General features: G+C 36.7%; 2 protein-coding genes and 1 non-coding gene across 4 annotated transcripts; all 3 read right to left on the bottom strand.

Moving 5' to 3' along the window:
- Window positions 1–29,119: 29,119 nt before the first annotated feature.
- Window positions 29,120–37,519, bottom strand: LOC127097923 (cyclase-like protein 2). 2 transcript variants are annotated; one of them, XM_051036409.1, is made up of 7 exons: window positions 37,042–37,519; window positions 36,167–36,211; window positions 35,469–35,541; window positions 34,689–34,786; window positions 30,372–30,442; window positions 29,469–29,614; window positions 29,120–29,375 (listed from the first exon to the last, which is right to left on the bottom strand). In XM_051036409.1, exons 1-6 carry the CDS (start codon window positions 37,436–37,438, stop codon window positions 29,489–29,491), a joined length of 810 nt encoding a protein of 269 aa, XP_050892366.1. In that variant the 5' UTR covers window positions 37,439–37,519; the 3' UTR covers window positions 29,120–29,375; window positions 29,469–29,488. The 2 variants fall into 2 exon arrangements, with proteins under 2 accessions (XP_050892366.1, XP_050892367.1); XM_051036410.1 differs by having other exon boundaries at window positions 29,120–29,361.
- Window positions 37,520–40,917: 3,398 nt separating this feature from the next.
- Window positions 40,918–42,491, bottom strand: LOC127097922 (receptor-like protein 33). The gene has a single exon (XM_051036408.1). It carries the CDS (start codon window positions 42,293–42,295, stop codon window positions 41,147–41,149), a length of 1,149 nt encoding a protein of 382 aa, XP_050892365.1. The 5' UTR covers window positions 42,296–42,491; the 3' UTR covers window positions 40,918–41,146.
- A 16,541-nt stretch (window positions 42,492–59,032) lies between these two features.
- LOC127098930 (small nucleolar RNA R71) lies at window positions 59,033–59,139 on the bottom strand. The gene has a single exon (XR_007793613.1). It is a non-coding gene; the product is annotated as a small nucleolar RNA R71 (small nucleolar RNA).
- Between the last annotated feature and the right edge of the window lie 12,950 nt (window positions 59,140–72,089).

The following is a 72,089-nucleotide window of genomic DNA, read 5'->3' as shown; positions in this document are numbered from 1 at the left end:
CAGTTATAAAGATCTGGTTATACCCAGAATACCCATCTAACATACTTAAATATTCAAAACTTGTGGTTGAATCTACTAGCATTTCTGCCACATGCATTGGGTACTCATCTTTAGGTGTAGCATTATTTATATCTCTGAAATCTGTACAAATTCTAAGAGTTCCAATTTTCTTATAACATGTACAATATTAGCTAACCATTTGACATACCTGGCCGTTCTAATGAACTTACTCCTGAGCAGCCTTTCAATCTCCTCTTTGATCTTCAACATGATTTCTAGTGCAAACCTTTTCGATAGTTGTTTCACCGGCTTCTTGCCAGGTCGAATTAACATCTTTAACTCCACCATGTTTCAAATCAACCATGGCATCTCGTTGTAGTTCAAGGAGAAACAAACTTTGAATTATTTAAGCAACTCGACCACCTTTTTCTTCATGTTTTGTTCGATTTTTGCACTGAAGTAGGTTGGTCCTTTCACTGCTCCATCACCCAGATTTACTTCCTTTAAAGGGTCTTAGACCTGCATCTTTTTAGTAGAATCAAGTGGGTCTTTTTCAAACCTCAAAGGCTCGTTGTCATAGATATAATTAAGCCTCCGACTTTCTAAAGTCGTTGTCTGGCCATAAAAGCCATCTCCAAATTTATCAGAGTTTTCGACATTGGCTTCAAGAGCCATATTTTGTAATGCTTCATCCTCAAGGACCGAGTTTAATCTATTTTTAGCCATGAAAGCCGAAATTCGAGCCAATGAATTTGACTCAGCAGTCATTTTCATCGACAGTGGTCCACCCTGTGAGTGGCATAATTCCTTCTTTGACAAATTGATTTTCTACCTGCTCTTTATCCCAGATGAACCCATGATTAGGATGAAGGTTCAAGAACGTGTAACATCTTTTTAAGAGTATAAACCTTCTCTGTTGCATAACATTACGAAATCTTCGCCAAGTTTCTGTCAAAAATTGTCTTACCAAACTTACTGACTTCAACCATGTAATAGCTTTGGTCGGCCTTAATGTTTTCTACTATGCCATTTTCACGCCAAATGGTAACCCTCTGGTGCAGAGTCGAAGGGAGTGCACCTATGCCATGGACCCACTTACGCTAAAGTAACAAGTTATAATTGGCATTGGACGTAATCACCATGAATAGGGTTGTCCTAGTGGTAGATCCAATTGAGAGTTCAACCTGAATCACCCCTAAGATGTGACTGGTATTGCCTTCATAATTCGATAAAACCATGTTGTGAGGTCGATTATCAATATATGTCTTCCTCATCTTTTGAACAATGAATGTGACATCAAATTGACAGTCGCTCCCCTGTCAACGAAAACGTTGTTAATGACCATATTATCCATATTCGCCCTAATGAACAAAGGTTTGAGATGATACATCATCCAAGGGTTTTCCCTCTCAAAAATGTCTTGTTTCTCCTTAACAAACCCATTGTTCATAACGTAATAACATAAAGGCTTTTGATTTGTAGCCACATCTTGTGTGTAATCCTCCTCAATCTTTGATACCTCTGACACTCTATCATATTCTGCAGAGAGCACGAAAACTATGCCACAGTTAATTTGGAAGTCGTCTTCAGATTTTATGTTGAAGTTATCTTCGACCATCTCATCATCTAACTGAGGAGTATATTATGGAGTTTTGTCCTCAGGTTGAGGAGTGTATTCAGGGTCTACATCCTCTGGTTGAGGGGTATACTCAAGGACTTCCTCCTCTAGTTAAGGGGTATATTCAGACGTAGTTGTTCTTTCTCTAGAACCATCTCTGCCCATATGTTCTACCCTCAAGGAAAATCTCTGGTTGGCTATTTTATTTTCTTAGTCACCCAGTCTCCTTGTGTAGGGTTTCTTTTGAGTTTTCGACACAAGCATATCACGTTTCGCCTAAGGGTTTCACGCTTTGTTGCAAAGGTTTCTCTTTAAGCCTTCTTCTTTCTTTGGTGATGCATTCATCACGTCCGTGTCATAAGGTTTTTCCCCTTGTTGTTAGGAGGGATGTGTGACTAACCCTTCGAAACCTTCTGATTCTTCTAGTCTGGAAACTATATCTTGGTGTCGACCACTTTCCACTTTAGATAAAGTTCCCCCGCTAGTTTAGAGGCTTAACCCATTTTTCTTTGAGTATATTCCTTGGGGGATGATAAGTTCTTCGATGAGTCTCTCAAAACCGCCTCATGTATTGTTTATTTTTGCGAGGAACACTTCTCTTGTCGAAAATGAACCTAATGGCTTGGTTTCCTCCTTTTCTTCTTCTGGGATCTTGCATCCTGGTGTCTTCAAGTTTCTTTGATGCCTGTTTGTCGAAGACAACACTACACCATAGGCATAGCATCGTATTAGAGTCACTTAACTTGTAGCGCTCCAAGAATTCAATTGATCCCTCTTTAGCTTGAGGGTACATAATTTACATTTATGCATTAGCAACTACAAAAATCTGCTCACCTTTCTTGACCTCCATGTCGAAATCATCAGTAGCTTCCACCATTAAGATCTTGATGGGTTCAACATATTGAGCATCCTTAGTTTGTAGTGGGTCAACATCCACTTGCATTGATGCCTTTGGCTTCTTGCCAAATTGTAATTTGCCTTCTTTCAAAGCTTTTTGCACCAAATCTTTAAAAAGCACACATTGAGAAGTTTTATGACCCAAAAAATCATGGTACTTACAAAACCTCTCTTTTTTCTTTATTTTGATGGAGTATTTTTTAGTCCCGGAGGCACTATTATATGTCCATCATTGACTAATAAATCAAATATTTTGTCCCACTTTGTTATATCAAAAGTATATGTTTTTGTGACGAATTTTTCATTCTTGTCGGGTTCGACAAGATTCTTCTCGTTCGACGGCTTTAGCAATTTACATATGTAAGGAGGTCCTAGCTTAAGTTCAACCACATTGACCTTACTCTCTTTGACATATTTATCGCATGGGTCTGAGAGGTATTCGTCTGCCTTTACATACGCAACATGTTCTTTTTTATGATACTATTCCCTCTGGCTTTTTCAACTTTCAAGCGTTCAACCTGGCGAACCCTATCTGCCAATTGTTTCATGTCCCTAAGGTATTGAGTGTCCAATTTCTTCCTAATGAAATAATCCAGGCCACCTGCAGCCATTTTGACTAACTCGTGTTCAAGGACTTGTGTAAAGCATTTTGCTTTAAGAAGTCTAGCCTGTTTAAATAATCATCAATCGACTTAGGAAATTTTCTTGTAACACTAGCCAACTCCTCCAGACTTATACTAGCCAACTCCTTCAGACTTATCTTCAATTGACCCATGTAAAGTATGGAGGGAGTATGGTGAACCAAGTGAAGGGTTTTTTTATTAGAGAATTTGGAAAATACTTCATTTTCAAATTCTCATTGTTCGCAATATCGCCAGCCTCAGTTTGATACCTGGTGACATGTTCAACTGTCGACTCACTAATGTTACCATCGAACTTAGTAAATTTGTGGACTTTCCAACCCCTAGGAAACTCTCTTTATCGAACATGTTCTGACAAAGGAGATATAAAGTTGGCATGTGAAGTCCCACATTATAGTCGTTATGGGCTAAAATATGTTCGACCAAAGTTGTTTTGTTGGACATGTCGAAGAACCGGGTCATCATCTTGGTGTCTCTTAACCATCAAAGGTCTATGATTGTGTTGACCTATGTATTCTTCCTCTTCCCTATTTGGGGTAGGTTCTGGTGGCCGAAAGCTCTGGTTTTGGCCTACATTCATTTAGGTCATCGCATTTTTCAGGCGTTTCGACCTGCCTAACGGTTAACATCTGGGGGGTTGGTTGAGCCTGAACTTGAGGCGTGCCAAAAAAATCACTTATTCAACCCATTTAATTGGCCAATAACTCATAGGTTTGATTTGTGTTTGTAATCAAAGGATTAAACATACTCCCCATTTTCTGGGTCAAAGTGTTAACAAATTCTAATTACTTTTATCCATTTGTTTCCTCATAGCCATCATAGAGGTTGTATTTAAAGATGGCGTTATTTGAGGGATGTAGCCTATCCATCTTGGTCAAACCATATTGTTTATTGTCGAAGAAGAGGAATTATGTGCATTGTGTGATGGCCCAGTCGCCATTGCATTGTCACTAAAAGTTGACTTATTAGTGTGAAGGCAAACCATCATTGACATGGGCATGCCATGGGGGTATTTCTTATTATTCATTGGCATTGATAACACAAACAAAGGCCTTGCATCTACATGGTTAAATAGGGTATACACTGGTTGTGATGTGGGTGTTATCCCATGTGATGGTATCGGTGCAACTGGCGTTGACGATACCACCAGGACAATTGTTCTAACGGGCATTGAAATAACGCCTCTTCAACCATCGACCCGACTGGTTATTCTACTAAAATTTGGGGATTATTTTGTGAACTGGTGTTATCTATAGGAGAACGCGTCATTTTTGGTAAAGACTTTCCACTTCTTAAACACATACAGAATACTAAGAATAATTCATGTACACATTACAAGTTTATAAGAGAAAACTATTAATATCTATAAAAGACAAGAGTTTAACACATGTCCCACTGGGTATGCCAATTTCTTTACTGTGAAATTTGGTAAACAAACAATAGTCTCTTATTGAAGGTTACTTACCGGATCAACTAGAGAATCCTAGGACATAATGCTAAAAACTTTTATTTGTAGTTTGTGAAGAAAAGAAAAGGATTTCGACTTGGTCGAAATCATCTAGAGAAACACTGTGAAAAGTAATTATGACAATGTTAAAACAGGCTAGAAATTTGTAAAGTAAGTGTAAAGTGATAATGACGTTAAAAGAGAAATGAAAGTAAATTTGCAAAGAATATGAAATGAAATAAAAAGATTTGCATTTGAATGAAAATGGCGTTTCAAGATTCATGCATTTTCTCAGTGAAACTCGTTTCTTTCTAACATTTGTACTTTGAGTATTTTTGAGATTTCGTAATGAAATCAAATGAACACCCTTGAATCCTAACACTAGAACTCCTATTTATACAAGTGTAAAATAATTGTTTCCTAACGTTCGTTTTCTCCAGCCTTCGCCATGTAGATTCTTACATGTACCTCGCTTCTGAATATTCCCCACGTGTTCCTTGGAATAAGACTGAGAAGTAGTTATTTATTTTGAACAAAACGCTTATTCGCGCACAAATAACTGTTTTTCGACGCACCTTGTTGTCGTTGCAAACCCAAACCACCATGTCGTCGAAATCTTAGAGGAAATATTTTTTCCTGGAAAATACTAAGTCTCATTTGTACCTCTCCTCTTGAAACTTCGACTTATGCATCATAACACGTCAACAAACATCTAGTTGACCTCAACTTGTTCCAAGTCTTCTAATTGTACTGAGATTTTTGCTCTTGTTGAAAATCCCATCTAACAATTACCACGGCTGTTTAATCAATCGTAGTAATAACTAATTTTTATGCCCTTTAGTTATTTTTTGTTTATTACAAGACTTTTCATCATGGTTAATTATATCAACCATGGTGATAGATGAAAGGTTACACACTTCAAATCGCAACATCAACAATTTTTCTATTTTTTTCGTTAGAAAATGACTTGTCCTTATACTCTTACATATATTTTAAAATTAAAATACCTATCACCACGGTTATTACGAGAAACCATTTTAAAATGTACTTACATTTCATCGCAATTTTTTTAGAATTGTATAATGAAGCTAAGTTGTACAATTTTTTTAATACCGGAGATACATCTCTGAAAATTTCTAGGAATATATTCATAATTGATCGGCCCAGTAGAAATTCTAGAGATGTATCTTCAGAAGTTTGAAGCGGGATTTTGAAAATTACTGTCACCTTTGCATGTCAATTTTTCGGAATAATTTGATAAAGACAGAGTTGCATGATCACATGGTAATACTTGTTTTTCATTACAAACCCTCACCAAAAACCCTTCCATTCTCAATCCCTATTTTGACTCTAAATCTCCAATCTTGTGGCTCATCACATCAAAGGGAGCAAAAGAAGTTAGAATTCCAGGTAAAGATCATTTATTTCAAGCCTCATTGCACACATTAATCTTGTTTTTGTCTGAGAAAACTAGCGTTTTTTCTGGAAATGTATCTTTGGAACATTTATGAACTTATCTGGAAATGCATTTTCGGTAATAGTATGTGTTCATTTTCCAGCTTTATTTACAACAGTAACACTTATTTATTGTTTATGGTAATTGTTTTCATAAGATATGGTGCACCCCAGTGTTTTCCCCCAACATGTTGTTTCTCCAAATATTCAAGGTGTTGTTATGAATGAGGTAGATGTTGGTAACCAATTTAAAAATGAGCAAGAGTTTAAATGCCGTGAGCAAATGCTTTAATGATTTGTATGGAGGTCTCCAAGCTAGGATTTGGTGTGGTTATCGTAAGGTCTGATAATGGTTAGGATGAAAGATATGCTTTTCTGACAATGAAGTGCGAAAGAAGCAGGAAATATATAACTCATCTCCAAAATTTTAAACGAGACGACACTGGTTCAAGAAAAAGTGAGTGTCCCTTTAAGGTGTGTGGTTATATGTTGGCAAACAATAATTTGAGATTTAATGTCATATGTGGTTTGCATAACCGTGATTTGTGTGAAAGTTAGTCGGCCATCTAATTGTGTGTCGACTCATGCCGAAAGAGAAGGAATGTGTTGCTGACATGACTTTGAATTTGGTTCGACTAAAAAAGATACTTGCAACTTTGAAACGTAAAAGACCTGAAAATATCTCAAATACCAAGCAAGTGTATAATATTTAGTACCAAACTAACAAGTCGCTTAGGGGAGATATAACTAAAATGCAACAACTCTTGAAACTGTTGGATGATAACAGTTATGTGTCTAGGTATCGAACGTGCGATGATGGAGTTACCGTTAGAGATATAATTTGGGCTCATCCTAATTCCATAAAGTTGTTCAACATGTTTCCTACTGTGCTCATACTTTATTCAACATACAAGACCAAAAATTATATACTTTCATTATTGGAGATGGTTGGTGTTACCTCAACTAAGAAGACTTATTGTGTCAGGTTTGCATTTCTAGAGAGCGAGAAAGATGAGAATGTTACTTTGGCCTTAGAGATGTGTCAGGCAACGTTGAAGGACAAAGATGAGATACGTAAAGTGATTGTTACCGATCGTGATATCACCTTGAAGAATTTGGTTGCAAAGGTATTTCCCTTATGCATTACTTTGTAGATATCACATAATAAAGAATGTGAGAAGTCGGGTTAAACCCGCAGTTGGGACAAAACATATAGAGTCCTAAGATGGAAAAAGGGTGAAGACGGGTGTGGTTGGGAAAAAAATAATGGATGCATGGAATCGTATAGTAAATTCTTCCACAAAATAATTATATGCCGATTTCGTTATGCATTTCATGAAAGTGTGCGAAAAGTATCCTGATTTGTTGAAATATGTTGAAAGCACAATTCTTGACCAGGTGAAGGAGAAAATTGTTTATACCTGGGTCGATCAGGTAAGACACCTTGAAAATACAACAACTAAAAAAGTTGAGTCTGCCCATGCTACATTGAAGAATTGGTTGGGAAATAGTAAGGGCGATTTGTGTAGATATTGGGACTCCATGAACCAAATGATTTAGAAATAGCATAATAAGATACATACATCATTTGGTTGGAGCATCACAATTTTAGAACACAAATTTAAAGACAACAATCTTTATTCTCAGTTGGTCGGCAACATATCTCGAGCAGGTTTGAATTATATTTTTCACGAGGCTAAACGAGTTAATAATGTAGGCTCCGATAGCGCAAAATGGGGATGCACAATTGTGAAAACATATGGTCTACCATGTGTTTGTGTTATTGCAAAAAAGGTGAAACTTGGTAGCCCGATAAAAATGGATTAGGTTTGCACTCATTAAAAGAGGCTTTAGGTTTGATGATGATGGTGTCATGAAAGACGGTAAGTCGAATATCTCTATTTTGACCGAATGGAAATTGATACAAGAAATATTTTTGAAAGTCGATGACAATATGAAATTCCACATCAAAAAACAATTGAGGAAGATTGCTTATCCGGAAACCACCGACTTGAAACCACCTTCTCAACCGATAAAACAAGGTGCTCCAAAATAGCTCAAGCCTATATCGAGTGACAATTCAACAGTGCGGTCTCCTTCGTATTTTGAACATGTTGACAAAGTTTTTTTGGACTCACCAACTCCAAAATCTCAAAAAAGTGTTTTCAAATGAGCTCGCATTAGCAAACCACCTCATACACCACCTCCACCCAAAATTTCTTTCATTGATGAGATGTCGGTATTATGCACAAACACATCGAGCGGATCATCAATGTTAAGGGGGATAGTAGTTGCAATTATTGAGTGGTTTTGGCTTTATTCGGTAAAGGAGAAGATAAGCAAACACTTGTCTGCCATCAGCTTATCCAAGAGTTAAGGACTCATAAAGAATCATGCACACGGTTGTACGAAAGAAAGAAAACTTCGATGAAGTTTATGAGTCTCTCGTTCCTTGCCTTAGTGGACCGGCATCGGAGGCAAAATGGATGCGCTTCCCGAAAATGGATCACCTCACAGCATGTGTGTATGATAGAGTGTGTGTTGATCTGACACAATATAGTTTTTCGGGAATCTTTTTCCCATTACCTATCGCCCCACTTTAAAATCCAAATTATCGTATCATGTGTTTTGGGTGGCTTTCTAAAGCACGAGATTTTGTTCAAGTTTACTTGAAACTGGGATGCCCTATACCACTTACGTCACTGGAGTGAACAACTCATTCAACAACAAAAGCCTAGACTTTGCCGGACCAAATGCAAAAAAGTCAAAGGGGGTACCACCCATAGATTTAGTCGGCGACAAATGTTTTTATTCCTTTTAATTTCTTGTTTAGTCAGACAAATAAGTGTATGTAATTGTGTCAATATTAATGAAGTGTAATATATTCAATCTCTTAATATTTTAATACATTTTTTTTATCTTTCCAATAATATTTGCTCATTTGTCAAAAAATGTCTTCAATTAAGTTTTGTTTTCAAAGGTTCTATTTTCGGGATGTTCAAGAGAGGTTCCAGAGATACACCTCCGGAACAAGATAATAGGGTGCGAAACTAGGGATATATCTCCATAATCAGCTTGCCAGGTTTTGAATGGTCCACGTTTTGTCTACAACTTCTATAAATTAAGGTGCTCTTGTTTTTTGATCACATAAACTGAAAATGTCTTAAATGTCACAAACAAACATCAACTGGTATGTCGTAAATGTCTCTTTCTCCAACACAACTCTTGGGTGAAAGTTTAAGCTCAACGAGTACACATCTCTTGCAGATATTAAATACGAAATTCATATTCTCCTACCTTACGGAGACAATTGTGTTAGAACAAGATTTGGATTTGTATTTATACCTTAAGTTTTGATGATAAAGATGTTGTATTTGTGTGAGAATAATTTTGGTACCCTAATGGTTTTTTATTGTGTAGTTTTAACAGCCAGTTCTAATTTTGAGTATATGACGTGCAACGTCATTAGTTTCTGAACAATGAGTTCCAAATTCGCTTTTGCGCCAGTTATAAGAAGTTCTGAAAGACATTCAATGTTGCTGCTGAAATGATCTTTCTGCTTCTGTACTGATTCACTCCTGAGAAGCTTCTGAGGATACATTATGTTGTTGCTGTAACATTCTCCCAATTCGTGCTTCTGGAAGTGACTCTGATCACCAAACTTCTGAAGAATGGAAAGCTTCTGAATTTGCGTTTTGTAGTTGAAGATATCAAGCCAGATGATTGAGGTTATCAAGGTTCTGATGTAGATTCTAAAGACTCTGAATATTTTGAAGATACTGAAGATCTCAAGCCAGACTACTGACGTTGTCAAGGTTCTGACCAAAGATTTTGTTGTTTCTGAATCCAGCTTTATGCTTCTTCATTTCATGCTTCATCAACTTTCATCAGAAGCCAATGAACTTGAAGATAAGATTAAAAGGAACATGGTCAAATAGTACATAATATAAATTGAATATCCTTTCCACTACCTAATTTCGTGGGCAAAGGACAGTACTATACATCACACTTGTCACTGATTTTATGGGCGAAGGACAGTACGCAATATCACTCCTTTCACCATCAAATAATGGAGAATCGCTCTATGAGGGTTCCCCATTTTTCCCTCTAACGGTCTTCTTCTTATGCTATATAAGTGAAACTTGAAGACTTGAAGAAAAGATTCGGTGATACAATATTTTGACAAGTCTATTTCTTTGTGAAAAATATCATTTTTTTGTACACAGTTTTTCTTTAAGTGTTTGTTTATCATCTGTGTAAAATTAGCTTGTATAGAAGCATCTTGTAACACATAAAATATTATTCAAACTGTTTGTTTGATTCCTTAAGGAGACTATCCTTGAAAAGACAAATAAGGTTGTTCTTTGTGAGTGCTTAAGGAGACTAGGGTATAGTTGGATCCGTAAGAAGACAAAGAATAGTATTCTTTGTGATTATTGTAATTTGTTGATTATAGTGGATTACGTCCTTGTGTATAAGACAAAATCACCTTGGCGGGTGGGATGGAGTAGCTTTGAGTTTCAAGCGAACCAGGATAAAAATTCTTATGTTTTTATCTCTTTGTTATTAACCTGTTTGTGGTGTTCTTGTTTTGGAAAAAGCGTTTGCTTGTAAAACCCAATTCAAATCCCCCTTCGTGTTTTTCACACCTTTAATTGGCATCAAAGCTCCAGTTCTGATTGTGATAAAAGTTTTATCAACACTTCACCATGTTAAGTACCGACCAAGTTTGTGTGAGAAACAATGGTCGTTGCTAACGCTACTAACATTGTTAACAATAATGAAAGAGATCATTACCATGCAAAACCACAAATCTTTGATGGTGAGAAATTTGATTATTGGAAAGAGAATATAAATCTTCTTTCTTGGTTAAGATGTTGATCTCTGGGAGCTTGTACTCGATAGCTACATTCATCTAGTTAATGCTGGAGGAAATAGTATAGCAAGAAGTGCTATGACTGATCAACAGAAGAAAGATTTCAAAAATCATCATAAGGCCAAAACTATATTGCTAAATGCTATCTCTTATACGGAGTATGAGAAGGTAACAAACAGAGATTCTGCCAAATCCCTTTTTGACTCTCTGAGGATGACTCTTGAGGGAAATGCTCAAGCAAAGGAGACAAATGCCTTGGGCTTAACCTAGAAATATGAGGCATTCAAAATGGAAGATGATGAAATAGTTTAGACTATGTTCACAAGGTTTCAGATACTTGTTACAGGACTGAAAGTTCTGGACAAAGGATACTCTATAGTTGACCATGTCAAGAAAATTACCAGAAGTCTTCCCAAAAAATAGAGACCTATGGTAACTGCTTTAAAGTTGGCAAATGATATCAACAGTATCAGTCTTGAAGAACTTGTTAGTTCTTTAAGAAGCCACGAGATTGAGCTCGAAAGCAAGGTAAATTTATTGCTCTAAAGTCTAATCCTAAGAAGCCAAGAGCTTATCAAGTCGAGGAAGAATCAAAAGGATCTAATGAAGACTCATAAGATTACGATGAACTGTCTTTAATTTCAAAGAGAGTCAACAGATTCTAGAAGCACATGAAAAATGGTCAAGGAAAGTTCAGAGGAGCCAAAAGGACCGCTGGTCATTTTGATTCTTCGTCTGGACAGAAGAAGCAAGGTTCTGGAAAAGAAGTTATCTGCTTTGAGTGCAAGGAGTCAGGTCACTACAAAAATGATTCTCCTAGGCTGAAAAAGGACATAAGGCATAAGAAGAATTTTTCCAAAGGAAATAAAGGGGTGATGGCCATATGGGATGACTCATAATTCAAAGAAGAAGATTCTGACGAAGAAAAGGCCAATGTTGCATTGATCGCAACTACAGATGATCCCGAAGGTTCTGAAGAACCAGAAGACAATGTATTATCATAATCAGAATTCGACTCCAATTATGAAGAGGTATTTTCTAACCTATCTCGTTCTGATCTTGAATCATGTCTCTCTGAAATGCTTGAAAAGTACCAGAGTCTTCAGAGTAAATACAAAGACCTTAAACAAGTCCAAGTAGTTACATTTGAAACTCACAGTGAGCTTGAGAGAGATATTTCCTCTCTAAATGAAAAAGTATTTTCTTTAGAAAGTAACAACTCTGCTTTGAAAAGTAAAATGTCAAAACTAGAGGAGGAAACAGTCTCAGAAGCTTATGGTACTGATTGTGTCATTAGATATGACAAGGCATTCCAACACTTTTTGGCTAAAAGCATAGATAGAAGCAAAATGGATTCTCTGATCTATGGAGTTAGCGAAAATGGAAACAGAGGTTTAGGTTGTACAAAACTATAAAAATCGACGAAAGTCTGAAGGTTGAACCAAAACCTCTATATGTGCATTTTGTGTCTGCTGGCACTGAGATTGATATTTCTACATAGACACAGAAACATACAAAGGGTAAGAACTCAGTTCTGAAACCTAAGTATCATGCACAAATTCCCCATTATTATCCTTCTTCTAAAAGACCCAAAGTTGTAAGAAACTATGGGAAAACTAACAAGAGAGGACCCAGAAAGTGGGTACCTAAGGATAAAGTAAATTATGTTGTAGACATCCTTAGTAGCTCAGCTGAAACACCATTCATGGTACCTGAACTGCCGATGCTCGCAACAAATGACGGGCAAAAGGTCTATGGCTCTGGAACTAATGGCAACAGTAAACTTCCGGAGGAAACCAGAAAGGACAAATCATTGGCTCTAGAACTATTGGCAACAATAAACTTCCTTCTATTACTAATGTTCTTTTAGTTGATGGTCTGATGCATAACTTATTGTCTATTAGTCAACTTAGTGACAATGGTTATGATATCATTTTAAATCAAAAGTCATGTAAGGTTGTTAGTCAGAAAGATGGTACAATCCTTTTTAACGGAAAGAGAAAGAACAACAGTTATAAAATTAGACTTTCTGATCTTGAGGATCAAAATGTAAAATGTTTAATGTCTGTTAATGAAGAGCAATGGGTATGACACAGGTGTTTGAGCCATGTTAGCATGAGAAGGATTTCTCAACTAAATAAGCTTGGATTGGTTAGAGGCTTACCCAACCTGAAGTTTGCTTTAGATGCTCTGTGTGAAGCATGTCAGAAAGGTAAGTTTTCTAAAACATCTTTTAAAGTGAAAATAGTTGTTTCTACCTCTAGGCTGTTAGAACTTTTGCACATTAATTTGTTTAGAACAGTGAAAATTACCTCTATCAATGGAAAGAAGTATGGATTAGTCATCATTGATTACTATAGTCGTTGGACATGGTTAAAGTTCTTGAAACACAAGGATGAGTCACATTATGTATTCTCTACTTTCTGCTCACTAGTGCAAACAGAAACGAATTGCAAAATAGTCAGAGTCAGAAGTGATCATGGTGGCGAATTTGAAAATAAACATGTTGAAAATCTTTTTGATTCAAATGGTATTTCCCATGCTTTATCATGTCCTAGAACTCCATAACAAAATGGAGTTGTAGAAAGGAAGAATAGGACTTTGCAAGAAATGACTTGCACCATAATCCAAGAAACTGACATAGTTAAACATTTCTGGGCAGAAGCAGTTAACACATCATGTTATATTCAGAACATGATTTCTATCATGCCTATTATGGGTAAGACTCCTTATGAATTGGGGAAGAACAAAAAACCCAACATTTCTTACTTTCACCCTTTTGGATGTGAATGTTTTATGTTGAATACTAAAGAGAATTTGGGCAAGTTTGATTCTAAAACACAAAAGTGTTTATTGTTAGGATATTCTGAATGCTCTAAAGGCTACATTACCTTTAACACAGAAACACGAATTGTTGAAGAATCAAGTCATGTTAGGTTCAATGATAAGCTTGACCCTGAAAAGTCAAAGTTAGTTGATAAATTTGCATATTTGAATATCAATCTTTTAGAATCCATGGATAGTGATTCTGGAGAAAAAGACTTAGAAGGCAAAGCTAAAGAATCTGAAGCAAATAACTCAAATACGACTCAACCAGAAGTTGTTGTTGGTCCAACTCATTAAAAGAAGAGTAGATCAAGAACCCCTCATTCTGAAGAACTGATTATGGGAGATAAAAATGCTCCAGTCAGAACTATATCTTTATTCAAACCTTCTGAAGAGATTCTTCTATGCTTGATATCTCTGATAGAACCCACATCTACTGATGAAGCTCTTCTGGATAATAAATGGATTTTGGCTATGCAAGAAGAACTTAATCAATTCACCAGAAATGGCATCTGGGATCTTGTTCGAAAACCAAATGGATTCCATGTTATTGGAACCAGATGGGTCTTCAGAAATAAGCTCAATGAAAAGGGTGAGCTTGTCAGAAACAAGGCTCGACTGGTAGCACAAGGTTATAGTTAGCAAGAAAATACCCAAGCATAAAATACCCAAGCAATCCGTTAAAAGTAAATCAGACAATTTGAATAAGTGATCTTGTTTTTTAAGGTAACCTCTTTTTAAGTTATCCCCAGCAGAGTCGCCAGTTCTGTCATACGGTGAACTGACTTCGTGTGTTTTGCTTTGGAAAGCAAATGTCGCGGTTAGCAAGAGTCGCCACCGACTTTTCTTTTATCCAATAAGGAAAGGTGGAAAAGAACAGGAAAGACCTTAATTAGATTTTGGGTTCGGGAGGTACATTATACAAAGGGAAGGTGTTAGCACCCTTTGTATCCATGGTTATCCATGGGCTCTTAATTGCTTGATCACTTATATTATTTTCCTTGTCTGAAAAAGTGTTCGTGAATTGTTTAGAAAATGTTTTGAAAAAGAGAATTTAACTTTGTAATGATTCTCGTATGAATGTATACAAAGTGGTTATCTCGTTTAGTTTTGAAAATGGTTTAGAAAAATATAACTCAGTAATGATTCTAGTATGAATGTATACCAAGTGGTGATTTTCTAGTATTTGTGAAGTGTGAAAAATATTTTTAAATTGTGAGTAAGCAATTAAGAGTTATACCTACCCAAGGTCTTGGTGGGCATTTCCTATCCTTGTGAGGGTAAAACCGTCCTTATTATTGAGAAATAAGTAGTTTTATCCTTTGGATGTAAAAGGGTCATCGTAGGGTCATCGATTGGTCATTGAAAGCAACGGTTGTAAGGATACCTTAGCATTCGAAGGGACTATCATCATTTAACCGTAGGCTACACCGAAGGGTCATCGAGGGACAAAATCATATATTCGAAGGCAACATCCGAGGGGCTATGATTTATTTTAGAGGGACATGATGATTTAATCGAAGGGTCTTGGCTAAGGGTATCCCCACATTCGCGGGACATGACCGTAATACCGTAAGGCAACAAAGAGAGGTCCAAGATCACATATTCAAAGGCAATATTTTGCAATTAAGTATTTAAGATGAATTTCCACATTATGATCAATTAGGATGAATCTCCACATTAAAATTAATTAAGTAATTAGGATGAATCTCCACATTAAAATTAATTAGGCAATTAGGATGAATCTCCACATTAAAATTAATTAAGTAATTAGGATGAATCTCCACATTAAAATTAAGTAATTCAGAATCCATCTCCATAAGGGTATCCCACAAATAAAGTGGAATACCTAGCCGGCCGTTTCTTCGGGAATATGTAAGCCTTTACACAATTCAGCACACGGGTTAGAACATCGAGATAAAGTACAGTTGAAAATTGCACCACAAAATAAACACAACAGTCATAAGGTCAGGCCAAATAATGCAGAATTATAATAGATCTTGATTAGATAAACATAAGGCAGAACAGAAAAGAAACAAAACAGCCACTGTCCCGTTCGCTCCTGCTTCGCCTAGCGAAGGCTTAGCGAGTGCTCGCTACAGGCTCGCTTAGCGATGTGCTAGCGAGCGACTACGGGTTTTGAGTTTGATAGCAGCATGATCTCCGGAACCCTGAACTTTATGGCATTTAATTACAGGAATAGCATGGACAAACATTCAGGATATTCAGGCATACTTAAATTCACATGTGAAATCAAATTACATATCCGAAAATTTAATCATGATGCCTTATGTATGTAGAGATTACCGATTAAAAGCATAAAACAGTAGTGATGCGCAAACCTGTTTGCAACTGAGCTGCGATGTTGAAGGGACTGACCACTCTTGGTATCAGATGGAGTTGGGCGGAGGTAACTTCGGTGCGGATGAGCGGCCTTCAGGGTTTCTTTACTCGGAATTCTCTGAGTTAGTCTCCAGGGTTTCTATGCCAGGGTTTCTGTCCGTCTTCCTCTGTCTATTTTCGTGACTGAAGTGTCGGTATTTATAGTGATTGTGGTGACCTAATGGGCTCAGAATGAAGCCCGAAAATTCTGATATATCGCAAGCTTCGCTAGGCGAAGGAGTTGCTCGCCTAGCGAGCAAGCTAGTTTGGGCCTTTTTCTGGATTGGGTCTGTTGTGAGCTGGGCTTTTGTTCCTTTAAGGTCAGTGCCTTGCAGAATAAGTTGGAGTGCTTCGAGAAATGTTTTGCAAGATTAATGGGCAAATTTTGGGGTATGACAGCTGCCCCTGTTCAATATTCTTGAACCGAGAGAGTTAGGATGGCAAGTATGCCATTCGTGGTCTGGAGGTGGAAGATTATTGAACACTAGAATGCCCCAAAAATTTGCACTTGTCAATTAGTCTTGATGGAGATGGGCTTAAAGATGCCATCCAGGAAGTTTGATGATGAGAGCTTCAGATTGTGTCGTACGTTAGACGATATCTGGAGACATGGGTGTCATACCGGGTCGTACGTTAGACCGTATAGTGAGTCGCCCATTAGGCTGTCGACTTCGCTGGGGAGTCGGAGTGTGTTATATACTGCTGGGGATAAAGGATCAGGATGGATCATACGCTAGACCGCATGTGAATAGTAGAATGAGTTGTCCATTAGGCGGGTGACTTCGCCGGGGATGACAGATCAGAATGGATCGTACGCTAGATCGTCTCTGAGTTGCAGAATGAACCGTGCGTTAGGCGGTATTTTGGCGAAGGTAGAATCAGAATGGATCATACGCTAGATCGTATCTGAGTTGAAGATCCAAATGGGTCGTACGTTAGACCGTATTGGAGTTGCAGAATGAGCCGTACGTTAGGCTGTATCTGAAGAAGAAAGTAGTCGTACGCTAGACTACACCTCGAAATGTACCGTACGCTAGGCAGTATCTGAGGATTTGAAGGTCCAAATGGGTCGTACGCTAGACCGTATTGGAGTTGCAGAATGAGCCGTACGTTAGGCTGTATCTGAAGAAGAAAGTAGTCGTACGCTAGACTACACCTCGGAATGTACCGTACGCTAGGCAGTATCTGAGGATTTGAAGGTCCAAATGGGTCGTACGCTAGACCGTATTGGAGTTGCAGAATGAGCCGTACGTTAGGCTGTATCTGAAGAAGAAAGTAGTCGTACGCTAGACTACACCTCGGAATGTACCGTACGCTAGGCAGTATCTGAGAATTTGTATAGGTTGTATTTGCAATGAATATCTGGGATGGGCTTAAAGATGCCACCATTAGGAGGATATCCGAGTGTTTGTGGAATGAATGTTCATATGGATTATATCTGAGAGATGTAGTTGAATCCTGCATGTAATTGATAAAGATGTCCGTCTGAATGGACCTTTGTTTTGACTGTATCAGGAGGATAATTAACCTGAAAAATAAAGTTAGTCTCATGCCATGTCATGATGCATGAGATATTTTATGTTTATGAAAATAAATGCGAACAATGTATGCATGCGGATGCTGTGAAATGATGTAATGAATGAATTATGCGTCTGAACAATTTTTTTTTTTCTGGCGACCCCCTGGGGAAAATAAATCCCCATCTTCTGGTTAGAGATACTTGTATTGATGACCCCTTCTCAGCTAGGGATACTTGATTTCCGTCTGATGATAGAAATATTTAACAGAAGCCCGGCTGGGGGTTGAAGAGATGGCCAATTTGTCTAGTAATGCCAATTGCTTCTGGGGAATAACTGGCTTTGCTGGGGAATAGAATCGGCACCCGGATTCATTGGAAAGCATGGTTAGACCTTCTCCTCGATCCTGAAGTCTCGTAGTGATTGCTATTTCTATTTTATGCATGCATTTTTGGTACACATCAATCATATTCAAATGCACATAACAATTCAAATTAAATCAATGGATGTTTATGCAAACAAAACAGAAAAAGTAAAACAAAAGCATCTTTTTGGAAATAAAATTATATTGATTTTGAAAGAGGGCCTATAAACAGGCAATTTGTGTACATGGAGACAGAAATCCTAGTAAGAGGAAATTGTCGAGAACATAAAGAAAAGCTATGAAGGAAAAGCCCTGTTGATTTTAATTCTACTACTGTCATTATGTCTTTAAGCGTCTCATCTCCTGCTGTCGGATAGAATTGATTGGCTTGTTCAGTCCCTTGAACTTGGATAAAGCTGTCTGAGAACGGGACATAGTCATACACTTTTAATCCCTAATTTTTGCCTGGACCGCCTTTTCAGGTTTTCAGTCCACCAGGATACCCTTTTTTGCCCAAGCCGCCTTTTCAGGTTTTCGACTTGCCGGGTGTACATTTTTATATGTTTATCCCTAATTTTTGCCCGAACCCTTTTGGTTCGCCGGGATGCCCTTACTTTTGCCTAGGTACGTCGACCTAGCGGGTCTCTTTTATCCGTAGTATTTTTTGACTATGTCTGCATTCACGGGATGTGGGAAGTCTTCGCCGTCCATCGTAGCAAGTATCATGGCTCCACCAGAGAATACCTTCTTAACTACAAATGGCCCTTCGTATGTGGGAGTCCATTTGCCCCTGGGATCACTTTGTGGTAGAATGATACGCTTGATCACCAATTCGCCGATTTGATACACCCGTCTCTTGACCTTTTTGTTGAATGCCTGGGTCATGCGCTTCTGATATATCTGCCCATGACAAACAGCCGCCAGTCTCTTTTCATCAATCAAATTTATCTGATCGAGTCGAGTCTGAATCCATTCATCCTCGTTTAAACCTGTCTCTTTCATGATTCTTAGAGAGGGAATCTGAACCTCTACCGGTAGGACGGCTTCCATTCCATAGACTAAAGAGAAAGGAGTTGCCCCTGTCGAAGTGCGTACTGAAGTGCGGTAACCATGAAGAGCAAATGGTAACATTTCATGTCAGTCTTTGTACGTCACTGTCATCTTTTGTATAATCTTCTTAATATTCTTATTAGCAGCCTCCACGGTGCCGTTCATCTTTGGCCGGTACGGGGAAGAGTTATGGTGTTTTATTTTGAACTGCGTGCAGAGTTCAGTAATCATCTTGTTGTTCAAATTGGAGAGAGCAGGTTTTCCAAATGTATATTTGATAAGATCCATCTTAGAAATCAATAAAGTGGTATGATTCAACATATACTGTCTTAGTCGGCGAGCAGCCCAAGCCAAAGCACAGCAAGCTTTCTCGAGCTGTGAGTATCTTGTTTCACAGCTGGTACCTTTTGCTAAGGTAGTATATTGCATGCTCTTTTCGACCAGACTCGTCATGTTGCCCCAACACACACCCCATTGAATTTTCTAACACAGTCAAATACATGATTAGAGGTCTTCCTTCAACTGGTGGCATCAGAATTGGAGGTTCTTGGAGATACTTCTTGATTTTGTCAAAAGCTTCTTGACATTCATCATTCCATATTATCTCTTGATTTTTCCTCAGTAATGTTCTTGTCTAGTTCAGTACCCAGATTCACAGTTTCAATTGATTATTCCTGCGGCTGTATGGTATTTCCTTCTTGCAGTAACAGTCTGACAAGTTCTCAAGTACTTCACAAACTTCCTCACTTCCATCCTCGGCTTGGTAGATCGGATTTTCAAAGTCATAATGCACAGTAGCAGAATTATTACCAACAGGATCCAGAGTGGATATGGATCGACAAATTGTTACGTGAGTGTGTGCAAGAAAACATAGCTTATTTGAAAGATGACAGGAAAGATAAAGAGCGCAATATTTGAATGCAAAAAGGTCCATTGATTTATTGAATATGAATGTGCTTATGAAAATGACAAAACCTTTAACAAAATTTAATACATTAAAATAAGCAATAACAATTACTCCTGACTAAAGGAGATCAGGATAGTGTCTTCAGCCTTCCAATTGCCGAGTCCGTCACCAGTTGTTAGGAAAATCCAGCTATCCAAGTCATAATCGTTATCAGTATCTTCCACAGCATTGACAGTCTCGTCATGGTTAGGCAGAGGGGCAGTGATGTCATTAGGAGTCTCCGGAGGATCAGAGGTAGCCGCCTGTATCTTTCCATTTCGAATGTCGCGTTCCACATGCTCACCTGTTAATATAAGTTCAGTGAAACCCGATGAGGAACTTCTCAATAGATGGCTGTAGAATGGGCCAGTCAGTGTGCTCATGAACATGTCCACTAATTCTCGATCAGTCATGGGGGGTTTGACTCTGCCAGCCAAATCTCTCCATTTTTGAGCATATTCTTTGAAGCTTTCTTTGGATCCCATAGTCATAGTCTGCAACTGTAGCCGGGTAGGCGCTAATCCAGAATTATACTGGTAATGCTTGTAGAAAGCTGTCGCTAAATCAGTCCAGGTGTGGATGTTAGAGCTCTCGAGCTGATAGTACCATTCTAACTGTGTGCCAGACAGACTCTCTTGGAAGAAATGGATCCATAGTTTCCTATCAGTGGTATACGGCTGAATCTTTCTCACATAAGCTCTCAGATGCATCTGAGGACAAGATGCCCCATCGTATATAGTGAAAGTGGGGATCTTGAATTTGCGAGGAATGACCACATCAGAGACCAGACCCAAGCCTTCGAAATCCAGACCGGGCACCTTCTGACCCTCCATAGCTAGCATGCGTTCTTCCAGCAACTTATACTTATCATCTTTTGGAGAGTACTGTTTATTTTCATAATCTTCATCGTCGTCCTCATGGTCGAAAGGATCAGCATTCTCATCTTCCGAATCATTTTCTGTCCCCTCTTCTCGATCCTTCGGAATCCTAATCTTGACTCCTGCAGCCTGTCCTTTGAGCCTTCTTCCCGGGTTGATGTAACTCACAGGTTTCTTGTCTTTCTTTTTCTCAAGCAAGAGAGCCTTCAGTTCCTCCTGCCCCTTGGATAAGTTCAAGATCATCTCCTGGAATTGAGCATTCTGAGCCTGGAGATCTTTGACAGTTTGTTCGAGGTCCATTTTTCTGTTTGCAATAGGAAGATCGTGAGAACATTGATCCCTTTAGAGTACCTGTTATGCAATGTTATGTTATGCTATGCAATGTATGAAATGTTTTCAATGTTTGAAGTCCTTGAAATGGTTAGTACAATGCCACGATATCATGATGTTATGATGTTATGATGTTAAGTAAATAACAAGCACAAGCAAGTCACACAACCATCATTCCTAGGTTTTAAGGCTTGCATGAGTTCCATAGGTAAGTACCCTCCTCACTGAAGTTTGGTTGGTTCAACCTGTCCTAGAATAGTAACCGGGTTCTAGAAGGATCTCAAATCATTGATCTTCCTTTAAGTCCACCTCAGTGCAACACCAAGTGGTTGACCGAAGCTTCCCTAAAGTCCAATCTCAAAGAGTGTAGTATCGAGTCTCAACCAACCCCAGTCGGAACCGAAGTCAGTTATCTCACTACTTTCTAATGGCTAGGATGAGTCAATTAGGGTTCTAAAGGTCTGGTTAATGCTTTGCTGACACCACGCGGGAGCCAAATTTTTCCTCAAGTAAACATGAGGAACATCAGGACATCCAAAGTGTCACATTAACCGTAGCCATCATTTTGACCATTCCAGTATACGCCGGATAGTCGCGATGATCTATTGCTACTTACCTAAGGTACACTAGATCCGGGTGTAGGATCTTTCACTCAAGCATAAAATACCCAAGCAATCCGTTAAAAGTAAATCAGACAATTTGAATAAGTGATCTTGTTTTTTAAGGTAACCTCTTTTTAAGTTATCCCCAGCAGAGTCGCCAGTTCTGTCATACGGTGAACTGACTTCGTGTGTTTTGCTTTGGAAAGCAAATGTCGCGGTTAGCAAGAGTCGCCACCGACTTTTCTTTTATCCAATAAGGAAAGGTGGAAAAGAACAGGAAAGACCTTAATTAGATTTTGGGTTCGGGAGGTACATTATACAAAGGGAAGGTGTTAGCACCCTTTGTATCCATGGTTATCCATGGGCTCTTAATTGCTTGATCACTTATATTATTTTCCTTGTCTGAAAAAGTGTTCGTGAATTGTTTAGAAAATGTTTTGAAAAAGAGAATTTAACTTTGTAATGATTCTCGTATGAATGTATACAAAGTGGTTATCTCGTTTAGTTTTGAAAATGGTTTAGAAAAATATAACTCAGTAATGATTCTAGTATGAATGTATACCAAGTGGTGATTTTCTAGTATTTGTGAAGTGTGAAAAGTATTTTTAAATTGTGAGTAAGCAATTAAGAGTTATACCTACCCAAGGTCTTGATGGGCATTTCCTATCCTTGTGAGGGTTAAACCGTCCTTATTATTGAGAAATAAGTAGTTTTATCCTTTGGATGTAAAAGGGTCATCGTAGGGTCATCGATTGGTCATTGAAAGCAACGGTTGTAAGGATACCTTAGCATTCGAAGGGACTATCATCATTTAACCGTAGGCTACACCGAAGGGTCATCGAGGGACAAAATCATATATTCGAAGGCAACATCCGAGGGGCTATGATTTATTTTAGAGGGACATGATGATTTAATCGAAGGGTCTTGGCTAAGGGTATCCCCACATTCGCGGGACATGACCGTAATACCGTAAGGCAACAAAGAGAGGTCCAAGATCACATATTCAAAGGCAATATTTTGCAATTAAGTATTTAAGATGAATTTCCACATTATGATCAATTAGGATGAATCTCCACATTAAAATTAATTAAGTAATTAGGATGAATCTCCACATTAAAATTAATTAGGCAATTAGGATGAATCTCCACATTAAAATTAATTAAGTAATTAGGATGAATCTCCACATTAAAATTAAGTAATTCAGAATCCATCTCCATAAGGGTATCCCACAAATAAAGTGGAATACCTAGCCGACCGTTTCTTCGGGAATATGTAAGCCTTTACACAATTCAGCACACGGGTTAGAACATCGAGATAAAGTACAGTTGAAAATTGCACCACAAAATAAACACAACAGTCATAAGGTCAGACCAAATAATGCAGAATTATAATAGATCTTGATTAGATAAACATAAGGCAGAACAGAAAAGAAACAAAACAGCCACTGTCCCGTTCGCTCCTGCTTCGCCTAGCGAAGGCTTAGCGAGTGCTCGCTACAGGCTCGCTTAGCGATGTGCTAGCGAGCGACTACGGGTTTTGAGTTTGATAGCAGCATGATCTCCGGAACCCTGAACTTTATGGCATTTAATTACAGGAATAGCATGGACAAACATTCAGGATATTCAGGCATACTTAAATTCACATGTGAAATCAAATTACATATCCGAAAATTTAATCATGATGCCTTATGTATGTAGAGATTACCGATTAAAAGCATAAAACAGTAGTGATGCGCAAACCTGTTTACAACTGAGCTGCGATGTTGAAGGGACTGACCACTCTTGGTATCGGATGGAGTTGGGCGGAGGTAACTTCGGTGCGGATGAGCGGCCTTCAGGGTTTCTTTACTCGGAATTCTCTGAGTTAGTCTCCAGGGTTTCTATGCCAGGGTTTCTGTCTGTCTTCCTCTGTCTATTTTCGTGACTGAAGTGTCGGTATTTATAGTGATTGTGGTGACCTAATGGGCTCAGAATAAAGCCCGAAAATTCTGATATATCGCAAGCTTCGCTAGGCGAAGGAGTTGCTCGCCTAGCGAGCAAGCTAGTTTGGGCCTTTTTCTGGATTGGGTCTGTTGTGAGCTGGGCTTTTGTTCCTTTAAGGTCAGTGCCTTGCAGAATAAGTTGGAGTGCTTCGAGAAATGTTTTGCAAGATTAATGGGCAAATTTTGGGGTATGACAGTTAGTTATTGTGTAGCTTTAACAACCAGTTATGATTCTGAGTATATGATGTACAATGTCATCAGTTTCTGAACAATGAGTTCCAAATCCGCTTCTGCGCCAGTTATAAGAAGTTCTGAAAGATGTTCAATGTTGTTGCTGCAATGATCTTTCTGCTTATGTACTAATTCACTCTTGAGAAGCTTTTGAGGATACACTATGTTGTTGCTGCAACATTCTCTCAGTTTGTGCTTCTGGATGTGACTCTGATCACCAAACTTCTGAAGAATGGCAAGCTTCTAAAGTTGTGTTTCGTAGCTGAAGATTCTGAAGATCCCAAGCTAGACAATTGAGGTTATCAAGGTTCCGACTGTAGATTTTGAAGACTCTGAAGATACTAAATATCTCAAGCCATACTACTGACGCTATCAAGGTTCTGACCAAAGATTCTGATGTTTCTGAATCCAACTTTATGCTTCTTCATTTCATGTTTCATCAACTTTCATCAGAAGCCAATGAACTTAAAGATAAGATCAAAAGGGGATGTGATTAAACAGTACATAGTACAAGTTGAATATCCTTTCCACTACCTGATTTCGTGGGCAAAGGACAGTACTATACATCACACATGTCACTGATTTTGTGGGCGAAGGAGAATACGCAATATTACTCCTTTCACCATCCAATAGTGGACAGACGTTTTATGAGATTTCCCTATTTTTCCCTCCAACGGTCTTTTTCTTATGCTATATAAGCGAGACTTGGAGACTTGAAGAAAAGAGTCGGTGATACAATATTTTGACAAGTCTATTTCTTTGTGAAAAGCTATCATTATTTTGTACACAGTTTTTCTTTAAGTGTTTGTTTATCATTTGTGTAAAATTTGTTTGTATAAAAGCATCTTGTAACACACAAAATATTATTCAAATTGTTTGTTTGATTCCTTAAGGAGGTTATCCTTGAGAAGACAAAGAATATTGTTCTTTGTGAGTCCTTAAGGAGACTAGGGTATAGTTGGATCCTTGAGAAGACAAAGAAGGATTTTTTTTGTGATTATTGTAATATGTTGATTATAGTGGATTAAGTCCATGTGTATAAGGCAAAATCACCTTGGCGGGTGGGCTGAAGTAGCTTTGAGTTTCAAGCGAACCAGGATAAAAATACTTGTGTTTTTATTTCTTTGCTATTAACCTGTTAGTGGTGTTCTTATTTTGGAAAAGGCTTTTGCTTGTAAAACCTAATTCAAACCCCAATTTCTTGTGTTTCTCACACCTCCGAATCAAAGAATTATGAAGCTAGAGTATCGTTCACCGCCGATTAACAAAGCAGGGAAGATTGAGTTCACCAAATGTGAGCTCAAGATGGATGTAGATGTGGAAAACATTTTTCCGTTTCGAAACAAAAGTTCTGATCGAGTTGAAAGCGGCGATTTCAAGACAGGTTGAAGATATTGTGAAAATGTTGAAGCGTTCACTTGGATATTGAAGTGTAATGTTGCATTTTATGTTAAAATCATTTATGTAATGCTTATTTTATGTTATGAATGTTAATTTTATTTTGTCAAATTATATGTTTTTGGTGTCTGCTTCTGCTACTGGTGTGCAAACGCTTAAGAAATGTATCTATGGTATTAAAAAAACCTAACTTATAAGGTGTCACTCAGAATGGACTATGTTGAGTGTGTATTGGGTGCGTCTGGAGACGCATCTCCGAAAACTAGGAGGAATTTTAGTATTTTTCACGTGGTGCTTAAGAAACATGTGAAATATATAAATAAGAAATTTTCTGAATGTGCTTGAGTGAGTAAAACACTCGGCAACTACGATATTTATACACACTATATAATTAATTACATATTATGTTTACAAGGAGAAATAAATAATAATGCAACTCAGCCCACTATATCCACAAGTTACCCTTGTGAGGACACAAATGGGGTGCAAATCAGCCCACTATCAAGCCTCTCCTTGATGAAGTGTCTATCAACCTCAATATGCTTAGTTCGATCATGTTGAACTAGATTATGTGCTATACTGATAGCTGATTTATTATCATAATAGAGTTTCATGGATCCTTCCCATTTAATTTTCAAATCTTCAAAAATATTTTTGAGCAAAAGTAATTCATAAATGCCTTATGCCATAGCTCGAAATTCAGCTTCAGCAATAGAACGTGCTACTACATTTTGCTTCTTACTCCTCCAAGTCACAAGATTTCCTCCAAGAAAGGTACATTACCTTGTAGTGGATCTTCTATCAACAATTGAACTTGCATAATCAACATCAGTATAGGCCTCAAGGGTTGTATTTCCATTTCTTTTGAACAAAATTCCTCTTCCCGGAGTTCCCTTGAGATACTACAGGATTCTATGAACTGCTTGGAAATTGGACAATGCATGAACTGACTAACCATACTTACAGCATATGCAATATCGGGTCTAGTCTGGGACAAGTAAATTAATCTCATAACCAGATGTTGATACATTTCTTTATATACTGCAACATATTTTTCTGTATTACCTAGTTTAAGATTTGGGCCTATAGGAACGCTCGTAAGTTTACACGTTTTTCCTGTCTCTTTGAGTAAATATGTAATGTATTTTTGTTGAGATATAAAAATGCCTTTTCGGGAATGTGCCACCTCAATCCCTAAGAAGTACTTCAGTTTTTCCAAGATTTTTTATTTCAAACTCCTTAGCCAAACAATGATTCAAGATTTGTTGCTCCTTTTAATCATCCCCTGACATTATAATGTCATCTACATATACTAACAGAACTGTTACTCCCCTTTGTGGCGAGTGTTTGATGAACAAGGTGTGATCCCCTAGACTTTGCTTATACCCTAAAGATGTCATAACCTTAGTGAATCTTCCAAACCATGATCAAGGTGATTGTTTTAGTCCATATAACGCCTTTTTCAACCTGCAAATTGTATTGTCATACACATTTTGTTCATATCCTGGTGGTATCTGCATATAAATCTCCTCTTCAAGTTCCCAATGTAAGAAGGTATTTTTCACATCAAATTGTTATAAATCCCAACCCTAATTGGCAGCAAGTGATAAAATTACTCTCATTGTATAAATCTTTGCAACCAGAGCAAATGTCTATGAATAGTCAATTCCATAGGTTTGTGTAAACCCTTTGGCAACCAACCTGGCTTTATATCTTTCGATTGATCCATCAACCATATATTTTACTATGTACACCCATTTAACTCCAACTAGCCTCTTTCCTTCTGGTAAAGTCACTAACTCCCAAGTTCCATTCTTCTTCAACGCGTCCATATCGATATTCATGGCTTGCTTCCATTTTTCATCAAACAATGCCTCATAAACATTAGTAGATATAGAAGTAGCGTTTATGTTTGTAAGGAAGGCTCTATGGGTAACCTTAGTGAATCTTCCAAACCATGACCAAGGTGATTGTTTTAGTCCATATAACGCCTTTTTCAACCTGCAAATTGTATTGTCATACGCATTTTGTTCATATCCTGGTGGTATCTGCATATAAATCTCCTCTTCAAGTTCCCAATGTAAGAAGGTATTTTTCACATTAAATTGTTATAAATCCCAACCCTAATTGGCAGCAAGTGACAAAATTACTCTCATTGTATAAATCTTTGCAACCAGAGCAAATGTCTATGAATAGTCAATTCCATAGGTTTGTGTAAACCCTTTGGCAACCAACCTGGCTTTATATCTTTCGATTGATCCATCAACCATATATTTTACTATGTACACCCATTTAACTCCAACTAGCCTTTTTCCTTCTGGTAAAGTCACTAACTCCCAAGTTCCATTCTTCTTCAACGCGTCCATATCGATATTCATAGCTTGCTTCCATTTTTCATCAAACAATGCCTCATAAACATTAGTAGATATAGAAGTAGCGTTTAGGTTTGTAAGGAAGGCTCTATGGGTATGTGAGAATTTTTAAAAAGAAAGATAGTTTGAAAGGGGATATAAAGGTTGTTTGGTGCATTTTCTAGTACCTTTTCTAATAGTAATTGGAAGTTCTAGGTCATCATATGTAGTTTGGGAGATCAATTTATCTTGTAATTCAGAAGAATTAATTACCTAATTTGAAGGAGTCGAGTCAAACTCTTGAGATTGTGTCGATTCAGAAATGGCCTTTGACTTTCTCATATAAACCAAATTCTTTCCATATCTTACATCCACTTCAGGTCCAAATTCAACTACTGGTGTATTTGATTGATTTTACTCAATTCCTACTTCTTCAACCTCATATGGGTCTGGTCCAAATGTGTTTAACTTAAGACCATAAAGATTGGGCCTATTTGACTCGAAACTGGAAGAATTAGGTGGATTTGACTCAAGACCAAAGAGATTGAGTGTGTTTGAATCATGACTAAAATGAGAGAGATCGGGCGTATTTGAGTCATGATCATAATGACCAAATGCATTTGACTTAATACTAGACAAATTAAGTGTATTTGACTCGAGACAAGAAAGATCGAGACTTTCAAGCTTATATTCCTTAAAATTCCCCCTGGAGATAAGGTTGAGTGAAGTACGGTTCCTCCTCATGAAAGTTAACATTCCGCGACAAAAAAAAACTTTTTAGGTGGAGGATGAAAACACTTATATCCCTTTTGAGTAAAGGAATACCCGACAAAAACACATCTTAGGGCTCTAGGGTTGAGTTTCTTCTGCCTTGACTATGCACATGGACAAATGAGACACACCGAAAGATTTTAGGTTTAAGATTACTACTTACTAACAAATTTGGATATATGGAAGAAAGAACATCCATAGGACTCTTGAACCCTAATACCCTAGAAGGTAATCGATCAATAAGATATGTGCTAGTGAGAACGGGCTCCCCCTATAAATATTTTGGAACGTTTTGATGAAACAACCGTGCTCAAATTTGGAACATTCTGATGCCATATGAAATATAGAAATAAGATTTTTTTTGAATAAACACTCAACAACTATGATATTTATACACATTATATAATTAATTATATATTATGTTTACAAAGAGAAATAAATAATAGTTCAACTTCCTAAATGCATGAATCTAAATATACATGAACCTACGACTTAAATACTCATTTTAGTGAAAAACATACAATGTATTTTTTTCTATTTCCAAAAAAACATATAGGATGCATTAAGAAATCCTCATAATTAATATATAATGAAATTATAAAGAATTTATGGGCATGGGTCTACAAGTTCAAATGGTGCACAAGGGGGACTACTTCTGAGGTAAAAGTTGAAAACACAAGTTTATTACAAGTGCATCTGCAAGTCCTCAATTCTTTGAGATTATTACTATACTATAGGTATGGTTTGCATCAAAATGCTCCTTGTTGATACCACTGACTACATTCGGGCTATGTTGCTACCTGCGGCCGTACCACTATATCAACATTCGACTTGATAAGGATCAGGATAATGCAAAGAAACGATAAGAAACAATAAGTTGGAGGTTGATATCATAAATTGATCATACCGTGCAACTCACGGACTTCATCATCGGTTCAGAATGCACCGAATTGGTGATGCCTCAGAACCAACCAACCTGAGAGGCAAGCAGTTGAGTGAATATATTCCTGCTGGGACACCGTCTAGCTTTAGGCCTTCCACAAGAATGATTTCCTGATGCAGTTACTTTTGTTAGTGCATTGCGCATTAATGATTTTTCAAACAAGGAACTCAATGGACGCATTCTAGCAACCTCTCTCTTTCTACTAAAACTGAAAGTATCGACTCAAATGATGAAAACAGCCTCCAAGAATAGAATGCAAATATATGCCTAATATCAGCTGAACACAAATGAGTTAATTAAGGGAGCAATGTGTAAAGATGTATCAAGTGAAATAATTGTTTTGAATACAAAATAGTTTGAGTAGAGTTTTGGAATTGCTAATAAAACCTTATCAGCTATAAAATTCTATTACGAATGATGAATATAGAAAATTAGCAGTGCCAATAATTAGACCCAAGTTTCATAAACCTCATAAATTTTCAAGAGTCTAGGTCTGTGGTCACTGGTCAGACATGAATATTACATCAATTTGACGACTGGAAGTAAGAAGGAGTCCAATAAAATGTAACTTTCCCAAACAAGGCATCAAACCATAGAGGACATATAAATTGATACTGCCATCACTCTTGTTGAAAACACCAAATGTTATTTGAACCAACCATTATCAATATTAAAAGTTTGAAAATTCAAGAGAGAATGGTCTCATACTTTCGGCATCATTAATATACTTGATCACACGCGAGACCTCATTTGTACTCCTATTTTAATTTTTTTTAGTTCGTTCAAATGAGAAACTAGGAATAATTAACTTAGGGTAACTAAGGAGTAAAATATGCATAAATTACCACCAGAAGACAATTTTCTTACCCTGCTTTCCAGAAAAACAAGATGAGACTGAACCGAATGAACATATGCCGCAACGGATAAGTAATCAACTCCTAACAATTACACCGGAAATTACATTAGTGCATTAATGACATTCGATAGGTGCAAAAAAGCAGAAATAGTACCATCATAAATTGAACAGCAAAAGGTTTCCACTGAAGTTGTTTCATTGTAAAAGATATTAAAACATGAAGGTATAAATAGAAACAGCAAAAGGTTTCGAATGAATAAATTGATACAGCAAAAGGTTTCCACTGAAGTTGTTTCATTGTACAAGATATTAAAACATGAATTTTAAATAGGCACTACTGGCCAGTGGCAGAGCTTGGCTGATCTTAACGAGGGGATAAATTATTGAGGAATATCATTAAAAATATTCATACATTGCAGGAATGGTTTGCCGGCAGATATGGGTTAGAATCTGATGGGAACCCGAAATTCAGTATCCGAAATTAAGCAAATAAAGAGAAAAAACAATAGAGAATAATAGTATGTATTTAATAGATGAAAAAAAGAACAATTGTAGAAGGAAAACAATTCCAATCTACCCCAGTGCCAATAAGCAGAATACTCACTCTCTCTGCCTAACCATAAAGGTCACTCCAATATTCTTGCATCCCCACTACAATTCATCCATCCCCCCTACAATTCATCCACCTCACTATTTATACTACTAAAAAAATAACTAACTTGCCAACTAAACATCCTAACCCACTCGTTACTTATCATATAACCTCCCCGTACTCTTTATTACATGATAGCCCTTTTTCCTTATCCCTCTTACTCGGGTCTCTATCAGAACCACGCCTTAAAAAAAATTGTGCAATAATGTCCTCCTGTGGGTCGGTTTTATCATCAAAAGATATCAACGGTAGTGGTTTGAAGTTCTCTGGAACTTGATCATCCCAGACCGCCTCGGGCAATGGTTGGAAATCCAGAAGCTCCTCCTCTGTATCCCCATCATGTTGATTATGTGTTTGCAGAACATGGACGCTATCTTGCAATGGTTAATTTTGTTGACGGAGAGCATCCACCACTACGAGCAATTGGGTTAAATCTGGTGGCGGAGGTGGATCACTTCGGCTGGGAGATGATCCGGACATCACAGAGTTGGGCTATTAGCGATTTTGATGATGATTTTGTGTGGCATGGGAAAATTTTACCAAGGCCCCACGATGGACGCCAAATGTTCTTGCTAAAAATACTAAACGGTTGACTTCCGCTATGCTAGTCAGGGAGAGCCTCAAATGATTGGTTAAGTGTCTGAAAATGTTTTTCTCAGGTTGTTCCCCCTTTCCTCATTTCTTGATGTCCCTTATATAGGCCCATTCCTCAACCCCAACAATCATGAAGAACCCTTTCCTCTTCCTTCCTGCATTCAAAATCTAGAAAACCGCCGTCATTTTATCATTTAATTTCACTTCTTAATGGCTTGAACGCCCGTTTCATTATGGTGTCGTTATGACCTTTCATTTTCCGAGACCGTTTTCAGATGGTGGCCCTTTATCCGACTATCATCTCGGCTCATCCGGGTTCGATACCCCACAACACGAGGCTTTCCATCTCGGCCCATCAAGACCCTCAACCCGGCAATACAATGACTTCATTAGACCGGGTTATATCTTGGGTATCCCTTAAGTGAGTCCGAGTTCTAGCTCTGGAACTCTGGCTACTACCCGGCTTCCACCCAAACCATCCCTACTTCATCATAGACCTCTTTCAAAATAATCTCCGGGATGTCCAATAAATATTACCAAATCTACAATACGTATGCGTGTGTGTATATAGAAGATCTGCCCCAGATAGCAGCTTTCAAGAAGTGCATGCCAATAGCTATTTTTATATTTTGAAATAAAAAAAAAAAAAAAAAGATAACAAGCAAACAAGGGAAAAGTGGGCTGACATTCACACATTTAAACCCAGTGGATAATTTGCTACTGTTTATTTATCCCTAACACATACAGACACACAACCTTAAACTTTAGTTCCATGGGACAAAAAGCTTTCATATGAAACTTGGCACAATGAAGTATAGGTCAGATGATTCACAGATTGAAGGCCTTGACAAAACCTGAAGGAAATTATAACCTTTCTATGAAAAAAGAATCAGGGGCACTGAGGTAGACACTGATGTAACTGGGAAAAAATGAGCATAGCCCTAAACATAGCACATGGCTAGGACATAGTGATATTAGAACAACAAAGAGCTTTTTTGTGACTATTGGGGCATGCAACAAGTACATAGACTTACACTGCTGAACTAACCGATCAAGGGCAGGGAATTGATGATTGTCAAGCCTTTACACCATTTACCATAGATAGTGTAAACTAGGAATTATGATATATACCAAGGCCGTGATTATTAATATCCCTGCATGCCATTCATTGGGGAGAGCGAGGTTAGTAATTCAAAATAATCATCTATGGTCTGAATCTTGTGCATTTACAAATCTCAATCATTTATAAGTTTATTAACTCGCGAGTCACGACCATGGAGGATACAGCCATTAGATAAGTCAACTAGGTTGACATCTATATAACAAAAAAGATACTTAATAGCTATAATAACTACTATGCAGTAGCCAAGACCCTTGAGTGAAGAGTATTAGATCCAATTACAGATGTGGTCGGAATATTTTGCCAAAGATCAATGTAAAAGACCGGGTTCTAATTTTTGGCAAGGGTTTGATGCAAATCAACTCAAACATCATTTGGAGATTGAGAAATGGTTCCAAAATCAGCTTTTGGACTGACCCTTGAGTTCATAATGTGGGTAAGCTTTCTGATTATGCTACTGGGAGCTTGACATTGGTTGACTTGGTGGCATCAGTTAGAAGCTTTACCAGGGATGAATGGAATCTTTCAAGGTTTAATTGACGCTATTCGAAACTGCCTTCCTCTGCTTGACACTTGCTTGGAGAGGCTCATCTGATGGCTCCTTTTCATTGCTAAAGCATATACCTCTCTTCTCCCAGTTAATATTTTGCCCCCAAATGATATTTTGCCGACTATTTGGCCTTGGAAAGGCCGCGAGAGAATCAGATTGTTCATGTAGAAGATTTGTTGGGGTATTCTCATGACAAATGCGACTAGGAACTAGGAAGCATTGTGGGAAGATAGATAGGGATCTTTTTCCAGGCAGCAAATTGGCTTTGGAAACCGATTCACATGCTACTAGGGACAGCAGCCACAGTCATGTTTTGCTGATTTGAAGGTTTTTCCGACAAAGTGGCTTTGGAAACCGTTTAACATGCTTTTAGGGATTGCAGCCAAGTTTTGCAAATTTGGAGGCTTTTGAGGCAAATTGATAATGATTCAAACTCCATCGTAACCGACACTAAGGAATGGCTCAGGTATAATTTAATTAACTTTTCAAGTTCTAGCTTCTCTAGTAATTGGAACATATATTTTGCTGGTAGATTTGGTGTGCTACTGCTAGGAATGATTTAGTTTTCAAAGTCAGCTCATCCTCACCTCCAAATCATGATTCAGAAACAATATCTAGCAAATGATATTAGGAATTTTATAGATGAATCTATTCTTCTTTTTGTTGGGACACCCCCAAGGCCCGCAAAGAGTATAACCAAGTAGGTTAAGCCAATGAAGACTACATTAAAATCAAACGAGGTGCTGCTGCTGGGGGTCTAGCATACAGCAATGATGGCTCCTTATTTTGGGCCTTTGTTGTTAAACTAAGGAATTGTAATGTGGGTCTGCTATCTGAGCTAGGGGCCCTATTTTGATAGCTCAAAACAAAAACTACACGCATTTGATGATGGAATTGAACTCGCTTATAGCTATTAACAACAAAATGTCCTGTGTTTCATCTGTGCTCTGTTTTGGTAGCAAAGACCCTTCAAATGGCCAATATAGATGTTGTTCACTTCAACTATATCTCAAGATCAGCAAGTAGGGATGCAGATCGTTAAGCAAAACATGGCATATCTTTAGATGATAATTGTTGTATTTTTCATGTACTGCCTTCCTTTGTTTGGACCTTTCACTTGGAAGATGTGTACTCTGATTTAGTCATTCAGGGACCTAATTTAATTTCATCTAAAAAATATTGAGCTGAAAAAATTTCTAAGATAGAAGGAGTCAAGACAGAAGAAATGGCCAGAATTTGAAGTGTGCAATGAGATCAATTTAAGTTAATGACCCCATGTTATTAGATAAGACAGATATGACTGAAATAAAATAGGAATTCAAACTATGGATGGAATACCAGTTATTTGAGTAAAAAACAGAGGAAAAAAATTAGGAAGCAACCCGAGTCATACATAGTGATTTCTATCTCACCTACAAGTTTGATGTCAGTGTTCTCCACCAGCCATTTTGCACCATCCTCCATGAATCCAACATAGCTTGTGTCGAATTCCTTCTTAAACATAAGTTTCCTAACATTTCAACAAAAATTATATCCAGGCATATGAATCATTGAGATTAAAAATTAAAATAGAAAAATCTAATCAAACGCGCTTTAAGTTTATGTTGGAGTAAAATGAAGGGGAAACTTTTTCATTAAAAACCTTTCCCTCCCTCATCATCCAAACATACCTTAAAGTTTGGTAAAATTGCATTCACAAAAAAGTAATATTACCGGTCTTACAAAACTTGTTTTGAAACTAATAGCTATAAGCTAAGTTCTCATTTTTAAGCACCCCTTGACAGTAATATACCTTTGGTAATTAATAATTAGGAAATTTTGTATAACCTCTGCCTACTGTCCACCCCCTCCCCACAGTTCAATGGCATATCCGTCTTCATACATACAGATAAAATGAAGAAGCAACTAATGCTTATATGCAAGCTAACTCCACATCCACATTATAATGACTGAGAAGGTTCAACCCAAAAATTGAAACTGGATGACAAAAGGTTTCAAAAGATAGAAGTATATGAATGTTAAACAAAAACGCATTTCGTGTATATGCATGAATTATGAAACTGCCTTAGAGAAGCACTTTCAGAGCAAGCAAGAGAAACCATCTTAAAATTCGATATTTTTTTTCTGGAAGGCAAACAAAAATAAGATGCTCCTACGGCCATCCTGGCAAATGTAACTTATACAGTTATTACCTGTCAGTATTTAATGTTCTGAAGAGCACACGCCTTACACCTTTAGGGATATACAAGGACTTCATAACTTCAGCTGGAAAAGTAATATTTAAATTAAATATAAACACTGATAACAGCAATAAGTTTGCATTTTCATATCAGACATTCAAAATGAAATGGCTCAGAAAACAGTTTGTAAATGGGAAAGCAGAGCATCCATCAAATTTCATGATTGAGAGCATAGATTCTTCGGGAAGATTTAGGCTCTATTTTATCAGCTGATAACAAAGAAGCTGGGGATTGAACTTGTATCATTTGACAAAATTAGGGGTTAAACTAACTGATAAGAAGAACACAATTAAAAGGATATTTATTATTAAAAATTGTGTTTCGAAATGGCACAAAAACACATTTTTAATTTTTTTCAATTAAGATATCAATAGTAAAATTAAGATAAAAAAATATGTAAGCTCAAAATCTACTTAAAGTAATTTATAAATAAAACACTATGAACTAGTATAAAACATGAGAAAAATTGTTGTCACATAAGTCTATTTTAGTCATATGAGTTTATTATTTGTAAGCCATCCGCTATAAGCTCAAAAACCGACCTTGCAAAACAAAACATTGCATTTACATGGTCGAGAAATTAAGAAACTGAGAAAGTGAACTGTGCAGCAACTCAAGAACTAAATGATTTAAATAAGACCATCACATACCAGTAATATTGTTATCCCTTGGAACATCAACCAAAAGGACAAGACCTATAAACAAAACGATTGGTGTATCAGTTGTCTATTGTCAGCATCTAACTGTCTGATTTATAACCAACAATCAATGCATTCCAAAAATGATAAATGTATAGGAAAACCAAAACAATCCTCTATCCCACAATAATTGTCGTATCTGCAACAAAACAAAAAATACTGTTCAAAAGATTGTCCCTTTTAGTTTACAATTCAGTCAAACTTTGATGTTCAATTGTACCCTCTAATTAATATTATAAATATCATTTACATTTATAAGAGAACTTTGATGAGATGGTAAGGGAACTCTTCTAACTTAATCAAGATTGTAGGTTCAAACCAATCACTAAGATGCAGCAGTGTCAAATTCAATTCTCTTGAGAGGGAGTTTTACCGTCTATTGTAGTCCTCCCCAGCTCTAGAGATTAGTCACTGCAGTTGCACGCAGAGGATACCCGGTTTTTAAAAATAAAAATGCGACTATAACTATAAGAGAGAGAGTACTAATCTGTTTTGAGAAAAAAAAATAGTTTTCTTACCCAAAACAATAATTAAACTAATAATTAATACTTCTATTAGTACTACTACTGATGATTATATTAATAACGAACACTTCTATTAGTAATATGAATAGGGAGCACTATTACTTCTATTTCTATTGTAATACTACGGATGGTAATGATACTAATAATGATGAATACTTCCATTAATAATAATGGATCCTTCTATTAACATTATTGTTTTGAGTAAGAATAATAATCATTTTAGTTGTAAAAAATGGCTAATTATGAGAAATGATAAATGTTACAAAGATTATAGTGAATTGAAGAAGAGAATTAGGATTGTACCGTTGAGGAGTCCTATATCAAGGGTATCAACATCGAATCCGGCGTCGAAGTAATTATCATAGAAATGGCCCGGCGCGTCAACATGAGTTCCGGTGTGAACGCCAAGCTTCATAGCCGAGCCATTAGCGCGTGAGCCGTTTTTCATGCTATCAGCAAGCCAGAGAAAGTGGCCTAACCCTTCCTTGGAGTCCCAAACCGGCATCTCAGGGACGAACCTGTGTGTGATATCGAATAATCGTCCGTCATCGTAGACTTCGCGGCGTGGAGGGACGAGATTCGTTTCGTCGCCGGTGAGGGAGCAGTCGCCGGAATCGAGGCCGGGGATGGAAGGGTAGGCTGTGGAGGCTGCGGCGATGGAAATCGCAGAGAAAAACGCGAATATAAATAGAGACTTCATGCTCGTGTCGTGTTGCTTTTACTTGCTACCTCCTCCCTCGCGATTTTATTCTTCTCTTCTTTTAGGGGTGTTTCTATGTCGGACTTTTATAATTATTTTTTTTTAAATTGAAATGGATCATTCATTTTGAGATACTATTTTATTCCAAATGGATCATTCGTAATGAGAGGGAGTAACAAACTAGTAATTAGCACTTATACAATCATTAGACGGTACAATATCTTTTACCAGCGAATTTATGGAATAGTTAAAATGCTTAACGTTAAAGAAAGATGAAGACAAAATAATTATAGAGGCAAAAACGAAATAAGTGGAAAAGATGAAGACGAAATAGTGGTAGAGGAAGAAAAGAAATAAGGGGAAGGGATCAACACTACACTAGGTCTAGTAGGGCGTTTCTTAATGTTAAGGACAGTTAGTCCACACACGGTGCAAGAGAAGATGAAAGAAATATGGTGCTCTGTGAGAGGTGTTATGGTCATATCGGTGAAGGAATGGGTGTATATATTATAATTCAATCATCCTCGCGATCTGCAGAAAGTTCTGAAGGGAAGACCGTGGTTTCTAGAGAAACACATGTTAATCCTGGAGTCGATGGTGAGAGCGGAAGCACAGTCTCGGGTAGCGTTTTACACAATGTCGTTTTGGGTGGAAATACATCAAATACCAGTGGGGTGCATGACGAAGATGGTTGGAAAATAAATCATGAAGGCTATATGGAAGAATTCTTAGAGTATGATTCAAACAACAATGCCTCCTTTTGGAGAAAATATATGACAGTGTGAGCGATGTTAGGTTTAAGAATGCCTTTAAAAAAATCAAAAAGCTAAAAAAAGAAAGACTAGAAGATAGTAGAATTACAATTGAAATATGAAAGTGTTATACTTAGGTTTATATTTTCTTTTCATTTGTGTTTAGAAATGTTCAATGTAAGAGCTTGTGTTGTTGTACTTCTTTTACTCATTACAAGCTAAAACTCTTTTTGTTGAGCAATGTGAAGTTTAATGGAAAGTAGTATTTTGTGTTAAATTATGTGATTTCAAGTGAAACATTTTACTATGTGAAATAATGTTATATATTTGCTTATTTGCTTGATCACCTAAGAAATAGGTAAAAGTTGGTCAAGGGTTGAGAAAGATTCATTAACTAACAGACTTCATAAGTAAATGTGGTTGAAAATAGTAGGACATACATATTCATTATATTAGTCACTTTAGATATAAATGACTACAACCATAGGGAAAATCAGGAGTTAAAAGTAGACATGCTTCATTATTATTGTGAGACCATAAGAGTTGGTCCCTTGACTTAATGCATATGCTTTGATGATGTAGAGATACACCACTAGATCACTTTTTGTCTTAACTATCATGACATATTCCATTAGACACATAGAAAATATGAGCTTCTTTAGATGGATCATTTCCCAACATGCCTCTTATGATTGATTTAACTTCTTCATTATTACTTATCATTTACTGTATTTCAACATATGAATATGTGATAACCCATTATTATTGTTACCTCTTTACTCATGGCTATTCACAAGGTTTTAATTTGAGAACCAATTTGAATTATTACAATCTTTATGGAATCAACACTCTTACTTTTACACCACTTGCTACTATTTAGAAGTGTATATTTGCACATATTAAAAGTTCACACAACAATTAGGCATACTAGAAGTGAAATTAAAAGATATTTTATTAAAGGAGATACTGCCCGATTTTGTTTTTGAGAGGAAAATGATATCTTGATGGTGGCTTTTAATCAATCTTTTGAGGGCTCACCCTGTTTGAAGGTTGCTCAACCTTCGAAAGTTCCACGAGAGGATTTTCATGATTCCATGTTGGCTCTTGGATAAGAGTCTGCCTTTTCTTAAGTGTTGATAGTGTTGTTATCTTATGTTCTTTTCCTTTCATTTTCATGCACAATAACACATTGTTGTCCTTCTTGTTTGTTATCATGGTCGGTTTGGATTTTAGTGTTATTTGGTTAAGTATCCTAAGCATCTTTGATAGAGAAATTTCCAAGTTTCTAGAGCAGGGTTGGACTCCTCATAACTGGAAGATTTCATAGGATTACTATTGTATTTTCCCTCAGTATGCTCCTCAATTTTTTGCCCATATTCCGTAGATTTTAGCCATTTACCGTACGAATTTTTAGCAGCAGGGTCAAGGTTTTTCTGGTACTCCTTCACAAAATAATCCTCATTACGCCAAATTATTCTACAATTATAGCAAAAGTTATGCAATTTTTCATTCCGAAAACAAATAAAGGTTGTACCATATTTAACATTGCTTATGTGCATGCCTTGTTTTAGTGGTTTAGTCACATCCAACAAAACTTTAACCTCATTGATGGTAATATTTTTTGGGTACGTCAACATCTATGCTTCCAAAACTTCACCCCTCTTCGCACTAATTTTTGCTCCCATTTGTTTGGATTTAATTTTGAAAGAAAACCTCAAATTTGAATCCACATGGGAACTAAATTGAAAATTGATAAGATTTTGTTGTATATCTGGGTTCCATGGCCTGACAGCAAGCCAAGAGTTGCGAAATAGTCGAGGATTTCCCTTTAGAATGTATTTGACATCCATTTAGTTATCCATAGTAATTCTAAACAATCCTTTATCGGTTTCAAAGAGTCTAAGTCCCATGGGATCACACCATATCCCTGCCAAACCTATAATCAGGGATTTTTTTTATAGGCTTGTCAACAAGAAAATTTTCTATAATGATGTTTTAGATTCTTTGAATTCTTTAGTAATATCATCATCTTCCCAAATGAAAAACTCAACATTATCTTCGTTATTTTTCCCAATACTCTAGTTAACACTATTTTGAATTTGGTTGTTGTTTGGAATATTATGCAAGTTATTACTGAACTTTTTGTTGCACACCTCCATCATGGATTGTTGAGGAATCTGGATGTTTGCCGATTGACTGTTGCAGACTAGATCCATGGTGGAACTGGTCCTTTTTTCTTTTGATGTTGTGTGATTAAATTAAATTTTCATAGAGAAAAGATAAATCGACCACGATAATACTATTATCGATAGAATTACATAGACGAAATAACCTATAGACAATAGAGAGAGCGCAAGGACATAAAAAGGAGAAAACAAACAAGAAGCCACAACGCGACCCTAGAAGGATTAACCAGGATGGGGGCAAGATGCACTACACTAACAAATTGTTGCCAGGCTAAGAAGGGAGGAGAACCACAATTCAAATTGAAAAGGTGAATCTAGGAGAAGGGGGAAATAATTTGTAAAGGATAAGAGAGAATTTTAAAGTGTATCTTATGCCAAATTATTGCATTTAATGTTTATAAGAGGAAGGCTAGTAACTGTCTCTTTTTAACCCTCACTTTATTATTAGATGAAACACCTCTGGACCCTATCAATTTGTGTGAGATTCATTTATAAAGTGATAAACCTACGAAATACACTAAAACGAGTAATATAAAAAATGTTTTAAAAAATGTTTCTAGCTCTTCTCATCTTAATAATATTATATGAAACACACAAATTTCACATTATTTATCACATAGAAACATTAATTACCTTATTAATTACACAATACACATAATTTTCCCTGTCAAGACAAAATGTTTTTTTCTTTCTAATACAAACATTTATATTATTGGCCTATTGCTATGTTAATTAACCACACAAACCATGGTGGTCTATGATCTTCCACGTTATGCTCGTTTGCAAACAGAACTGGGTTTCTGTGCTGGCGTGCACAGTTCCGAAGAAACTGGACACCCCTGTAGACAATTATCCCCCAAGCTACCGGAAACAGTAGCTCCGGCAGCCAACAGTCCCGGCGGCGGATTCCCGACGAAGAAGTTCCCGTCCAAGAACAACTTCTTAATTGACTTGATCTGTCCGTACTCCAATGGTATGTTGCCGCGTAACGAGTTATACCGAATCGACAAAAACGACAGCAAAGGATATGCAGCTAGATTCGAGGGCGCGTAACCTTGGATTCTGTTAAATCCGAGGTTCAATGCCACAAGGTTGCTTCCTCCACCGTGAGCTGGTTTTGAGATCTGAATCCCGGTGAAGCTGTTGTTGGCTAAATTCACTTGCTGCAGAGAGGGTAAAAGCAAGAACCATGATTCAATTGTTCCGGTGAGTGAATTCTCGCTGAGTTCAACTACTGCTAGTTCGGTCGATCCATCAAAGGTTGTTTTTTGAAGTGGCCCAGATAAAGAGTTGTTCTTGATTGCGAGTTCTAGTAAATTGGGTGGTAGTTTTGGGATTGAGCCGGTAAGTTTATTGAAGCTGAAATCGATTCTGCGAATGGTGGTAAGAGAATTCATAGAGTTTGGGATAGACCCGGATAGGGTGTTATGCGAGAAATCTATAGATTCTAGAGATTTGAGTTTGGTTATTGAAAGTGGGATTGAACCAGAGAAGAAATTGGATCGGAGGGTTAAGGTTTTGAGATTTGAGAGGGAGGAGATTGAAGATGGGATTGAGCCAAAGAAATTGTTGTCAGAGAGGTCTAGTGTGATGAGTTGCGTGAACTGAGAGACGAGTGGAGTGAGTGTCCCTGAGTAGGTTGCAGGGTCGAGTGTGATTTGGTTGATGTGTTTGGAATCGGTGGTGCAGGTGAACCCGCAGAGGAAGTAAATGCGACGAGGGAGAGAGCATGGATCAACGGTGAAGTTCCATGATGATATGCATGATGAGGGTGGGATTGAAGAGGGTTTGATGGAGGCTTTGAAGGCTTTGAGAGCTTGAATGTCTGAGGATGAAGTGAGGGATTGTACATGGAAGTTGGTGTGGAAAATGGAAAGACAAATGGTGATAGTTAGGGAGAGGAATACGAGGTTTGGCATATTGAAGCCTTGGAGTTTGTGTGTGCGAGTGAGATTCTAAAATGGGTTTTTCTTTTGCCGAGATATGCATTATTGTCGGTTAACTCAGATAAATTTGTTGGTTTTAAAAATAAACAAAAAAAACAATAACTACAGGGAGAAAAACCATGTCAAATCTTGATCAAAATTGAAATTGTAAGAGAGCAAAAACTGTCTTTTCATATATATGGTGGGAGACATTGAGCTTTAAAGCCTGAATAAGAATGGGGACGACATTGTTGACTAAAGTTGTTTGATTACAGGTGCATTGCACTCAGGATCTGAGTGTGAAACTTATCCAGCTCATTTTTTGGGTTTTTTTAATCCAACAACTTATAAGTAGCTAGTTACATAATAGTTAATACTAAGAGATTAATTAGTTAATTTAATTTGTGTTTTAGTTGTTAGTTTATAATTATAAATATAAACAATATGTTTAAATTATTAATAAAAATAAATAAATACTGTAGTAAAATGTTGAACTCTTAATTAGTATGTTACAGCCATTTAATATATATAGTGCATATCTGTTAAGTTTTTTTCACTCATCCAATTAATTTAATTTATAGTATTTAATAAAATTAATTTAGTTTGTAAATATGAATTGACATATGTTTAAATAATTTTCATTTTTTAATTAAAATAATAAAATTAAACTTAAAAAATTATAAGTTATATTTTATTTGAATTAACTTATAAAAAACTTATAAATCAATAAATATATGTTATAAGTTTGTCAAAAATAATGATAATTAAATATTTTTTTACATAAATTATATAACATAAACTAAAAAAAACAAATAAAATGATTAATATTAAATAACTGAGAAAAAAATAATGTGAATTATACAAGAGGATGGGATATATTTTTCCCTAATAAGTAGCTAGTATAGCTGTTTGCAGTAAGTAGCTCAATTTTCAGAAATCTATTTTCGGAAAACTTTATGTAAAAATAATTAAAATACAAATTCTAGCTAAGTAAATTTAATATATGGTTTGATGTCGGCATTAGAAAACTAATGAAAAGATTGTCTTATTAAGATTAGGCTGGGTTTACTTTTAGTTTAAGATCTTACCTACTTGATTCATTTTATTTCTTTAATTTAATAAATATTTATATTGATTTTTTAAATTTTAAAAATATATCATATTAATTTATTTATTTTAACAGTAAATTTAATGATTGATTTTTGAATTTTTTTAATTATTAATTAATGTGTTCATGCAAAAAATACTCACGAGAACATGTTCAAAAACAATGAAATCCTCAATATAATTTATTTGAAAAGGAAAAACATTGATAAAATATTTAAAGAACAAAAAATTATAGTTTTCTTTACTAAATTGAGATTCAAAATTCGATTATGCACAGGAAATATACTAACATCCTACGACATTTGTTTAACGAAACGGTGTTGTTACATCTAACTAATATTACATGTGCATCCAATTAATTCTATGCTTTTGTAATTTGTAATATCAATATCAAGTATATTAAAATCATTATATATTTTTTTCATTTAAAAGCATATAACCAATCTAAAAGGGAAGTTATAGCATGGAACACCATGATCGTTGGTGTATAATAGTAGTTGCACTTGCACTTGCAGTGGAGACGTCGGCAACTGAGTTGAGTGTGGTTGATAGAGTGTAGTGGATGTCACATCGTCATTCTAAACTTCTTGTTTGACTTACATAAATTGGGTTTCTTCACCTTACTTTTCAATTTCTCAATTTTATTCTTTAAATCATTTTTTTAGTAATTTTTATACTACTGTCTTTTCAAAAGAAAAATTGTAGTGGTCCTGTTAATTAAATTGCTGAGTACTTTTATTTCAATTTTTTAATTATATTTTATTTCTGTGATTTTTATTTATAAAATCCATCTATTTGTTATAAAAATCACTCCTTTGGATATTTCATAAAAATAATTTTTTTCAAGAAATCTTACGAAAAAGAAATTTTAATTATAAATAAATAAAAATAAGATGGATCCGTCAATTTAATTGACAGATTCAATTAATATTTAAAAAAAAAATCTATTATATTTGATGACCTTTTGGTAAAAAAATTATTTAAAAATATGTTAGTTTGAGAATTAATTAAAAAGAGTGGTAGAATAGAAATAAAGAAGGAAAAATCAGGTAGATTGGAGAAAAGTTAGTATAAATTTGTATAAAATGAATGTTCAATGTTTTACATTTTTGTATTTTGATGATTTTTTATAATTAAAAAACAAAAATATATTAATGAAAAAATAACCAATCAAGTCAAGTATAAAGGGCCCATTTGTTTTGGTTTTTTTTTTAAATGATTTTTGTAGTGTTATATATTTTAGTGTAAAAAATATTTACAAAGAAACTTTTCACAAAAACTTCAAATGAAAATTTTGTTTGAATAGTTATTCTTAAAATGTTATTTTATGTATTTTATTATTTTATCAAAACTTTTTTTGGATATCAAAATTTCAAAAAAGTCACTTAATTTTGAAGCTATTTCAAATAGTTTTTTCTAAAAATCATTTTTGAGATACAATTTTAAAAAAAATATATTATTTTGACTATGTTTTCATCTTCAGGAATGTATATTTATGTTATACAATGAACAATTTAATCTTTTAATTTATAAAAAATAAATTTAGAAAAACTTATAATATTTTAAAAAACATTTTTGTAAAATTCATTTTCTAAAATACAAAGAAAAAATTCATTTTTTTAAAGGTAAAACAAACTGGTCCAAAATATATTCATAGAAATGATTTCATTGCATTTATTCAATCTTCTTCTTCTTCTTTTATATATATATATATATATATATATATATATATATATATATATAATTTTACACATGAATTCATGTATATGTTAATAATTTGATGTTGTATATGAAGAGTGGGATTCTTAATATTCTTTAAGAGTAAGTTATCGAATTATCAAAGGTTATAGGATATTTGTTATCTTGTGTGCTTAGGGTCGATTACCGAAGATTTAATTGCTCGATTGCGTTGGACCGGGAGTTATTATGGGGGAATCCATCATCTTTGAGTTATCTCGTAGGTGTTTTTTTAGCGGTGGAGACTGTTAAAATTGCCGGTAGTTTCGTACTTAATATCCTTCGCATTTCTTTATTTCTCGAGTATTTTAATACACCTTGATCTTTGTTTCTTGATTCAACATCACTCTACCACCCATAAGAGGTGTTTTGATGATGGATTGCCTCTGGATTCCACGATGATGTGGATCTTATCGGTGACGATCAATGTAGTAGGATAGAATCAGAATGCCTAACAATTTTTATCGCGGTAATATGTAGTATGATCCGCGATAATAATCATTGTAATCGACGATAACTATGCGTTTGAGATTCCGTTTACCTTCACGTGCTCTATGAATCCTGATATCCTGCGGTATTTGCTTATTGTTGGGAGATTATTAGTCATATGGAAGAAGTACTCTGATATCAGATCTATGTTGGAAGTTGCTGCGATGCAGATATCAATGATGATAGGTGATTAAGGCGATCTGAAACTGGGAGGGTGATTGAGGATCTTCGGTGTGATATTAGAGGTGACTCTCTCGATTTTTCGACGATTCTGATAGGAATCCGATTTTGAATCTAAAATGATTTATTCATGGAATATTTGTAGGAATTAAGAATCAATTCCCGCATACGACACTATTGTTCTGTTATGGAATCAAAAATAGACGTGTGTTGATAGTAAAGAATCATGAATCGGATGTCCTCATCTCCGATAAAATGGCGTGGGGGGTGGATCTGCAAGATTATCACTTCAACATTCAAGTCAGTTAAGAATTCAAGATGAATGTAGTAAAAAGTGGATATCAAAACGTGGATATTGAATTTCTCGTGAGGTTTGACTTTTATACATAAGTTCATTTTGAGTGAATTGACATTGGTATATGTCTTAGCTTTTTGGATCTTTGCCCGATCCAAAACACAGAATTTCAAAAAGTTACAAATTTAAATATTTTTTTTATTAAAATATTTATTGAAATATATCTTTTTAAAAATTATATGATTTTGAATATATTTTGATCTTCAATAATTTATATATAATTTATTAAATATCAAAATTAATCTTTTATCTTATAAAATAAGTTAAAAACTTTTACTATTAATATCTTTTCATAAAAATCATTTTTTAAATATATATATATATATATATATATATATATATATATATATATATATATATATATATATATATATATATATATATATATATATATATATATATATATATATATATATATATATATATATATATATATATATATATATATTAAAATCTAAGCCATTATTTAGCAACATAACAAGCTAAAATCCCCTTGCTGTTGAAAAATTGATTCACATCTGTAACTTTTAATTTAAAAAAATAATAATAATTCATATGATACTTTCAAATTCTATAAATTTATACAATGGTATATGTTAAAAATCTTTATCAAGTATTAAACAAACTTAGAATCTATAAAAAAATCTTTTAAAAAAAATATAAAAATATATTTCTATCTAATCATTTAGAGAATCTTTTTTAAATTAACATTTTCAAATAATATATCAAAATAATCAACATTTTAAAAAATTTACCAAACTAACCAGATTTCAAACAAAAACAATTTGCACGTAAGAGGAGTAGTTATCCCAAGTGGCGCATGCATTAATAAAATGTACATAGACGTCATCCCAAGTTATGCATGCATGTACATGATGTCAGTGCAAGTGATGCATGCATGCATCCTCTAGGAGCATGCGCCACAGGCAGTGACTACTCCTTTATTCAGGGATTCTATAAATAATGCATCATCTCCCCCTTATTTTTCACACATCTTATAAATCCTCCTTCAATTTTTCTTCAAAATATCTTCATATACGTCTTCTTATATTCACAAGAGAAATGCCGATTTAATTTATTCGACAGTAAAACCTCCGATGAAGATTCTACTCTGGAACACAGAGACGTTCGAGCGTCTTAATAGGAGTTTGATTCGTTGGTTAAATGGAGACATTGTAGATGGTGAAAAGATTAGAAGAATTCAAATGTTTGTTACCGTGTACAACGACAATGAAGAAAGTCGTATTGGGGACAATGTTAAAACTGACAGGGATGTTTACATTATGATGCACAATTCTGAAGAAATTGTCCTGATGGTTGTAATCACATAGTTATGTTGTTTAGTCCTTGTATTTGTTTGTCTTGCGATTTTGTGTTTTTTTTTTGTTTAGTTGTTGTTTAAATTGTTGTAACTGAATGCATTGATATTAATGAAAAAAACATTATTTTTAAAATCATATAAAATGGTTACATATAAAATTATGTTTTTGTGCTTGGTCCAACATTGGGAAAGTTTGTATGATTGTGTCTGGGATGATGACATGAACTACATAGTCTCACCAATTTGTTCGTTGTATCTATTTCGGTTGGAATACATGTGTTGTTTGGCGCAACCCTTTTTTCTTTCTTCGTATGTTTTCATTGTGCCAGACTATCTCTCCTTGATATGCATACCAATAATCCTCCTTCGCTACCACCGGAAAGCTATTGTTGTAAACATTGCATAAGCTTATGACTTTGTAAATGGCAAATAGTAAGTTGGAAAGGTCCTACCGAGCCTTTGAACATACCTCTATGACATGGGAGCAAGGCATACAGAAGGCTTGGAATTTTTCGCGCTCGCACCAACCTCTATCTATGTCAACTCGAAAGTATCCCCTTGGGCTCCCTTCATTATGATCCATTGCCTCATTTGCACTGAACCAACCTTTATGACAGTCAAACATTGTGACCACATGTGTGTTAGCTTTGATAACTTCCTCCTTAATGAATTTTATTGAAGCATCATTGAACAACTTCCCAGATTGTAACACCGAAATCCATTTTGAACGTCTGATCTCAAACATCGACCCTAACATAAAATAGGTTACTACCAAAGCGGTTATCAGTATGTTTCAAATGCCTTTGAAGACATAGTTCATTGATTCCATGATATTTGTTGTCGTGTGGCCCCATCGTTGACCATTGTCGAATGACTTGGTCCACTTATCTAATGGAATATTATCGATCTATCTTACTGTATTTGCATTTGTCTATCTGATGTCTTCGCGGTAGTGTTTGAGGAAGGTTTTGTTAATGCATACCCTGCATTCACAAGCTTCTTCCGTAGCATTTTGTCTCTGATCTCTCGCGTGAAATTTTGAGCGATGTGTCTAATGTAGTAGACATGTGTGTTGGTGTAAGCCCTAGAGGCAAATACTTTTGGTACTTGTATCTAATTATTTATTAATAATAAAAGGATTTTTCTTTATTATGTTTGTTTAATAAAATCCCTAGAATATCTAGTCCGTTTAATGTATCAAGTGTGACTTAATCATGAGATCACATTAAACATAAGGACATTATTCATAAAGTATCTGTAGTCGAGCTTTGTTGTGAAATGGGATAACATTAAAGCATTAAGACTATTATGTATATAGACTGATGATCGCATCTCATGGATCATGGATAAGGAGTTATCAAGTCTTAAACATAAGTATGAATATTAGGAGTAATATTTATACTGGATTGACCCGCTATGAGAATACTACATAGAATGTTATGCAAAGTGTTATAAGTTATTCTCACGGTGATGGTGGTGTATACTACCCTTCCACCTGAAACCAATATGGACCCTAGATGTAGAGTTGAGTGTTTTATTGCCGATCAAACATTGTCCGTAACTGGATGACCATAAAGATAGTTGATGGGCACTCCACAAAGCATGCTGAGGGACATGAGTGACCTAAATGGAATTTGGCCATCCTGCGTAACAAGATAAATGTCTAAGGGCCCAATATTGAACTGGACAAGAATGAAATGGTCTATGTCTTATGTTCAATATAGACATAAGGGCAAAAAGGGTAATTATACACACAAGTATTATTACAAAAATGGATTTGTCAGATCACATGACATTTTCGTGTCTTGGGTAGCAGTGATGTGTTGCTAGATACCGCTCACTATTTATTATGTTAAATACGTGATTTAATATAATTGTCAATATCGCAAAAACCTACAGGGTCACACACAAAAGGACAGATTAATGAGAGACAGAGTAAATAAGAAACAATGTAAGGTACAATGCACTTAAGTGAATTGTAGAACATCGTAAGGTACGGTGCACTTAAGTAGAATACGAAATATGGTAAGGTACCACGCGCTTAAGTGATTTTTAGTATACCATAAGATATGGGCTACACACACTTAAGTGATTTTCAGTATACCATAAGATATGGGCTACACATACTTAAGTGGCCTTTTTAGCTTACAACCCACACAAGTGGTTCTAGAAATAGAACCCTTGTGCAGAAGCATTTCACTTGATGAAATTTCGTTTCTCTCTCTCTCTCTCTCTCTCTCTCTAAGCCTTCATTCGTAGCAGTTAGCACTGAGACTGAAGGAATCCGTTCCTGTGGACTGAGTATAGGCATTGTCACCATTCAACGCTCGTGATCACTCCTTAGATCTACATCAAAGGTTTCAATCACCACAAGAGGTAACCACTTTTATCACTAATCATGCTCATGCGTAAGGATCACTAAAGAAAAAAAAATTAATTTCTACTGCGTTTTGGATCGCAATTTTCCTTCAGTGGTATCAGAGCCACTTACGAAACCATGCATCTGATAATTGTTTATTTTCTGTATTTTCTATATTAATACAATTAAAAGACAGAATGAATTAAATAATTAACGAGTAATTAAATTTGGCATCATGTGTGTAAAATTTGGATGATTGATGTAAACTATGTTTCGGAATCCGATGTTAGTATGGTGAAGCAGCGATACATCGATCGTCCATAGGTTACACAAATGAGATCGACCAATTTATATTATGATATAAGTAATTCTGATGCAAAGTATGGTATATATGATATATTGTTTCTATTTCGTTCATTCAAACACTTAATGATTGTTATTCCTTTGAGCGATCAATGGTCATTTGCTTCGGAATCCGACATTAGTATGGTGAAGCAATGATGTGTTGATCAATCATATTGAATTATCAATCGAGGTGTGTTTGATGGTATGAAATTGTTGCATTAGGGTTCAGGAATGTACAAGGATTGTGCTATCAAAGAGTTATGTGATTAGGGTTCTGACCGCACAAGAGTTGTGCTTTAAAGTATCAAGTGTTGGTGCGAAAAACGACGTCGACTTCAAATGAATTGTTCATTAAAATTCTGCCCCCTTGAACCCCATCCGCGGCTAACTCTGTGTAGTGTGATCAATCGCCGAAATTCAATTTGGTTCATTTAATTAACAGAATTAAAATTAATAATAATAATGTGTTCATTATTACTGTTTTATGGTGATCAGTTGTGGCCTTAGTTTTCCTTTATTTTGTTTTTGGGATTTTAAAATACGGCTTATGTGTCGTGCATCTCTTTTAATCTCTTAATGTAACTTCTTTTCTCATCTCACTCCCTCGTATGTAAAACGAGTTTGTTTTATGTAATATAATGTTATGAAGAAAGAGAAGAATACAATATCAAAGGAGGACAACCTTGAAGATCTTGCTTGGAGAAGCTTAAATCGTTATTAGGTTAGCTTAGGTTCTCTCATTGGCTTAGGAGAACAATTACGATATAGGCCATAACTGTTCCATTTTGTATGTATATCGATGTATGTGAATGTATGTTGATGCATGTGAGAGACGATTTATATGATAAATAAGTTGATGAGATCAAAATAATTACAAAGTCTCTCAAATTAAATATTAAGTTTATGCTTTCCAAGTTTTAGCACTCATCAAGACTAGTATTGAATAATGTAGGTTTCGCCTACGCGAGGTGCATGTTCAATATTAGTAAGGTGAGATGGGATAATTATAATATCCAATTACTAAAATAATGGGTCAGACTTAACTAAACAAATTATAATAAGATTATATACGTTTAGAAGTAAGAGTTGGAAATGATCCATATGATGGATTGGAATAAGGAGTTATTCACCCAACTAAAATATTTGAGAGTTGTATTAGATACAATTGGAAGGAGTTCCTACCTAAATAACCTAGTTTTGTGTAATCCGCCTACGCGGACTTAAAACAAAGTGAAATGTGGATCTCGATCCACTAGAAAATCTTTCAACAGGATTTTCCGAATCAAATGGTGAGAGTCATTTGTTTTGAGTAAAATAGTGGGAGCATATTTAATTAAATGCCTAATTAAATATGTCATTTTAATGATGCTTATATTTTTCATATTTTTCATGTAGATCACAATGACAACAAACACCTCTAACAATATTTTGCGATCAATCCTTGATAAGGAAAAATTGTTTGGGACAAATTTTCTAGATTGACACCAAAATTTGAGGATTGTACTCAAGCATGATAAAAAGTTGTATGTCTTGGAGAAACATGTTCCTAAAGAGGAACCTCCTAGTTGTGCACCTAAGGCAGAAAAATATGCTTATAAGAAGCATGTCGATGATGCCAATGAAGTTGCTTGCCTCATGCTAGCTACCATGAACTCGGAGTTGCAAAAGTAACATGAGAACATGGCAGCGTTCGATATGATCAGACACATGAAGATTTTATATCAAGAGCAGGCAAGACATGAAAGGTTTGAGGTTTCAAAAGCCCTTTTTCAAGGAAAGTTAGCTGAGATAGCCCCTGTAGGCCCCCGTGTGCTCAAGATGATTGGGTATATGGAGAACCTTGAGAGGTTGGATTTTCCCCTCAGAAAGGAACTTGCGACTGATTTGATCTTACAATCGTTGCCCGAGAGCTTTAGTCAATTTGTCCTTAATTTCAACATGAATGATATGGACAAAACTTTTCCTGAGCTGCTAGGCATGTTAAGAACTGCCGAGCAGAATCTGAAATCAAAAGGGAAGTCCATTCTGATGATCGGAAATGGAAATAGACATAACAAAAGGCTCACCGAGCAGGGTGGTAAAGGGAAAGGTAAGGAAGTTGCCAAACCCAAACCCACTGCTCCTGCTTTGAAGCCTAGTGGAGGCATAGTAAAGGATGACACTTGCTTCCATTGCGGTAAGACCGGGAACTGGAAGAGAAACTGCCCAAAGTACATGGAAGATAAGAAGAATCGAGTAGAGACTTAAACTTAATGTATTTTTGTTATTGAAATTAATCTATCTACTTCTGCATCATGGGTATTAGATACTGGATGCGGTTCTCACATTTGTACCAATGTGCAGAGGCTAAAAAGGAGTAGAGATTTGGCAAAAGGTGAAGTTGACCTACGAGTTGGCAATGGAAAAAAGGTTGTTGCTTTAGCCGTAGGAACTTATGTATTGACTTTACCTAGTGGTTTAATAATTCAGTTCGAGAACTGTTATTATGTACCTACAATTAGCAGGAATATTATTTCCATTTCTTGTTTGGACAAGTTTGATTTTTCATTCATAATAAAGAACAATTGTTGCTCAATTTATTTGAATGATATATTCTATGCTAATGCACAAATGAACAATGGACTATATGTCCTTGATCTTTAAATGCCTATTTATAGCACAAATACTAAAAGGATGAAACCTAGTGAGTTAAATCCAACTTACCTTTGACATTGTCGATTAGGCCACATAAATGAGAGACACATTTCTAAAATCTATAAAGATGGACTCTTGGACTCTTTTGTTATGAATCATATGAGATATGCATATCTTGTTTAATTGGAAAGATGACAAAGTCTCCATTCACATGAAAAGGTGAAAGAGCTAATGATCTTTTGGCCCTCATACTTACTGATGTATATGGACCACTGAACATACCTGCCAAAGGAGGTTTTCAGTACTTCATCACATTTACTGATGATTTTAGTAGATATGGTTATGTGTATTTAATGAAACACAAATGAGACTCCTTTGAAAATCTAAAGGAATTCAAGAATGAAGTACAAAACCAACTAGGTAAGAATATTAAAACTCTTCGATCAGATCGAGGTGGTGAATATTTAAGCCTAGAGTTTGATGACCATCTGAAAGAGTGTGAGATTTTATCCCAACTTACTCCTCATAGAACACCCCAATGGAACAATGTACCTAAGATAAGAAATTGGAACTTGTTAGACATGGTCTGATCCATGATGAGTCACGCCGATCTTCCAAACTCCTTTTAGGGACATGCACTATTGACAACAACTTACACATTTAACTGTGTTCCATCCAAAAAGGTTGAGAAGACACCATGTGAGATATGAAGTGGTAAGAAACCACATATGTCTTATATGAAGATTTGGGGTTGTGGAGTTTATGTGAAACAACAAATTTCAACTAAGCTTGAGCCTAAATCTGACAAATATTTATTTGTGGGGTATCCTTAAGAAACAAGAGGGTATTACTTCTACAATCCTTCTGAGGGCAAAGTGTTGGTCGCTTGAACTAGAGTCTTCCTATAAATGAATTTTATTTCCAAAGGAATCAGTGGGAGGAAAGTAGAGCTTGAAAAAATTCAAGAATCACAAAGCATTGATACATCTATGGAGGAATTAGAGCAGGAAATATAAGTAGTTGTGGAAGAGCAACCTACTCAAGTAGAACAAGACCAGCGTAGGTCAAGCAGGATACGTCACCTACCTGAGAGATATGGATATCTCATAACTGATCAAGGTGATGTATAAGTCATGGATCAAGATGAGCATGTGACCTACCAGGAGGCCATAACTGGTCCCGAGTCTGAGAAGTGGCTAGAATCCATGAAATTTGAAATGAAATTCATGTACACAAACCAGGTTTGGACCTTGGTAGAGCCTCCTGTAAGAGTTAACCCTATAGTATGAAAGTGGGTCTTCAAAAAGAAGACTGACATGGATGGTAAGGTACATACCTATAAGGCAATACTGGTTACAAAAGGATGTAAACAAATTCATGGGGTTGACTATGATGAGATTTTTTCACCAGTTGCAATGCTTAAATTTGTTCAGATTTTAGTTGCTATCGCTGCATATCATGATTATGAAATATGGCAGATGGATGTCAAAAATAATTTCCTTAATGAGAATATTCTAGAGGATGTATACATGACACAACCTGAAGGATCTGACATACCAGAAGAAGCCCAAAATATATGCAAGTTACAAAGATCAATCTATGGATTGAAGCAAGCTTCCAGAAGCTAAAATCTTTGTTTTGATGAAACAATAAAACAATACGAATTCATCAATAATGAAGATGAGCCTTGTGTCTACAAGAAGGTTAGTGGGAGCATGATCGTCTTCCTGATATTATATGTAGATGACATATTACTCTTTGGAAACTATGTCCCTACCCTGCAACAAGTAAAAACTTGGTTGGGGAAATTCTTTTCTATGAAGGACCTGGGTGAAGCAACCTATATATTAGGAATCCGGATCTATAGCGATAGATCACAAAAATTGTCTAGCCTAAGTCAGAGTACATACATAGACAAAGTGCCGAGACACTTTAATATGCATGATTCCAAGAAAGGATTCATGCCTATGCAACATGGCCCGTGTCTATCAAAAACACAATCCCCTTCAACTAAGGAAGAAAGGGATCACATGAATAAGATTCCATGTGCATCTTCAATAGGATCCATCATGTATGCCATGTTATGTACTCTACCAGATGTCTCGTATGCTTTAAGTGCAACAAGTAGGTACCAATCTGATCCCGGTGATGCTCATTTGGTAGCTGTCAAGAATATCCTTAAGTATTTGGGAAGGACTAAGGACTCATTCTTGATATACGGAGGTCAGGAAGATCTTGATGTAATTGGATACACCGATGTTAGCTTCCAGATAGATAAGGATGACTTTAGATCGCAATCTGGTTATGTGTTCTGCTCAAACAGTGGTATTGTGAGCTGGAAAAGTTCAAAGTAAGATTCAAATGTTGATTCTACAATCAAGGCCGGGTATATTGCTTCCTCAAGTGTAGCAAAGGAAGTTGTTTGGATAAAAAATTTCATTAGTGAACTTGACATATATCCTAGCATTGTGGATCCCATTGATCTCTATTGTGATAACAATGATGCTATCTCACAAGCTAAGGAGCCTCGATCTCACCAATGATCCAAACACCTACTTAGGCGTTATCACCTCATTCGAGAGATGATAGATAGAGGAGATGTGAAAATATGCTGAGTACCTACACTTGACAATATTGTTGACCCACTGACAAAGCCTCTTGCATAGCAGAAGTATGATGGTCATACTAGATTTATGGGTATTAAGGGTATGCCTGATTGGCTCTAGTGCTAGTGGGAGATTGTTGGTGTAAGCCCTATAGGTCAATACTTTTGGTACTTGTATCGAATTATTTATTATTAATAAAAGTTTTTTCTTTATTATGTTTGTTTAATAAGGTCGCTAGAATAGCTAGTCCATTTAATGTATCAAGTGTGACTTAATTATGAGATCTCATTAAACATAAGGACATTATTCTTAAAGTATATGTAGTCGAGCTTTGTTTTGAAGTGGGATAACATTAAAGCATTAAGACTATTATGTATATATACTGATGATCACATCTCATGAGTCATGGATAAGGAGTTATCAAGTCTTAAACATATGTATGAATATTATGAGTAATATTTATACTAGATTGACCCGCTATGAGAATACTATATAGAATGTTATGCAAAGTGTCATAAGTTATTCTCATGGTGATAGTGGTGTATACCACAATTCAACCTGAAACCACTATGGATCATAAATGTAGAGTTGAGTGATTTATTGCTGATCAAACATTGTCCATAACTGGATGACCGTATAGACTGTTGATGGATACTCCACGAAGCATGCTGAGGGACTTGAGTGACCTATATGGAATTTTCCCATCCTGCGTAACAGGATAAATGTCTAAGGGCTCAATATTGAACTGGACAAGGATGACATGGTTTATGCCTTGTGTTCAATATATACATAAGGGCAAAAATGGTAATTGTACACACAAGTATTATCACAAAAAGGGATTTGTCAGATCACATGACATTTTTGTGTCTTGGCTCACTATTTATTATGTTAAATACGTGATTTAATATAATTGTCAATATCGCAAAAACCTATAGGGTCACACACAAAAGGACAGATTGATGAAAGATAGAGTAAATAAGGAACACCGTAAGGTATGGTGCACTTAAGTGAATTATAGAACATCTTAAGGTACGATGCACTTAAGTAGAATACAAAATTTGGTAAGGTACCACACGCTTAAGTGATTTTCGGTATACCATAAGATATGAGTCATATACACTTAAGTGGGCTTTTTAGCTTGCATCTCACATAAGTGGTTCTATAAATAGAACCCTTGTGCAGAAGCATTTCACTTGATAAAATTTAGTTTCTCTCTCTCTCTCTCTCTCTCTCTCTCTCTCTCTCTCACACACACACACACACACACACACATACACACACACACACACACACTCACTCAAAGCCTTCATTCGTAGCAGCTAGCTGATAACACTAAAATTTACCGTATTTTCGACTCCGATTTCACATGCATTCTAGTTGTTTTATTATCATTTTGTTGTGTTATTGCTATGTTTTCCTTTGTTTTCAGGTTTTTACTTTAATCGGAGCCCCGATCGAGAAAAGGAGCGAAAAAGAGCCAAAAACCCTAAAATTCAGCATTTTGTACTTGTGGCCTACCCCATGGCTGGCACAATAGACCCTGCCATGACGTGTCCAAGCTCAACTTCCCTTAACTTCCACGTTCCCCACTACTTCCACTAAGGCGCCTCATTTTGTGCTTGTGGCGGGCGCCATGGCCTTGTGGCGGGCACCACAAGAGGAAAGTTTTTCCCTCCCATTTTCAAGTTGAAGGGCATCCTTGTCATTTCCATCTTTTTACTTGCTTATAAATAGAAACTCGAAATCACTTTTACAATCATCCAAACTTAGAGCAGAGGCAAACTCAGAGCAACTTTGTTTTACTTAGGCATATATTCAGTATTATAAAGTGGTAATCGCTTCGCATTGGAGTGTTACCACAATTGTGTAATCGAGTCTGTGATAGAGTCTGTAATCGAGTTTGGAGCACTTTGGAAGGAAGTTAATCCTGCCGCCATTTTCATTTCCGCTTTGCAATTTATTCAACCCTCCGATTGGAGCAGGTTTTTATTACTTGTCTTTATCTTATTTATTTTTCTGCACTCGCTTTACTTTATTTATTTTCCGCACTCGCTTTACTTTATTTATTTTCCGCACTCGCTTTACTTTATTTATTTCCCGCACTCGCTTTACTTTATTTATTTCCCGCACTCGCTTTACTTTATTTATTTCCTGCACTCGCTTTAAATTATTTATTTCTCGCACTCGCTTTACTTTTTATTTATTTCTCGCACTCGCACTACTTTTATTTATTTTAATGCACTTTTACTTTACCATGTCTAACTAAACTTATAAGGTTAGAATGTAAGGATCGTAATTGAACCAGTAATCCGTACAATTGTTCGTAGAAACACTTAAGGGCTATTTTAACTTTCAACTTAAGTTTTTCCGCACTTCAATTCCGTTGGGTAAGATCAAAAGCCGTCCAACGTCTTTTTAAACTTAATTGTTTTTAACTATTTCAAAAACAGCGAAAGCGCTTTGTCTAATTCATTAAGAGATTTTAACATTAAGAAGAAAAGAGATTTTAAAACTATTTTCAGACGCGTTTATAAGTTTAGAGTCTGGTTCGTGAGAACCTCTTTTGGTTAAGAAATCCAGGTTATAATACTTTTCAACTTAGTCAAGATACTATATTTCTTAAAAATAGGTTTACTACTCTAACACAATGCGCGCCTTTTTATAAGTGACAATAAGAGGGTTTGATTAGGGAGTACAACTCAGTTCTGAATACGCGAAAGCGACAGTTCCTGTTAAATTAGTTCTTTTCAAAGTAGGAAACACTGCCCATAAGTAGTTCTATTAGCAAGTACTTGGATTATCAATTGATTACGTGAATTACATTCGACCCTGTCTTTATTAATTAAATTTATTTCAACACTTTACTTTTTATTGCACACTCCAAAAACCCCTATTTCGATTGCCTTTGATAAACACCATAACAATAGATAACGATAGATTGACACTTGGTCTCTGTGGATTCGACAATCTTTTATATTATTCTGACGCGTTCGTATACTTGCGAAACAAACCGCATTAAGTTTTTGGCGCCGTTGTCGGGGACCAATTTCGTCAAATTTCATTTTCCTGTTGTTATATCGTTTAGACTTAGGCTATTTCCCGCCGGTCAATGGGAAGAACTCGCAGCACCGGAAGTTTAAGCTTAGTATACCCTCTGGCGGAACCTGAACATTACGCTCGCGCACGTTTATTCTTTCATAAAATTAAGAGAGTTATGGCCGAAGATCAAAACCAAAGACCTCTTAAGGACTTCGCTCAACCATATAATGAAGAACCTAGTTCTAGTATAGTAAACCCAACCATCCCAGCTAATAATTTTGAACTTAAACCATCCCCGTTGCAACTAGTGCAACAGAGACAATTCGCAGGTCTCGCTACTGAGAACCCAAACCAACATTTAAAAATATTTCTTCAATTAGCAGACACTTTTAAAACCAATGGAGGTTCTCCCGAGGCAATACGTTTAAGATTATTTCCTTTTTCCCTCAGAGATAAAGCCCTATCATGGTTAGATTCCCTTCCACCCAATTCCATTACGACTTGGGATAACCTTAGAAGAGTTTTTCTTGCTAGATACTTTCCCCCGAGTAAGACCGCCGTTCTTCGAAACCATATAACTAGATTTACCCAAAACCAAGGAGAATCGTTGTTCGAAGCTTGGGAGAGATATAAAGAGTTGTTACGAGCATGCTCACATCATGGTTTAGAAAATTGGTTAATCATTCAAACCTTCTATAATGGACTTCATTACAACACAAAGATGACCATCGACAGGTGGTGCTCTGATGAACAAACCTTATCCTGAAGCTAGTGCCCTCATCGAAGATATGGCTCAAAACCATCAATCATGGGGAGTCGAACGAGCGACAGTTGAGAAGAAGGAAGCCCAAGGAGGAGTGCATGAACTAAGCTCTATAGACATGATGCAAGCTAAAATGGACGCATTAGCCCTCAAAGTCGAGCATATGTGCATAAACCCGAATACTGTAGCCGCAGTTTCGTCGGATTGTGAGATATGTGGAACCAAATGACACCAATCTGCAGAATGCAGTCTATTAAACGAAACCCACTCTGAGCAAGTAAACTACACCCAAGGAAACCCATACTCGAATACCTATAACCCTGGATGGAGGAATCACCCGAACTTCTCCTATAAAAACAATAACCCTATTCAAAATAATGCACCCCCGAGACCTAGTTATCAAGCCCCAAGATCAAATCAACCTATGCAACCTGTACCATCAAAGCCGAGCCTTGAGAAAATTATGGAAAATTTTATCACCGCTCAAACCCAACAAAACAAGGAGTTCATGAACCAAAACATTCATGTTAACGAATTGATTACTCAGTTAGGAACCAAGGTTAACCAAATAGTTACTCATACCAAGATGCTTGAAACCCAGATCTCTCAGGTAGCTTTAAACCAAGCCCCTCAGACTACTCCTGGAGGACAATTCCCTGGACAACCTCAACAAAATCCGAGAGGACAAGCCAATGCCATTACCCTACGAAGTGGGAACGCTTATGATGAGCCACCAAACCCTAGATTGAGTGAACCCGAAACTTCTAAGGAATGTACCAAGCCCCCGGACGAAGTAAAGGAACAAGAGGAACCTGAAAACCAGGAAGGTCGAGAAAAAGGAGAAGAACCTAAAGATAAAACTTACGTACCACCCCCGCCATATAAACCACCTATACCATATCCGCAAAGACTCAAACAAACCCAGATCAATAAACAGTATCAAAAATTTATTAAAGTTATAGAAAAACTTCATGTAGAAATCCCTTTCACATAAGCCATCACCCAAATACCTTCTTATGCAAAGTTTCTCAAAGACATCCTTACCAACAAACGTAAACTTGACGATCCGAAGCCTTTGGAATGTAATGCTATTTCTGAGGACAAATTAGCAAAGAAAGATAAAGATCCTGGAAATTTCTCCATTCCTTGCCTTTTGGGTAATCATGTCATCGAAAAAGCTTTTCTAGACTTAGGAGCTAGTGTGAGCCTAATGCCTTTAGCAGTTTGTGAGAGGTTAAACTTAGGAGAATTACAGCCCACTAAGACGTCACTTCAGTTAGCCGATAGATCTGTTAAATATCCGATAGGCATTTTAGAAGATGTTCCTGTTAGGATAGGTCAGTTATTTATCCCTACTGATTTTGTTGTCATGGACATCAAAGAGGACAATGATATACCAATCCTTCTAGGTAGACCATTCTTATCGACTGCAGGAGCCATAATAGATGTCAAGAAAGGAAAGTTGACATTTGAGGTAGGTGACAAGTAAATAGAATTTATACTTTCGAAATTTCTTATGGCCCCTGTGATGGGAGACTCGTGTTATGCCTTAGATATCATTGATGAATGTGTTAGAGAATTAGAACAAAAAGAAATTATAAAAACAATTAAGTTACCATCAACTCTCATAAGAGAAGATGATGACTTTAAGAAACCCTACATCGATGATAACCTTTACGAATGTTTATCCCTTACCCCAGATCCTATGCCATGCCCTAAGAAACCAGCCTTAGAACTTAAGGAACTACCTAAGAACCTGAGATACGAGTTCCTCGATGAAAAGATGAACCGTCCAGTTATAGTCAGTGCTGCTTTGAGCCAAAAGGAAACGAACCAACTTTTAGATGTTTTACGAAGATATCCCTCAGCCTTAGGATATAATATCTCTGACCTGAAAGGTATAAGTCCATCCGTATGCATGCATCGGATTTCACTAGAAGAAGATTCAAAACCCTCTAGGGAACATCAGAGAAGAATAAACCCTATAATGATTGATGTTGTTAAAAAGGAAGTTCTTAAGTTACTTGAGGCAGGTATCATCTACCAGATCTCGGATAGTAAGTGGGTGAGCCCTGTGCATGTAGTACCTAAAAAGGGAGGCATCACAGTCGTGCAAAACGATAAAGACGAACATGTAGCAAAACGTTTAGAAGGAGGATGGAGGATGTGTATAGATTATAGAAAATTAAATAAAGCAACTAGGAAGAATCATTTCCCTTTACCATTTATAGACCAGATGTTGGAGCGTCTAGCCAGACACTCTTACTTCTACTATCTAGATGGATACTCTGGATTCTTCCAAATACCTATCCACCCCGAAGATCAAGAAAAAACTACCTTTAGATGCCCTTATGGAACTTTTGCCTACAGACGAATGTCGTTCGGCCTCTGTAATGCCTCTGTAATGCCCCATCTACTTTCCAACGCTGCATGATGTCAATCTTTGCAGATTACCTAGATGGTATTATGGAAGTGTTTATGGATGATTTCTCGGTTTGCGGATTTGATTTCCGTAATTGTCTTGCTAACCTTGAGAAAATCCTGGAGAGATGCGTGGAGGTGAACCTCGTGCTAAATTGGGAAAAATGTCATTTCATGGTAACCGAAGGAATAGTTTTAGGACATATAGTTTCTAAAAAAGGTATAGAGGTAGATAAAGCTAAAATAGAAGTTATAGAAAACCTAAAACCCCCAAAAACCATCAGAGAAGTTCGAAGCTTTCTTGGACACGCTGGATTCTACCGGCGGTTTATTAAGGACTTCTCCAAAATAACTAAACCTTTAACTGGACTTTTAATGAAAGATGTTGAATTCATTTTCGATGAAAAATGTAATGACGCATTTAATCTTTTAAAACAAGCGTTAGTATCGGCACCCATTATGAAACCGCCCGACTGGTCGGAACCTTTTGAGATAATGTGCGATACTAGTGATTATGCAGTTGGAGCCGTTCTAGGACAAAGGAAAGATAAAAAATTACATGCCATTTATTATGCCAATAGAACCCTAGATGCTGCCCAACTTAACTACGCAACAACTAAAAAAGAATTACTCGTTGTAGTTTTCGCTATAGACAAATTTAGATCTTATCTAGTAGGAGCAAAAATTATAGTTTACACCGATCATGCTGCCATCCATTACCTATTAAGTAAAAAAGATGCCAAGCCCAGGTTACTCCGATGGATTCTATTACTACAAGAGTTTGATTTAGACATAAGAGATAAAAAGGGAACTGAAAATGTAGTAGCCGATCACCTTTCTAGGTTAGAACATCTAAAACCAGAACCAGTACCCATAAATGATGATTTTGCCTATGATAGACTGATCGCTAGAGTAGAAATCATTGAAGATAATAACCTAGATCCTTATGAGCACCCTCAAAATTCCTTAGCAATAAGTAACGTACCCTGGTATGCAGATTTCGTAAATTACCTAGCTGCTGATATAGTACCCCCTGATCTTGACTACCACCGCAAGAAGAAATTCTTCCACGATGTGAGAAACTTCTATTGGGACGAACCACTCCTTTTCAAAAGGGGTAAAGATGGCATTTTTCGCCGTTGCGTTCCAGAAGAAGAGGTAAATAGTATTATCGAGCATTGTCATTCTGCACCTTATGGTGGACATGCGAACACCTCTAAGACGTACGCCAAGATTCTTCAAGCTGGCCTATTTTGGCCTACCATGTGGCGTGATGTCTATGCTTGCATTGTCAAATGTAATAGATGCCAACGCACTGGAAACATTTCAAGACGTGATGAAATGCCTCTAAGAAACATTCAGGAAGTAGAACTCTTTGACGTATGGGGTATAGATTTCATGGGACCTTTTCCACCATCCTTAGGAAACAGGTATATCTTAGTAGCTGTAGACTATGTGTCTAAGTGGATTGAAGCTATAGCCGCACCCACAAACGACACTAGGGTAGTAATCAAACTATTTAAAAACTATATATTCCCTAGATTTGGAACACCACGTTTAGTCATAAGCGATGGAGGATCACACTTTATATCGAGAATATTTGACAAACTTTTAAGAAAATATGGAGTTAGGCATAGAGTAGCAACACCATACCATCCACAAACTAGTGGCCAAGTAGAAGTATCTAATAGGGAGATAAAACAAATCCTAGAGAAAACTGTTTCTATTTCTAGGAGAGACTGGTCTCAGAAGCTTCAAGAAGCATTATGGGCCTATAGAACCGCTTTGAAAACCCCTATAGGAACTACTCCTTATCAACTTGTCTATGGAAAATCATGTCACTTACCATTCGAATTAGAGCATAAAGCCTATTGGGCTATTAAAACTTTGAATTTAGACTACTTAGCCACTTGAGAAAAGCGTACCCTAGACATTCATAAACTAGAAGAACTTAGGCAATCTACCTATGAGAATGCAAAAATATATAAAGAGAGGACAAAAGCCTATCACGACAAAAGAATAGTAAAGAAAAATTTCAATATGGGCGATCCTGTTCTCCTTTTTAACTCTAGGTTACGACTCTTCCCTGGAAAGCTACGTTCAAGATGGACTGGTCCTTTCGAAGTATCCAAAATTCTGAGATCCGGAGCCGTAGAAATCAAGAACGATACCTGTAGTCCATTCATTGTAAATGGACAAAGACTGAAGCTCTACGAAGGAGGAGACATTCCAGCATACTACTCAAGCCACACCCTGATTGATCCATCGATTCCTACTACTACAGGTGTATAAATTCTAATTGTCAAGCTATTGACGTTAAACAAGCGCTGCGTGGGAGGCAACCCATGGTTTTTCTTTCATTTTACTTTTTCGCATTTATTTATTTTTATTTTATTTTATCATATTTTGCATTGAGACTAAGATTTGAATGGTTTGTATTTTCAGGATCACTTTCTTAACTTTTACAGGATGCAGGATTTCGATGACATGCATGTGGCCTATAGAGATAATGCTCAGAGGGAGCGCTACATCGCTTTGTATCAGCGCCCTATGGCACCCACATGTTATCCTGATCAGCACTGTATGGAGGCACTGGGTATCGAGCCGAGTATTCGATTCCTTAGCCACCAGCTTCACTGGGACGAGTTTGCAGATGACTTGAGTAACACCTACAGGAACCTGACTTTGGAGTTCCTGAGTTCATTCGACTATGACCCATACTCTGGACCAGATGGGTATGCTACCTTCAGGCTTTTCGGAGTTGAGTACTCCTTCAGTCAGAAAGAGTTCGGCGACTTATTGGGTTTCCAGACTACTCCTGATGCTATCCCGGAGACACCTATGGGATATTTCCTGGGTAAGGAGGTTGAGAAGTTTTGGAGTGATATATCAGGTGGCGGAAGTCAGGATCCATCTATGCAGCTGTCTCATGTCATACATAACCCCGCCTTCAGATATTTTCAGATGATATTAGCACATTCCTTCCTGGGAAAGCCGGATGCAGAGACACTACTGAGTGAAGAGGAGATCTTCCTATTATTTTGTGCATCCCAGTCTTGCCCAGTCGCATGTGGGAACTTCTTGTTATACAGTCTCAGCGGTATCTCCAGATCTACCGAAGGAGTCATCCATGTTGGCGGAATCATCACATAGATTGTTGTCGCTTTAGGTCTGTCTCGCAAGCTGTGACATCTTCGGACCTACTGTGGGTACACTACCATGGACATCGACTTCTGTTTGACCAGAGGGTTGATGAGGAGAGCCTCTTTCCACCCACGTCAGTTCCGACTGCTAGTCGACAGCGAGGCTATCCATTACTTCACACTGCCAGACCCTATGATGACCAATGTGCATGATCCAGCGAATTGGAGTTATGCTCTGGAAGGCCAGGGAGAGACCGTCGAGGAACCAAGATCACCACTCATTGCTGAATACACGCCTACACCACCATCTCCCAGAATCACTGTTTTCTCTAATAATATTTCATTGCAGACACCCGATATCCGCACTCAGATTGTTGAGTGTCGTAGAGAGATCGCAGCGCTTAGACAGGAGGTGGCTGACCTCACTTTACAAATGGGAGTGTCTGATCTCACCCATGCTACTGAAGCCGACTGTCTATATCAGAAGATCGCACAACTCAAGCAGGAGGTAGCCATGCTCCGTGGTTCCTCTCAGGAAGATGACACCCTCACTATATGATCTCACTATTTCATCTTATTTTATCTCTTTTTTATATTTCTAGTATTTACAGAACTCATCTTATTTTATCACATTTGGAATATTATATAATCTACATCTATACATTAGTATTTCTACTTTTATCTATATATGTCTTATTTTTCGTTTTATTTGCATTTTTATTTTTCAGTTATTTATTTATTTATTAGTCTAATATTTAATTTTTGTTTCATTTTTATTTTTTGTTTTTACTTTTATAAAATTATGCAAGTCAAAGATACTAGGAAAATCACAAGACAAATGCTATCCGGACCCCTCAAAGCCAAAAGAGAAGAGAAGCCCAAGCCAAAGGACCAAAATCCGGCCCAGCCAGATTTTGCCTTGTGGCGTCCGCCATAGACCCTGTGGCGCCCGCCACAGCGTCTGTAAAAGGTCGGGGCAGAACCCCTTTCTTCACCATTTTTGCAACTTACAACCTTCCAAACTCATTTTTTCACCTTGGAAAAACATCCTTGAACCCACAAAAAGCTCATACTTTTCTAACCACCACACCATACAAATCATTATTCCAATTTCCATTTTCGATTTCATCCGTCGGATTTTGTAAAAATCCAACCTTTTCACAAACCACTTCATCTTCTTCATCACTTCTCAAGAGCTTTCAAATGGAGTTTGACGGATTCATTCTTCGAGGAGGGAAACCGGAGGATAGACAAAGAAAAATTATTGAACGGTTGCAAAATCGGGAAATCCTCCGGACAAGGTATGTTGACGAAAACTGTCTCTACACTTTAGGTATCTATCATAGCATATTTCATTTATTAGATAATTTAGGTTTGCATAATTTCTTTTCCAATAAAGAACCTACCTATGAGCGGTTGACAATTGAATTTTTGAGTTCCTTAATTTATATTGTCAACCCTAACACTACTAGCACAGTTGGTACTATCAAATTTAGAATGTTTGCTGTTGAATACCAATTCAGTACCGACGAACTAGCCAGCTTGTTAGGAATCCCTCATGGGGACGGTGTTATTTGTGAGGCCCCTTTGGATTCCGAATGGTCTGTTGAGGTATTTTCCTTCTGGGAGCGTTTATCAAACACTTCCATAAACTCTTTTGAAGGAGTTCTTGCCTCAACTATCCATAACCCGACCATCAGAGTTTTTCCATATCTGTTGGCATGCACTATCTTTGGCCGGGAGAATCCAAATAAGGTTAATGCTAGAGAGCTTCTATTTTTACAAGGAAGCCTCACAAATAGACGTATTAATTCGATCCCGTTCATGCTTGCTCATATGACTTTAACTTTGAATAAAGCGGGACCGATTTCTTTTGGTGGATTGATTACATCTATTGCTCGGGTGTTTAACCTAAACAATGAGATGGCTACCCTAGACCCCTTACCTCCCCGCACAATTAACCTAAAATTTCTGAGAGACATGAAATTATGTCGTTCGAGGAGAGAAGGAGGCTATTGTAACACCTCAAAATTTGCCCTCCTCTCTTGGGACTAGCTTAACATATTGCATTTCATTCTTAGGACATTAGTCATTGCATCTTTGCATATCATGTGGCAACATTGAGCAAGTCATCCTCTTAGGTCTTGATTAGAAGATAAGGATGTTAAGAGATTCAAGCTGAGGGTCTCATTGAATTGATCACTAGCCATCTGAGGGTGTGTGCTTTAAATTAGGGTTTCTTGGTTCCTCAAGGAGATTGATCATCATCTTGGTTGAAATGGTACATCATCATAATCATGGTCTTATCATCACCATAGGATTCCTTATTCATGATCAGTTCCTTGAGATTAGGGTTTTGACCTCTGGTCAACCCTAATCAGTTGAATTGTGCCAATCAGGGCTTGTTAAGGAGATGAGGTCTTCATTGAGATGAGAAATCATCATATGGTTTCATTGAGCTTATGGAAGCTAGGGTTTCATGGTTGAGCCATTTCATCAGGAGTTTGAGGCTCAAGATCATCTATGCATAGCCAATTCATCTGTCAGTCAACAAAAGTCAACCAAAGGTCAACTGATGGATTTGGAGGTGGGAGAGAGTTAGAGACACTTCATTCATGTCCAAACAAGTTTCATTTGACATTTCAAACATCAACAATGAAGAAAATAAAGTCAGATGAAAACTTTCCAAAAATAGAAAGTGACTTGTAATTCAAAATTGCCAGAAATGGAAAGGTTTTCTCCTTAAGATTACATGTCCAAAAATGCTTCAAATGAAATTTTGTCCAACATGAAAGTTGTAGATCTTGCTCTCACCTTTCCAAAAAGTCCAAGAACATCCATTTCTCATGTGTGTTTGAGAAGTTATGGATCAATCTTTGCCAATAAAATTTGAACTTCACAAGTGCATAACTTTTGAACCAAAAGGCCAAATGGAGTGGGATTTTTTGCCACATTCTTCTCTTGTCATGTGCTATCCATATTACACATCATAGGCCATGCATTTTGCTCACAAAAATTTGGCATTTTCAATTGAATTTCATTTGAAAATTGGAGGGAAAAGGCAAATTTGAAAATTAGGCATGACATTCACTTGATTTCACTTGAATTTGGTTCTACACAGCATTTCCAATTGAATTGAGGCATAAAACCTGCACTGTTACATTGGTATGCACATGTGAGGGTGGATTGGCTAAATTGGTCATAAAACTTGGTTTCCATTGATCATTTGCATTTTGGCTAATCATGATTAGCAACTTCATTAACATCACATATATAAACCTAATTCTAACTATTTTCTAATTAATCATAACAGAATTGAGATCTAGATCTAGAAATCCAAAAATTCTTCAACTTCTTCTCTCAACTTTTCTTCATTTTTTGTCACAAGCCTTGCTTTTTCCTTGATCAAATCATCATCAAGAGGCATAATTGAGTTGAACTGTAGCAAGATTCGAAGGATTTGGTGTTGAATTTGGAACTGTAGCAAGAGTGTTCATCCATGGCAGTTGGAGATTTCATCAAGATCAAGCACTGCTGAGCTGTTCTTCCTCATTCATTCATCTTCCTCATCATCATTGAGCATCTGTTTCACACTTCCAGGACTTGAGAAACACGATTCCAGCTCTGCATCATCATTGAGGTTAGAATTCGATTGCTCCAATTCTTGAAATAATGATGTGCATCTTGTAGATCTCTGATTCCTGATCGTGCTGAACTTTAGATCTAGTGATTTCATGCAATATTGAAGAAGTTAGGTTGATTTTAAGTTTGGGTGTTAAAACTTATTTTGCTCGATGCTTTTGATATGGTTAGAATTAGATGAAATGGATGTTGGATATGTGATGTACGATGCAAGATGAAGCGATTGATATACTTTTCATGAATTTCTGTGAAGTTTGGATCATGATGATTATGAACAGGATGAACATATGATGAACATTAGGGTTTTTAGAATCCAGATCGCGTTTGATCCGCCTGGCCGTGTTGTTGCATGCGTTTTTGTGTTTGTCTCCCATGCCACCAATCATAGCGCGCCACCTCACTTAATGAAACGGTGTGTTTCATTAAGTGAGCGCTCAATTTCAAATTGCTCGCCGATTCGAGCCTGGACCAGAGCATTGTTCATTTTGCTTTTTTTTGCATTTTGCCACTAATGTCATTCCATGTTCACATGCCTTCAGCACTTTTTTTATTTTTTCTCCACACTTAAAAAATCATAACTCTCAAAATATTAGTCCAATTCACATGAGATTTTTTGTGCCATGATCCTTGTAATCTCTACTCTTTTATGGCGATTTTTACAAAAATTGTGCACGTGTGGTTTTTAATGTTGCCTAGGGTTTATGTGAACATGTGTTTGCTTGCACCTTGCTTGCCTTTTCTTTTATGAAATCATGATGCTTGATCCAATAGAGCTGAAATTTTACATGTGTAATCTAGACAATTTGATGGATATTTTGGCTTAGAGTTTGCTATTTTTGCATTCCTGGTTGTTGAGTTATGATCTGATTAATGAAGGTGTGACAATTTGTGTCACACCATTTCTTGCTCAACTTGTGGATTTTCTTTACCATGCCTATTGAATGCCAAATAATCTGAATTTTTGCATGTTGATTCTTCTGGATGTTAAGGTTAAGTGTAAATTTTGTGGATTTTTTGAGTGCATTTCCAATTTGTTTGAGAATTTCCTTGCTGTTTGACCAATTGTGGACTTTTTGTGAGTCATGATCTTAGATGATTTTTGAAATTCTTGATGTTTATTGGATGAACTTGAAATTTTTCATATGTATTCTAGACACTTTGAAGTTTGCCATGGTTTTGGTTTGATTCATTTATCATGTGTAGATTCTGTTTTGTGCTTGTGTGAAGTTGATGTATGAATTTGTGCTTCCTTGAGCTTGTTTTGCTATGCCTTGACTTGTTGAATTTATTTGACATGCTTCCCTTTGTCCAAATGACTTGAATTTTGGTATGATGATCATGTGATGATTTCAGTTTAGCCATGATTTTTCTGGAGATTTATTGAATTATTTTTGAGTTATTTTGGATTGATTCATTCTGTTTGGTCCAATGAGCTTTGGACTTGCATGTTTTGCACTATTTGTTTCGTGGAGTGAAATTAATGTGTGATATGGACATGGGACCTCTTAAACATTGTTCTAATTTGATTGAACTTGATTTGTGCCAATTTTCAAGTTCTGTTTTGAATTATTTCTCCCTCTTTGACCCTAGGCCTTGTCCTAGGGGTTTGCTTATGTTTGAGTTGTGTTTTCAGGACAAAGAGCATATGGTATTGAAGGAATTGATTCACATTGCGTGAGGTGACTAATTGGTCAATGTTGAACTAATCTTGAGTTTGTTTTGTAGGTGGCTTCTAAGTCATTTGAATTGAGCTTGAGCTTTGCCCTGATGCATAGCTTGCTTGTCTGTTTGCTTGTGTACAGTTAACTGTTGACCATTAGTTTGTCTGTTTGACTGTTTGAGTTGAATACTAACTGAGCTAGATTGTTTTCAGGTACATTAGTTGCTATAGTTCATTGTGAACTTGCTTTTGCTGTTGCTTGGTTGCTTAACCAATTTGAGGTATAACCCATTAACTCCATGTAGCCTGGAAGACCTGGCCTGTTACTTGGCCAGGCACTTGTCTGAAGTCCTCCTTAAGAGGCAATGCTTGTGTTTGTTTATCTTTGTCCCCAAGCAGGAAAAGACCTTTGATAAGGCAATTGGCAGATACAAGAGATGTGTAGTCCATCTCCTGCTAATCAGTGTGTCATCCCTTGGCTCACATTACATGTTGATGCCTTGTGGGTCTTAACCCAAGATCTGTTGAGTCAGTCATAAGTGTAGAAGGGTTCCAGCTTTTTGAATCCACACTTCCTTTGTCTAAAAGCTCTCCCAGGCCAGGGATAAGAGCTGTGAGGCACACCCCTCACTTCTCATTTCATCTGCTTCACCCTAACTCTCAATGTTAGGGTTAAGAGCTAACATCACCTGATACAGTTGGCTTGCTTTTGCAGCCTAACCCTTATGTGAGCCCACTTTGTCTGTATATAGTGTGTGCTATTTGTGATTGTTTGCTTTGACTTCTTGTGCTGTTTAGGTTCGGCTTGCTCCCTGTGCAAGTTAGGATAGAAACCTTAACATAGGGCTATGATGCATGATAACTATTAGGCTCGAGTTAGTCTCCCTAGTAGTTTGTGTCTCCCTTTGTATTTGGTTAGGCTAGTCTTCCTCCCCTGTTGAGGGGAACTACGTTGCCCTGATCCTCATACCAGATGAGGTACGTAGGCAGGAGGTCGTACGAGATCTCTCCGGGCACCCTCTTTTTCTTTTTGTGTGTTTGCTTGACAGTTACTAGGCTCGAGTGCCAGACTCCTTAGTAACTTGTTGTGTGTTAACCTTCTTGTGTGTGTTAGGATATGGATGTAAGCCCATCGATTGGCATTCCGTATCCTACTGTTGTGTGCTTGGAGTCTGACGTAAGTCCAGCGATTGGCGGTCAGTTTTCAGTGTGGTTTGTTTTGACGTCTCAGCGTCTGAGCGTGTGTTTTGTTTCGGCGTGCGTGAGCCGAACTACGGTAGCTCTGATTCTCATTCCAGATGAGATACGTAGGCATAGGATGCGATATCCTAGCGAGCCCTTTCCTCTCTTATTCCATCTGTGTTTCTTTCTAGTGTGAGTGTGCATTCTTTTGAGCAGTGTTTAGCAACCTTTCTTCTATCTTTCTGAGCGTGGATCCCGTCGAGTACGACGGATGCGTAGGGGTGCTAATACCTTCCCTTCGCATAACCGACTTCCGATCCCATCTCTCTTTGGTCGCGGGACCATGTCTTTCCAGGTTTACTTCGAGCGTTTCCTTTCCCTCTTTTGGGATAAATAACGCACGGTGGCGGCTCTGTGTTTATTTTGTTTTAGCCCGCCGGTTGTTTTTCGCGGATGCGACAGCTGGCGACTCTGTTGGGGACTATAGAAGTTGACCTATTGCTGGTCCATCTTCCCTAAGCGAGTCTCTCCTAGCGTTCTCTAGGATAGTTTAGGTTGCTTGTGTTGCTCTATTTATCGCATTTATTATTCTTTTGTGTATATATTTGCATAAATATTTGCATGCATCATACTATCATGTTGATGTCCTCTGTACAAGTGGTTCCTCTGTTTTGGGGTGGGTGTTCTGAGTGGGGCTAAAACCCAGGCCCGAGTATACACCTAGGATTAGTGTGGTCTCACGTTCCTCATTTGCTTTATCAGTATATTGTTGCAACGTGATATACCACAAGCCGGACGAGGCTCA

Source organism: Lathyrus oleraceus, chromosome 6, assembly GCF_024323335.1.
Source record: "Lathyrus oleraceus cultivar Zhongwan6 chromosome 6, CAAS_Psat_ZW6_1.0, whole genome shotgun sequence".
Classification (NCBI taxonomy): Eukaryota; Viridiplantae; Streptophyta; class Magnoliopsida; order Fabales; family Fabaceae; genus Lathyrus; species Lathyrus oleraceus.
Note: the sequence above shows the minus strand (reverse complement) of the source record. Positions and strands in the feature narration are given on the sequence as shown.

Excerpts from the sequence above, each read along its gene's own strand:
- LOC127097922 (XM_051036408.1), bottom strand. The coding sequence starts at position 42,295 with ATGCCAAACCTCGTATTCCTCTCCCTAACTATCACCATTTGTCTTTCC.
- LOC127097923 (XM_051036409.1), bottom strand. The coding sequence starts at position 37,438 with ATGAAGTCTCTATTTATATTCGCGTTTTTCTCTGCGATTTCCATCGCC. Across the intron at positions 34,787-35,468 it reads AGAACATTAAATACTGACAG|GAAACTTATGTTTAAGAAGG; the intron begins GTAATAACTGTA and ends TTGAAATGTTAG. Across the intron at positions 30,443-34,688 it reads CACTGACATCAAACTTGTAG|GAGTTGATTACTTATCCGTT; the intron begins GTGAGATAGAAA and ends TGTAATTGTTAG.